General features: G+C 36.0%; 3 protein-coding genes across 3 annotated transcripts; 2 read left to right on the forward strand and 1 right to left on the reverse strand.

Annotated features, from left to right (window-relative positions):
• The first annotated feature begins 29,137 nt into the window (after nucleotides 1–29,137).
• On the forward strand, nucleotides 29,138–36,070 carry LOC113117605 (calpain-14-like). Its single transcript, XM_026286392.1, has 22 exons — nucleotides 29,138–29,225; nucleotides 29,441–29,689; nucleotides 29,793–29,862; nucleotides 31,570–31,688; nucleotides 31,892–32,025; nucleotides 32,123–32,297; nucleotides 32,854–32,934; nucleotides 33,013–33,098; nucleotides 33,190–33,261; nucleotides 33,353–33,513; nucleotides 33,735–33,898; nucleotides 33,990–34,001; nucleotides 34,088–34,293; nucleotides 34,457–34,490; nucleotides 34,585–34,641; nucleotides 34,768–34,825; nucleotides 34,923–34,984; nucleotides 35,117–35,185; nucleotides 35,296–35,374; nucleotides 35,462–35,578; nucleotides 35,811–35,866; nucleotides 35,961–36,070. Exons 2-22 carry the CDS (start codon nucleotides 29,453–29,455, stop codon nucleotides 35,985–35,987), a joined length of 2,076 nt encoding a protein of 691 aa, XP_026142177.1. The 5' UTR covers nucleotides 29,138–29,225; nucleotides 29,441–29,452; the 3' UTR covers nucleotides 35,988–36,070.
• Nucleotides 36,071–37,887: 1,817 nt separating this feature from the next.
• LOC113117604 (calpain-14) lies at nucleotides 37,888–44,967 on the forward strand. The gene is made up of 22 exons (XM_026286391.1): nucleotides 37,888–37,996; nucleotides 38,221–38,469; nucleotides 38,838–38,907; nucleotides 39,465–39,583; nucleotides 39,679–39,812; nucleotides 39,901–40,075; nucleotides 40,483–40,563; nucleotides 40,665–40,750; nucleotides 41,332–41,403; nucleotides 41,500–41,660; nucleotides 42,201–42,364; nucleotides 42,463–42,474; nucleotides 42,557–42,765; nucleotides 42,869–42,902; nucleotides 42,985–43,041; nucleotides 43,192–43,249; nucleotides 43,347–43,408; nucleotides 43,526–43,594; nucleotides 43,694–43,772; nucleotides 43,898–44,014; nucleotides 44,234–44,289; nucleotides 44,392–44,967. Exons 2-22 carry the CDS (start codon nucleotides 38,233–38,235, stop codon nucleotides 44,416–44,418), a joined length of 2,079 nt encoding a protein of 692 aa, XP_026142176.1. The 5' UTR covers nucleotides 37,888–37,996; nucleotides 38,221–38,232; the 3' UTR covers nucleotides 44,419–44,967.
• A 2,715-nt stretch (nucleotides 44,968–47,682) lies between these two features.
• Nucleotides 47,683–52,022, reverse strand: LOC113117606 (transmembrane protein 151B-like). Its single transcript, XM_026286393.1, has 2 exons — nucleotides 51,379–52,022; nucleotides 47,683–50,135 (listed from the first exon to the last, which is right to left on the reverse strand). The coding sequence occupies exons 1-2, from the start codon at nucleotides 51,463–51,465 to the stop codon at nucleotides 48,732–48,734; spliced, it is 1,491 nt and encodes a 496-aa protein (XP_026142178.1). The 5' UTR covers nucleotides 51,466–52,022; the 3' UTR covers nucleotides 47,683–48,731.
• Nucleotides 52,023–72,089: the final 20,067 nt, after the last annotated feature.

The following is a 72,089-nucleotide window of genomic DNA, read 5'->3' on the forward strand; positions in this document are numbered from 1 at the left end:
GTCTGTTCCTGGTTCCAACCATTGACCACCTTCACCTGCACCGCTGACTTCACCATCCCGCTCTTCTCACGCCACCGTAGACCTTCCTTGCCATTGCCAACACTCTGGACACTCTTTATCAATAAACTACATCTGATTGCCTGCAATTGCTTCCTCCTCTTTTATCTGTCGTTACAGTAGGATCTGACCATCATGGAAGCAGCAGGCGATCGCTCCCCATCTCATCTCGAAGAATTTCTGCAACGAGCTGTGGGTCGTATGGATCGCCAAGACAAGGCGATAGATGAGATGGGTCGAGCCTTCCAAGCAATGGTGACGAAGGTGTCCGAGCTCGTTCTTCAGACGCAACAACAACAACAATCGTCAGCCGCTGCGCCTCCCACGCCACCCACACCGCCGATCGTCTCCGGGGGGATTTCCCAGCCCGAACCACGCCTCCCCATCCCGGAGAAATATGCGGGTGAGCCAGAGTTCTGTCGATCTTTTCTGTCTCATTGTTCTCTGCACTTCGCCCTGCAGCCCCGCACGTTCTACACCGAGGAAATGAAGGTGGCATTCGTCTTATCTCTACTTACGGGAAGGGCTGCCCTCTGGGGGACGGCGGTGTGGGAGAACCAAGACAGCTGCTGTGCCTCGTTCCACGCACTTTCGGAAGAGATGAGACGGGTCTTCGACCGCTCCGCCGCCGGGAGGGAAGCGGCTTGGCTTCTCACGGACCTACGTCAGGGGGAAAGGTCCGTTTCCGATTATTCGATTGAGTTCCGCACCCTGGCGGCGGAGTGTAAGTGGAACGAGGAGGCGCAGTGGGATCACTTCCTGCATGGGTTGGCTGACCGCATCCAACAGGAGATCCGCGCCGTCGAGCTCCCCACTTCTCTCAACAGTCTGATTGACCTAACCATCAGAGTGGAGAATCGACTCAATCAAGCCACCAGACGGAGGGGGAGAGCAGTTCTCGCGAACAGACCGGAGGCTCAGTATCAGCGCTCAGATGTTGCGGTCAGCCCACCGGGAGATCTTGAACCCATGCAGGTGGGGCGAGCTCGGCTCTCCCGGGAGGAGAGGATCAGGCGGAGATCCCTGGGACTATGTTTATACTGCGGCAGTCAAGAACATCACATCCAGCGTTGTCCGGTAAAAGGACCAAGCCCGATAGTAAGACGGAGGCTACTATCGGGTGGGATCTCTGCCAGAAAGACCTCATCCACATCGACACTCCTTCCGGTGAGTCTACGGTGGTCCACCCACGCACTCGAGCATCACGCCTTGTTGGATTCTGGGGCAGAGGGTAATTTCATGGACTTCCAGTTCGCTAGAAAGCTTAACATTCCTCTCACCTCCCTCAAACACCCCATTGCACCCTTTGCTCTCAATGGACACAGACTACCAGTCATCACTCAGACCACCTTACCTGTTTCCCTCACCACATCTGGCAATCATACGGAGGAGATATCATTCTACATTACGGACTCACCTTCATCCCCCATCGTTCTCGGTCACACCTGGCTTCAGAAACACAACCCCAGCATCAATTGGCGCCTTGGATCTGTGGTTAGCTGGAGCGAGGAATGTCATTTGTCTTGTCTTTTGTCTGCTGGTGTTAATGTTTCTGAGTCTGTGTTTCAGGGGGAAGCAGTGGATTTGGCTAGCGTGCCCGCGGAGTACCACGACCTGAAGGAGGTGTTCAGTAAGTCTCGTGCTGATTCTCTTCCTCCTCATCGTCCCTATGACTGTGCGATAGAGTTATTGCCAGGTACTTCTCCGCCTAAGGGCAAGTTATATTCTTTGTCTGTTCCAGAGACGGCGGCCATGGAGAAATATATATCCAGTTCTCTAGCAACGGGGTTTATCCGCCCTTCCTCTTCTCCAGCGGGGGCGGGGTTCTTTTTTGTGGGAAAGAAGGACGGATCCTTGCGACCTTGCATTGACTACCGAGGGCTGAACAACATAACGGTAAAGAATACCTATCCTTTGCCGCTTATGTCTTCAGCTTTTGAGAGGTTGCAGGGAGCGTCCGTTTTCACTAAATTGGACTTACGTAATGCTTATCATTTGGTCCGCATCAGGGAGGGGGATGAGTGGAAGACTGCCTTTAACACCCCTAGAGGCCATTTTGAGTACTGCGTTATGCCGTTCGGGCTAACCAACTCGCCGGCAGTCTTTCAAGCACTCGTTAATGACGTGTTGCGAGACATGGTCGATCTGTTCATATATGTTTACCTGGATGACATATTGATCTTTTCTTCGTCTCTCCAGGAACACGTGCAACACGTACGACGAGTGCTTCTGCGGTTGCTAGAGAATGGATTGTTTGTCAAGGCGGAGAAATGCGTTTTTCATGCACAGTCTGTTTCTTTTCTAGGACACATCATTTCGACTGAGGGTGTTCGCATGGATCCTGAGAAGGTTAAGGCTGTGGTAAATTGGCCATCCCCAGAGTCTCGCAAGGCCCTGCAGAGATTTCTGGGGTTCGCCAATTTTTACCGGCGTTTCATTCGCAATTTCAGCCAACTAGCCGCTCCTCTGACCGCCTTGACCTCCCCTAGTTTGACGTTCAGGTGGTCAGACGCAGCTGAGGCTGCGTTTGCCAAATTGAAAAGCTGCTTTGTTTCAGCTCCCATTCTCGTCACCCCTGATCGCTCACGTCAATTCATAGTGGAGGTCGACGCGTCAGAGGTGGGGGTAGGAGCAGTGTTATCCCAACGCGCATCCTCAGACGGAAAGGTGCATCCGTGCGCGTATTATTCTCACCGTTTATCTCCTGCAGAAGTTAATTATGACATTGGCAATCGAGAGTTGTTGGCAGTCAAACTTGCACTGGAAGAATGGCGTCACTGGCTTGAAGGGTCGGGTGTACCTTTCATTGTATGGACGGACCATAAGAATCTCGAATACATTAGAACCGCCAAAAGACTTAACTCCAGGCAGGCTCGGTGGGCATTGTTTTTCGGTCGTTTCGATTTTACACTTTCTTACCGGCCGGGTTCCAAAAACATCAAACCCGATGCTTTATCCCGTCTTTTTGAGCGTTCCGATCGTACTGCTACTCCCGAGCCCATTTTACCGGGGACCATCATTATCTCCGCGCTCAGGTGGGAGGTCGAATCGAAGGTGTTGACCGCCTTAGAAGGGGTAACGCCCCCGGCTCGTTGCCCACCGAACCGATTGTTTGTGCCGGAGAGGTTACGGTCAGACGTTCTCCAGTGGGGTCATTGTTCCAGTGTTGCTTGTCACCCAGGGGTTAGTAGAACTAGATTTCTGGTCAAGCAACGATTTTGGTGGCCTGGTATGGCTCGTGACGTCCACGATTTCGTCTTGGCTTGTTCAGTTTGCGCTATTGGTAAGACTTCCAATCGACCTCCAGATGGGTTACTCTTACCGCTGTCGGTCCCTTCAAGACCCTGGTCCCACATTTCGCTAGATTTTATCACCGCCCTCCCGCCCTCTAAAGGCAATACGGTGATTTTAACCGTAGTGGACCGGTTCTCGAAGGCGACTCATTTTATTCCCTTGCCCAAATTACCTTCAGCCAAGGAAACAGCGGTAGCTGTCATTGACCACGTCTTCCGCATACATGGCCTCCCGACAGACGTGGTTTCTGACAGGGGTCCCCAATTTGTGTCCAAATTTTGGCGAGAGTTTTGTAAATTGCTAGGAGCGACTGTTAGTCTTTCTTCCGGGTTCCATCCCCAGAGCAATGGTCAAACCGAACGAGCCAATCAGGATGTCGAGAGGGTTTTGCGATGTTTGGTTTCCAATAATCCTTCGTCCTGGTGTCAGCAACTCTCAGTTGTGGAGTACGCACACAATTCTTTGCCAGTGTCATCTACAGGCATGTCTCCATTTAAGTGTAGTTTAGGGTACCAACCACCTAATTTTGTCAGTACGGAATCCGAGGTTTCGGTCCCCTCCGCACACGCATTAGTCCAGAGGTGTCACCGCACCTGGACCAGAGCTCGCAGAGCTCTGCTCCAGGCTAGGTCGCGCACCAAGGCTAAGGCCGATCGCCACCGGTCGAAGCCTCCCCGTTACGTCGTCGGTCAAAGAGTGTGGCTTTCTACCCAGAATATTCCTATGCGGTCCGTTTCTAACAAACTTGCTCCCAAATTTATTGGCCCGTTTTCTATTACCAAGATTATTAATCCGGTTACCGTGCGTCTTAGCCTTCCTCCGGCGTACAGGAGGATTCATCCCGTGTTCCACGTCTCCAAAATTAAATCGGTGATTTCTTCCCGTCTTAATCCGCCTGCTCCGGTTCCCCCCCGCCTCGTCTCGTTAATGGGGAAACCACCTATTTGGTTAATCGTATTCTGGACTCTAGACGGAGGGGACGCGGTTTTCAGTACTTGGTGGATTGGGAAGGTTACGGTCCGGAGGAGAGGAGCTGGGTTCCTGCTCGGGACATATTGGATCACCACCTTATAGATGATTACAATCTACAGGTAAAGCAGGCTGGGAACGTCAGGTGACGTCCTAGGGGAGAGGGTACTGTCACGGTAGGAAATCCAGTGTTTCCTCCGTGTCATGTTTTGTTATTGTTTTTGTACTTACGTTGTCTCCATGTGCTCGTTTAGTTGATTGTCATCACCTGGGTGTTGATTGTCTCGCTCCAGCTGATCGTCATCATACCTCTGCTACTTATACTCACCTCGCTCTCTCTCTGTTGTCAGATCCTCTCTTATGTCTCCATGCACTAGCTGGATTATCGTCTTCCGTGTTTGTGTGCTGGTTTGGATTCGTGTTGTCGTCCGCGTGTCAGTGTTCCGGTCTGTTCCTGGTTCCAACCATTGACCACCTTCACCTGCACCGCTGACTTCACCATCCCGCTCTTCTCACGCCACCGTAGACCTTCCTTGCCATTGCCAACACTCTGGACACTCTTTATCAATAAACTACATCTGATTGCCTGCAATTGCTTCCTCCTCTTTTATCTGTCGTTACATATATATATATATATATATTTTTTTTTTTTTTTTTTTTTTTTTACAAACTTAGAAGTGACTCAAATTTATTTTTCAGCTGTAATCGCTTTTGCAAAGACCCAATATATTTCTTGAAAGTTCTAGGTATGATGTAGCATCTGTAGAATTAAGCCTAGAATTAAAGTGTACTGTAGTGTAATGGTTGCTTTGCTGAAATGAGGCAGACAAATGCAACCTTGAATGAGATGTCTCCATTTCTGTTCTTCATTACATAATGATTCTTTAATCCTAAATTATTAGCTATGGAAAAGTTTTTTTTTTCAGTCCACAAACACACATGCAAAATGTCCCATGAAAGCTACTGATATCAGTAATGGTAGGATCCTGCATGGCACTCTTTAATGGACACACATATGGCCATGTCGTGTTGAGCCCTAATGAGGATAGATGACAGTCGTGACAGACGTCTGTGAAGGGAACGGCCAACACACCAGATACCTCTATCCATGAACAAAAGACATTACTCATCCAGATAAACAAATACACATCTTGAGAAAAGTCTCACGTCTGGTGCTTCATGTTGTTCAGGCCTCAATAATAGATGTGTGCTGTAGCTCATCTGCAAGAGTGTTTGGTTGCAACATGAAGGCCATGGCTTTAATTCCCAGTGAACGCTCCTAAATCTATATCTTATAGAGACTCCAAGCTTCATACCGACAGAGATTCATTTACTGGAATGTGGTTTGAAACTCTCACTCTCAAGTTTTTCGTTTCTTTCTTCCATTGAACACAGAAGATATTTTGAAGAATATGGGTAACCAGACGTTTGTTGGTACCCATTGGCTTTCACAGTATGGAAAAATACTGTGGCAGTAATCGGGACCAGCAACTTTATTAACAACTGTGTTCAATAAGAAAAAGAAACTCCTAAAGGTTTGGAACAACTTAAAGGTAAAGTTAAAGGTAAAGGTAAAGGTAAACGACCCTTCGTCGTTCGCTAGGCATCGCACTCAGCTTACAAAAATATTCTCTAAGAATGTGGTCCTTACGTTCCTGTTGAGGTATGAAAAATGTATCTCTAAATGTTCTCTTAATGTTCAAAAAGTGATCTATATAACGTCTTCCTCGATTCTTTAAGCAAACATTCCATTTTTTGTGATGTTGCAAACATTCTGGGAATGTTACTTTTAAATACGTTTTTGAATTTGTTACTTTTTTGGAATGTTCTGAAAGAACTAGTAAGTAGCAACATTTAAATACTTTACATGAACATCCAATGAAAACTATTCAGACAAATGCTCCATGAACTCAGTATATAAAGTTTTGAGAACATTATTAACTCTTTATGCGCCAAACAGAAATTTCCCTACCAAACACGGAAATTTCCAGGTTTCCTCATTCTTGCTGATATATTGTTCTTACACATCTCCTGAAAGAGTCTAGAATGTGCCAATCAAAAACATAGAAGAAGAAGAGGCAGAAACAAGTAATCTCATATGTAAGCATGTACATGTGAAAAATCGTGCAGTCATCAACACTAACTGCATAACTGTGAAAAGTCAATCTAAGAAGAGGATAAGGACTGTGCAAGCTTTGGGGGTGTGCTGTGCAAGGTTTTTTAAAAGTAGAGGTTGTTTTCTTTATTTTGATGCATTACATGTTCAGATATTCATACAACAAAATATTCTGGGGGCCGTGAAATTATAGTGAAATTTATCAAAAATGCTGGCAGTAGCCGGCAACTGTTTTCAAAAATACTGGCGTTGGAAAGAGTTAAAGACCAGATAACTTTAAACCAACATTCTTATAATGTTACTGGAGGAAAATTTGTTCAGAACCTTGTGAGAACGTTGCTAGAATGTTCTGAAAACGTTTCCTTTTCATAACAAACATTCTCAACTGAAAACTGAAAAGATTTTGTGTTTTGGCTGCTCATTTATGCAACAACTGTGTTTTGGGGGCCAAAAAAGCGAACTTTTGAAAACCGATATCAATAGTACCAAAACGTGAATATGTGAAAACAGTGATGTCATCTGCATGCGTGCAGACGTGTATAGTTTTTCTTTATGAATTTGACTGCCAGCTACTGGTCTGGCATGCGTAATACAGGGTTTTTAGTCGTTTTCATGGATCTGTGTGAACGGGGATCATTTGACAACAAAACTTTTCAAAAACACAAAAAATTTTTTTTCCATTTTCAGTGCATTGCTGAAAAATCAACAGAAAGCCAGAGAAGCTGCAGATAACCCAAAGTAGTCATTAAAGCCCGCGTCTCTCTTGTATTCCTTACATTTCAGCATATCAGAGATTTCTGAACTCCAGCAGGACATTATGCATGAGCGCTTGAGTGTATCTGCAAGCGGTTCTTACCTTCAGAGCGAGAGCTGTTCGATAAAAACGGCAAAACAACAGCTAACAGTCATAAATGGAAAAACATCTAAATGAGGCCATGGTTAACTAGCATGAGTAAACCTCATTTCCTTCCAAACCTGTATTTGTACGGTTGCTTTTCTCCATACGATCAGAATGAATTTGTGCTGAGGCTCTGATGTGAGTGTGAGTAAATCATGTCAGAATTGTCTTGTTTGGTGGACTGTTGCTTTAAATGTTTCCTCTGACTCGGTGCACAGCAGAATTTCGTCTGGAGAAAGCCTTAAAGTTTGAGATGCATGAACACTGGATTCTCCACAGATCGTCCTCTGGTTTCTCTCGCTGCATCTCTGAGACATCAAACGTCTGTCAGACTCAGAACATGAAAGTGTGTTTGCTGGTAAACTCACTCGTCTGAGCCGCTTTCATTCTCCTGAAAACAACCCGGACGTGGAGACTTGACCCATCCATACAACTATTTAAAACACATTTTGGTTATCTGAAATTGAATAAACGTTATTTTTTTTTTATTTTATTATTTCAGCTAGTTGCACATGTAACATTTCTCAGTTTAATTTGATATACTAAAATAATTAATCATTAAAACTGATTTAAAAAAAAACTGCTAAAAATGACAAAAACACATAAAAAATTTAAAAAAATAACCATAATTAAAATTCAATTGAAAACTATAAAAATTTATGTATTAATAAATGCGAATAATATCTTGCTATGTTTAAATACACTGTATATTAAATACTATAATATTGTATTATATTTTAATTTGACTAATTTAGTATTATTATATATTTCTAAAATGTAGATTTTTCTTACTATTAACATACCTAACATATTTTACTTAAAAATATGATTCACACAGTAACATTTTGTTAGTATTAAATATATTGCAAAAAAAAGCATTATTTATTTTATAAGAAATGAAACACAAAAAATAAATACCAATGGTGTTGGTTTCTCTTAAGATCCAATTAGAAACTATATATGTATATATATATATTTTTTTATTATTATTAATTTTAATGCACAGAAATCAGAACGTTTTAAATGTTTGAAACGTTTTTATGAGCATCATACTTAAAGTAAATATATAATTGCATTAAATAATTATTTCTGAAATTATTCAACTGCATTATGCATTTATGAAGAACTGTAACTAAAAAAAAATAATAATAAAATTAAATAAATAATAAATATTACCATAAAGCATGAATCTGTCTTACTGCAGGATAAGTGCAACACAACCCCAGATACATCTGAAGATTGTGGGTATTAAAAACAATGTGAGAAATCCCAGGCCTGTCGACTGGATAATTCTGCAGCTTTAACAATGCTACTTCTCCATGCGGGCGAGATAAGGCTCGTCTCTCTCTCAGGCTCCGAGATTAGAGGATGTGAGTTTGGCAGCGGTTCAATCCGCTCAATACCTCAGCAGGTGGAGTATCGACCGTCTGAGTTTAGCCGGAGGAAACCTGGAGATGTTGGAGACACAGAATGTGGTTATTCTGTTTCAAAACACACACTGATGTCCGCTGTCAGAAATAAGCACTTCAAAACAAAACAAGCACAAATGCAGAGTCTCGAGACAAGTTGAACGTCTTTTAACTTGAAGCCTGCTTTCTAAAAACATGAAGCTCATGCAAGTCTAGCATTGGTTTTCATTGAGAATCAAATGAATTGCATTTTTGTAACACTGTCTCATCAGCACTTCTGAATCTTTTGTTTGGAATCAGTGTGTGATTTCAGCAAACAAGGCTTCGTTACATCATTTGCAGTTAGTTTGTAAAAGATGGCATGCTCGTCTTCGTTGCATTCACGCTATATTTACTCTGCAGGTGCCAGTCTGTGGTGTTTCACTTTCACATTTGACTGGTGGAAATAAATGCTTTTGTTATATCCCATGCATAAACAAGACACGGTACTTGAATTAACATCACATGAAACAAAATCCAATACAAAATGATCAAATATTATGAATGTAATAAAAATGAATGCCAAAATTAAATAGGAGGTTATTAGTTGAGCTTGAAGAATAATTTTGCAAAATATATTAATAATTGTAAACAAGAATACATATTCAAAATAGAGTGATATTTATATAACACAAATAAAATTAGGATCATTTAGAGTGATAGCATCATTTTGGGATTCATTTATAAAAAATAACCAGAAAAATAAAAACACTAGTTTATCTAACTTAAATCATAATCTTCATATTTAAGACGTTTATTGAAAAGCAGCTGGATTTTAGCACATTATGACTTTTTTGGTTGCTAAAGTGTTTTTTTTGTTTTTTTTGGTGATTGCTAAGAAGAGATTAATAAATGAAAAGCTTAGATAATTTGCTGCTGGAAGGATTTGATGGGAAATGTTTAACCTTATATCGAGATCTCAGGTTTTTGGTGATATTATAACGTCCGAGCTCAGTTTGAGACATTCAGGTTTCTTCTGAAACTCTAGAGCAGACACATGAGATACTATTTATTTATTTATTTCTCAGTCTTCAGCAAAATCTCCATCGGCTCTATCTTGTAGCTGAAGGAGAAACCATTACGACATTACAAAGATCTCATTTGTGATTTCTCGTTCCTACAGGAAACTTCATAAATGAAATCAAAACCATTGTTTTGGAGCAAAGCGACCCACTTCTTTTTCAGACGGCTGCATTTTATCTCACTGCATCACATAATGGCTCATCCAGAAGTTTTTATCGAGCATAATTCACCGAACTAGCGATGCTGAGTGAAAGACTTGCTGAAATCTGACCATTTCTTTGTGTTTCTCCAGGGAAATCACATTTCTGGAGCTGCTGAGCACATTAAATGTGAATCATTACGCTTTATACGTCATCTTCTGAAGTCTTTAAAGGCATTGTGGCTGTGAACAAGACGTGTTAGACGTCCAGTAGAATATGCTTCAGTCTCGTCCACTTTGTCAGCACTGCTCTTTTAATTACAGGTCTGACAGAATAGATGTCCCAGCACTAAAGTTTCTCCCAGTTTGCACATCTAGAATTATAACGGGATGAATCCTGTCCGTGCTGTGAGAGAAACTGCTATTCAGCCTCGGCTCAATAAAGCATCCCAGTGTAAAACATGTCAGTTTGTGAGATGATAAACATGTTTAATTCCGGCGTGCTTGACAAGAAGCAGAGAGTATGCATGAGTGAGTATGCATTATTAAACGCGCCGGTTTCTCTGTTAATCTAGCAGGCGTTCCCTTGTGCTGACTGCGCTCGTATCTGAAGTAAAGCGCTGTGATTCGAGTCTTATATCAGAATCGCATGCAGCGCTTGCATATTTCATAGCCCTAAGTGAAGGGGAGAACTGGTCATCTGCTTTGATGCAATGCACTGCCCTGCAGAATAATAAGAGACTGACCACTGATCCAACCCTAAAAATAAAATAAGACTCCAGAAATCTCACACACAACTTTGAGTTTCAGAAGAAGTGCTCAGATTAAGAAAAGGACACTCAATATGAGCTCAGACGTTTCTCTTTTAGGAGAAGCATCCGGGGAAAGTATACTCTTTCAAGATGTAGTTTGAGAGTTTGTTTCTTCATCAGATTTGGTGAAATCTATCACTTTCTCACCAGTGGAGTTGTTTAGAGCGGTTTCTCCTGATTCAGACCAGACCAGGAACCATTATTATGGATTATAGACTTTTACTTTGGCCAAAAGTAATGGTTTGAAGTTAAAAACACATACATGATAGTTTTATCACAAACAAGCGGATTGTGGATTATTGTGATGTTTTTATCAGACTCTCATTCTGACGGCACCCATTCACTGCAGAGCATCCATTGATGAGACACTGATGCAATGCTACATTCTTCCAAAAATCTGATGAAGAAACAAACCCATCCTAATCTTAGCTGGCACTAAAGGCGTGCACATTATTTAAATTTTTTTGAGTGAACTATTCCTTCTACATTTACGCTTTTTTTTATTTTATTTTGCAAATTATTAATGTTGCTCTTTTCTATATGTTCCATATGTGTACGAGTCAAATGCACTGATTTGAATTTAACATCACACCTACTTTTTAACAGAAGAAAGTCATGTGGGTTCGAAATCCTTGACATGAATCACAGAATTTCTATCTTTGGATGAACTACTCCTTCACATTTGATAGATTTTTGGCTGAACGATAAGCCTCTTATTACACAAGAACTACCAAACTAGAGTCATATAAATATATGTGACCCACTATGTGATTATATTCTCCAGACGTGCTCTTGAGAAACTATAAAAAGCAGGTGATATTTCGATTGCACAGAGCACAGGTGAAACAGCTTGCGGCTTGTGCACTTGCTCAGTGTGTGTGTGTGTGTGTGTGTGTGTTCAGTGTTTTAATGACGTCCTGTGACAGCAGATGCTAATGAGACGGAGTTCTGAATATCTCACACTAACTGCATTTCAGGCAAGCACTCGCACTTAAACAAGCTTTACTTTAAGCTTTAGAGTCCTAATCCATTATTTATTAAAACCTGCATCAGCAATAACGTTTAATTAATTTGCATTGCAGAATTTAGTGTGCTTTTTAATGCAGCATTATTTAGCCACTATAAATCATATGTGACATCTGTTAACTATTTTTCAAGTGAGCATATTTTGTGTTGGACTGTTAAATAAAGAGTCATAAATAACTATTTAATTTGACACGAAGTCGTTTCTAATGACGGCTGAACAATGTCTTTTCTTTCCTTGATATACTTAAAACATCTCGGTCTGAACAATCTTCATTTACTGTTTGATTAGAAGCTTTTCATAAAGCTGAAAGTGCCAATTTGAGATTCTGTGCACGCCGCTTCTCTTTTCCATAACAGAGAGCCTTTGAGACTCTTGAAGCTCTGCAAAACTGGTTTCATCAGCACCTTTTAAAGAATTCATTAAGGTCCATGGGTCACATTGACTGTCATAGCCTTCCTTTTTTATCATTTTCTTGAATCCCATTAAAATGTTTATCTATTTTCACGTCTGTGGTCGATGGATATTTGCAGGTACAGTCCAGAAATTGAGTGTTGTTTGGTAACTGGGTGCTGTATTGTCCATCATTGTCACAGTTTTGCATGTGTTTAAATAAAAATGCCATTTAAAAAATGTGAAATGACAGAAGTTGTGCAAAACGCTCTCATATATGTGAGAGAAACTCTTGAAAACTTTTCCAATGCTCATAATCAGATTACAGTTACTTTTTTATGGATTAGCCTATGATTATAATATTCACAAAACAGAAGTAAATGATTCATCCTGGAAGACTTTGGCGAGTAATGTCAATGTTATTTTCATGTTTGTTCAAGTAATGCATGGTTTCCCAAATGTTTTGTCAACCAAATGCATTCAAATAAAATATTTACTTTAATAATATTAATATTTTGAATAATTTAACAACACATTTGCATGTTTACAGTACTCTGATGTAAGTTAATGGTCACATAGACATGCATGTAGCAAATTAAATATTTATATTTTTAGTGTTCAAGTTTTGCATAGATTATTTTTATTTTACTTTTTACATTTTTGATTTAATCATTAGCTTTTTTATCAACTCGCTGCAAACCCACTGCAATTCTTACATTAACCCCAGTTTTGGAAAATCTATCTTTATATCAATATACTATGTTTAATGGTCAATTTAAAACAGTTTGATAAAAAAAAAAAAAAAAATCAAAAAAGTAACCAGATTTCATAAAATGAGTAACCTAGATTATTATCATTTAATCTGTAATCTAGACTGTAATTTGTAATAAATCTACCCGGCACTGTCCATGAGTAAACTCTTCTTTCTTTGTGGAAGTGCGTGGAAATGCATTGGGATGTTTGCAATTCACACGTTTCCCAAATGAATCTAAAGTCTCAGATGTCCATTGAAATGTGACATACACATGAGTTAGACGTCACTTATTGAAGGTCTGTCTAATGAAGAGGAGACTGTTAGCCCTTCTCCACTGAGAATCCATGAAATTGGTGAAGAAATGGACGGTGGGCATGACAGTCAATAACACTAAGCCAATTAAAATCACTCTTCATTTGTGCTGTGATCTCTATTGATCCGTCTTTCAATTCTCATCAATCAGACCCCTGGAAGACTCTGTGATTCCGTCTTAAACCGCTCACGCTCATCAGACGCCGTGTTTATGTCCCAAGATTGTTTTAGGCTTAGAAAAACAGACGCATGTCGTTGTCCAAGAGTCCATTGGCCTCCATTGTTCCAATTTTCTTTGACATGAAGTCGATATGTAGACGTGCGTTTGGAAAATGGTATTTTGGCAATGGTGCATGTCAATTCTGAAGCAGGCAAAGACATTAACATTCTGAGAAATATACATTAGTGGCATTTTTATGGATTTAATGGATGAATGGATGCATAGTAAGACAGATGAATGGATGATGGATAAATAAAGTCAGATAGGTACACTGATGGATGTCCAGCCCAATGTAAAATCTGATGTCCAGTAGCACCAACACTTCTATCTGCTGTAGCGCTCCTTGTGGTCATGCAGTAAACACAACACATAGTTGTGTGTGTGTGTGTGTGTGTGTAAAGAATTGTGTTTTGACATCCTGTGACGACGTGTGAAATAGCTGCAAGCGTTTATGGTCATAAACATGATTTTAACATTCAACACTGTCATCTCTAAGAAGATTTATCAGATATATGAAAAGATTACTGGTGTGTGAATTATGAGGGACTGTCGAGGGAAATTATTCAGACGTTGTGTTTAGAGGGTTTGCGAAAGCATGCAGCCCTTCCTCTCTTTTTGCTTACAGTTTTTAATACTCCAAACCTAAATGTTAATAATCATTTTTTTGCCAACGCCAAGGTCTCAGACTGTCAGTATCTTTCCCTTCAGGCGCGAAAGCAAGTTTCTGCTTCAGCAAGTTTGATAATAATCTGACCTCATCTGGTTTGGTTAGCCGAGAGTTCACAGCTGCAGTGGGCAGGAAATGAATTCTGTGCCATTTTAAAATTCTACAGATATCACTTACGTGAACCTTGTGAACCGCCTCCGTCTGTTCCCATTAAAGGTTGCTAAACTATCAGACCCTGCGAGTTTCCTTTCTGAAGTTATAGAATTAATTTCCATCATGTGGCGACCTGATCTCTTGTTCTATGCAAAGTAGAAAAACATCTGTCCAGATGCGAGAGGTTACCGAGTCGAGTGCGATGCGTAATCGTAAGTGGTTGTGTGTGTGCTGAGATTAGCATCACTCATGCTTAGCAAAACTTAATAATGAAATAAAAAATAATAAAATACATCGCAGAGCAAAGAGGAAACTGAAAACGTGCCGTCAGACAAGATAAAATTAGGTTACTTTTGCGGCACATAATATCTGCATCCCGATTGGTCAAATCACCTGTCAATCAAGCTCCCTGCAGTGGACAATTAAACATACAGTAGTAGATTTTACTTTAAACAAATTATTTAAATAAGTAATGCATGCAAAGTTTTAATGCATAAACAGTCTTTACTTTTTACATTTGAGGAAGACTTTAAATGAATTTATAATAATTAAAGTTACTGACTCAAACTGATATCCAGTGTTTCAAAAGTGAATGTGAACTGTGGATCAAACTGAAAACCAGTGAATCGTGAATGGATTCGTAGCACCAGCCCTGTAACATACTGTTACCCACAATGCATTGCACTCGACTTCCAGTAATATCAGCCATGTTTTAAAACATCCTTGAAATCCCAAAGTTCAGACTTTTTTATTCAATATTAATATTTACACTTTTGCATTTGGCAAACACTCAAACACTGACGTGACTTAAAACATGGAAGCTTGTTTACGCCAGAATATATACAATAAAAAGTTTCATTTCTAATTCCATAATTAAACTCTAGATGGTGCAGGCTGATTGGTATTAACATAACTGATGATATTCACAGCGTTAAATGATTTGGCACAATCTGATTGGTTCATGCTTCATACGCAGCCAATGAGCTTGCTGCATTAAATTATAAATGGCTGGTTAGCATTCACTTGAGCGCTAACCCTTTGGTGTATTGATTGCCACTTGTATAACCATAGTTTTACAACAAAAACCATGGTTAAACTATGGCTAGTGTAGAAAAGCCATGGTTATTTTGATGTTGCAATGGTTTAGCTATAGAAACCAAGCTATGGTTAATATAAAGATGGAGCAAATTATCTTAATTGTATAACATTGCCAGTTTCCCGGGATGCTTGGTTTAAAATAAGCCTGAATGAAAGAGGCAAGCATTGGGAAAATGGCTAATGAGTAAGACTGTCGGCGTGACACGAGGGCGCCGGATTTGGCGAGGCTTTCACTAGAGTGGCACAGCAGACCTGGCAGAGCCCGCGCTCTCCTTGTCACGGCCAGTGCATTGTTAGAGGGCTGATTAATTATGGTGCTGATGAAACGTGATGGCGCTGAGATGTCAGCGAGATGACAGCATCACACGCAGACATCTGGAAGGATCCTGGGGACGTGCTCGCAGCCTCCACACCGGCGCTGCTGTCTCTGTGAAGACCTTCATGTCACGGACAGCAGCTATTTATGTCTCTAATGCAGGAGCGGCCGGTCAGTGTCAAGGTGACACGTGTAATGAGGCTTCATTTACAGTATAATCATGAAAATAGCCATCCTTTTCTCATCATGCGACCTAGAGATCATCACCTCCTTGCAGAGAACAGATATGTATGTTAACAAACTTTTAATAAAATTAATCTATCCTATTTTGCATTAAATTGATCAAAAGTGACAGTAGATGCTGATAACGTTTCAAATAAATACTATTTTGTTTTGAACTTGTTTTATATATCAAAATGTCCTGAAAATGTATGGGATACACAAAAATATGAAGCAGCACAACTGTTTAAAACACTGATAATAATCAGAAATGTATCTTGAGCAGTAAATCATCATATTTTCATGATTTCTGAAGATCGTGTGACACTGAAGACTGGAGGAATGATGCTGAAAATTCAGCTTTGAATAATAAGAATAAATTGTATTTTAAGATATATTAACTTAGAAACCAGCCATTTGAAATTGCAATAATATTTCTAATTTTTTTACTGTATTTATGATCAAGTTAATGCAGCCTTGGTGAGCAAAGGGACTTATTTTCTAAAACATAAAAAATCTTGCAAACCCCCAAATTTGAATCTGTAGTACTTTATACTTTAATCTTTAGTATAAATGCGACATGTTTGAATTTCTAACTAAATCGTTTACTCACTCTCATGTCTTTCCAAATCTGTGTGACTTTATTTCTTCTGTAAAAAATAAATAAATAAATACATAAAAAACAACTCTGTGCACCATGACTTTAAATGGGTTTGAATGTAATGTAATTTTTGGGTGAATCATCCTTTTAACCAAGCATTCATATTTAATATAACATAGTTTTACATTTGAGTAAATTAACTCTCTTTGAATCCTGACCTCAATTTCTTAAAACCCTCAAAGTCTACAAAACTTTTAACCCAAACATGAGCATCATGAGGACGCAACTGAATATCTTCCTTGATGAAAAACAAAGTAAATTTACCAGAAGAATTACTCTGTTTACCAAAATAAATGGAATGGATGTTGGAAAACCCAAAGGTGCTGTTGAATCTCATGCTTAAACCTTTCTTTGCCATGCTTTCTAAATCTATTTCTGTCTTAAAGGTAAAGAGAAACCCCAAACCTGCATGTTTATGTATTTACATCTTCATGTATCATCTCTTTTCTTTATGCATTTGGACTTTGCACAGACACAAATGGTGAAAATGTGCATTAAAAAGTTTAAGTGTCTGGCGAAATATGATGTTCTCAACAGGTTACATGAGATTTAGACAGCTGAGTATATTTCTGGCCGCGAGTTGAACTCTGTGTCAAACAGCAGGTGAGCATATGGCCCGGTGTTGTTCTGCGTAGCTCCTCATCGAGTCGTTAATTAAGATATAAGCATTTCTGTCACACGCCGAGTGTCTGTTTTTATGCGTGCCGCTGCATTATTTCTGGTGCCGTCTCATCCTGTGTGGACAGTCTGCTGAATCCAGACTGATACTCTGTGTTAATTTTAGCAGCAGTGTTTGTCTAGAGGATCTTCGTAGTGGAAAGCGTGACATTGATTTGGTCGTTTTAGACTTTGAGTGAGTTCGGGTGGAAAAACACGCAGGTGTTGCATCAGAAAACAGCAGACAGCTGCAGACACAACACCAGCCCAGAAACTGCTCCTCTGTTAGTGATGAAACTTTCCAAAATGGAAATTCCCACCTTTGCTGTTTTGCTTCGAAATATCTCACGTTATCTGTTTGCGTACTGACACGAATCCTTGTAAATATAATGTCCTGAAAACAACAAATTCAGCCGGTCAAAAGTTGACCAAAAGGGATACGCCGACCAAAAATGAAAGCTTTGCTGTTAATTTACTCACGCTCACATTATCTAAGAGCTATCTTTTGTAGAACAGACAGTCACTTCGAATGGAAATAAGACAAAATATTTACGCTTTTTATGGTTTCTCATTGTTTATGTAAAAAGATGAGCAAATTAAGACCACTTTATTCCATTTGAATGTGTTACACAAGTAAAACATCCACGTTTAACATCATTATTGGGTGCTTGCATAATTTCATATGTGAACTTGTGAAACAAACTGTCCAAAAGAACCAGTTCACAGAAAATAATCAGATTTCTCTGTTTGCCCGAGGCTCTGGATTTAAGGTAATAACTTTGTAAATATTGCTCAGTTTCTCAGACAGACCAAATGTTTCGCTTCATAGGACACCGATATATCGTCAGGAACCACTGGTATTCATTTTATGTGCCTTAATATGCTTTTTTTTTAATTCTCAAAAACATGCAGTCACCATGCATCGCCAAGAACCACGGATTCAGCTAAAAATCTTTACTTGTTTTACTACTGAAGAAAAAAGGTTGTAAATGACATCACATGTAGATTTTTGGCTGAACTACATCTTTAAGTTGAAGTTAAGTTTTGTAAATCTACTCATAGTTGAACTTCTTTTCTTAATTTCACCACCAGGGTGACAACAAATCCCCATCTTTACGCCGCACATGCTGCTGGAGTGTTTGGCCCTTAACTGCTGTTTTTCTGTTTTGTTTAATAGAGATAATTGGATATGACTCTAATTAAGGTGTTTATGATGGGTAGAGAGTGAAACCGCTAAAGCATCCGCTCCGGGTGTGACAGAGGGATGCGAGCAGATGTTATACTCGATTGAAGCCCAACTGATGAGTGTGTGTGTGTGTGTGTGTGTGTGTGTTAATGAAAACAAATGCTGATTCGTCAAACTGCCTTTCTCCTGATGTCAATAGGTCATAAACGCTGAATGGTAACATTTGTAGTGCACGCTTTCTGTAAATTATAAATCAATATTTGCTTTAATGACTAGTAAACATAGATCAGTGCTGTCGTGTCAAAAAAAATTGCATAAATATTTGTACATGATTTATTTTTTCCTTCACAATGATTAAATACAAAATGAATAGTAGTTATTAAGATTGATGTGGTTTGGATTTGGTCAAATGTGCTATCATCAGAATATTAGTGTGCTTATTAAATATGCACGCAATGTATATATAGATTCTGGTGTATTTGTGACCCAGTGCTTTGTCTGCTCTTGCTATATAACATATATTTTTAAATAATGCTTCTGTAATGTCATGTCTTAATGAGCTATTATCTGAAAGAAAAAATATTCACTACTATTCAAAGTAAATCCTACACTATTTTTCTTTATTTTTTCAGTGTAAAGTTATAGAAGGGATTGATCAGCATCATGAATGCTAACCTGTTTGTTCGTCTGTAATCCCAGCAGTCAATTATCACATATTGTGAAAGCATCAAGCGGCTAAATCTGAGCGTTTCATATGGAGATAGGATGCTCTGCTTCAGGGCAATGAGATCTTGTTTATGAGATCTTGACTTCAGGGCTGTTAAAAACATCAAAGTGCTTCTCGAGGACAGAGACGCATCTCATATGGAAAACACTGTTTCATTTGCATTAGAAAGCGTCTCAGGAGAATCACGCTTTCAGTTGACCATGCAGACTTTGCAGTTTTAACTCACTTTAAAAAAAAAAGTTATTTGAATAATATTTAAATTGCATAGCAACCATTTGGAACACTCTTGTATCCACATAGCAACACCTTGGCATCAATTCTATGTTGTCAAAAAATAAACCTGTTTTATGTCAGCTAGTTTAAAAAGCAGTATGTATTTATTTAGTTCTCATTAATTTACTTATTTAATCTCATTTATTTAGCTGTATATGCTGAACTTTAAACAGGTCTGCGTTATTGGAGTTTACTAAAACTAAAAGCCATAAAAAATTAAGTTTTTTTAATATATATTGAATTATTTAAAGCATCAGTTTTCAAATCTTACAATATGTTTAGAGTGTTTTGAATCCATCACGTAATATTCCTGAAGCGAATCAGTGAAAATTAGGCTTTATTGATTGATACTGTGGACAAGCAAATCATACTTTGTGTGGAAAGAAATAAAAGCTGTGTGAGTTTTACTGTCTCTAGTGGTTCATTTCAGCAGGAGTCATGAGCCTATGCTTTAAAAAAAAAAAAAAAATTCAGACGTTTAACTCTTTCTATATGTTTCTCTTTCATCAGCTGGTTCCTAAGTATTGACCAAACGGAGAAAAGATTGGTCTGCTGAGCAGATTGTCCTGGTGAGGTCTGTAAACCACGACATGATGAGCAGAAGGTGCTGTTTTTGTGGCTTTAGTTAGAAATCAATGTTCATTAATCACATCAGAAAGCCACTGGCTGCAGTTCTGAGCACAGGATCGCTGACCAGAACGGCCGTCGTCTGACCCAGCACAGAGTTTGTACACCACAGCACATTAAAACACGCCGTGCTAAACCTGTGCTGATGTGTCTGATACTCCTCATTTAATTCTGTTCTCCAGGATTCACTGGATTAGACACAGAATAAATCCAGACGCTCTTCAGATGCACACATCCTTATCACTTTGAGTTTGCAGTTGAGTCTTACGTTTAACTGTGCTTCTTTTTTGCATTTAGTATTTAGCATAAATCACATTCCCTGCAGCTAGTTTAAAAAATGATACAAATACAGATGCAAATAAAATTCCATTTAAGTGTGTAAGTTGCATAGTTGCTTTAACAGCGTGCTGGTCTTTTATACTGAGTTATGTCACAATGCATTTAAGACTTTAAAACACTATGTGGTTGTGTTGAATCAAATGTCACATGATCTACAGAACTTTGAATGCATTATGCAAAAGGACATTGTTTTAATTTTCAGTAAGACTCACATTAACCGCTTCAGCGCTGCTTGGGCGTTTAACAGCGTTATGCTAATCGAGGCTGGCGTGACACTGTAAAAAACGCCAAGGTGCTAAATTGAGAGTCACATGGAGGGCAAAGTCATAACTGCTCACCTTCACATCAGAGGAACTCTCACAAACATTAATTCATGGAAATATTATGGATGTTTAGAGGAGGATGATGCTAAAGTCACACCCAGAGATGAAAATCCAAGATGTAGATGAGTTTGTTTCTTCATCAGATTTGGACAAATGTAGCATTGCATCAGTGTCTCATCAATGGATGCTCTGCAGTGAATGGGTGCCGTCAGAATGAGAGTCTGATAAAAACATCACAATAATCCACATCGCTCCAGTCCATCAGTGAACATCTGGAGAATGGATTACTTGTGTTATTATCAGCTGTTTGGACTCTCATTCTGACGGCACCCATTCACTGAAGAGCATCCATTGAAGAGACACTGAAGCAATGCTACATTTCTCCAAATCTGATGAAGAAACAAACTCATCTACATCTTGCATGGACTGTGGGAGATTTTTGTATTTTTTTAGTTGAAATAAAAATGCAAAATAACTTTATTTTTAACATAAAAAATGCAATATGATTCGACCGTGCTCCAACAGTATAGCATATGCTGTTTGAAATGTTTATTTATTCTTTAATATGCTATTTGGTAGAAATAGCAGACAGTATTCAGTGTATAAGATGCATTTTACAAGTAGTCATTCAGAGCACATGGATGCAAACCCTCACACACGCGTCCTAATGTGCTGACAGACAAAAACCAAAAGAAGGCTGAGGCGAGAACACTACATTATAACTAATAACGTCAATATTGCATGTCAGGCTTGAGAAAAAGGGTTTGTAATAAATCAGTGAGGATAAAAATAATAAGTGTGCTCTGCTTCTTCAAATTACCGCTGCTAGATTTTGTCGTGTTCACCATTTTTCCGGTGTCATTAAATCCCGAGTGGAGAGCAGTTAAAAAGCTCTTTGCATTTCTTTTGACACAAAGGCAGATGGTGTTGCCGACTGCAGAACAAAGCTGACTTTATTGGAAATTGCTTTCTAAAAAGGCAACGTATGTTGCAGAACCACAGCAAAAATGCAAAGAGGAAACAGTCTTGACATGATGAAAGAGGAGAGAAGAAAAGATTAGGTTGAAAGCAAAAGAGATAGAAAATACAATCAATTACTTTACATATACAGTACATGTTACGTGGTTAACTAAAACTCATTGTTGTAATTTTCCAAAGCAAAATGTAATTTTCATTTATTTTAGCTTTTATTCATTTAAACTGAAATGAAAATTAATAAAAACTATGAACATATTTTTAGTTAATGATTAAAATATACAAAAATTCTACAAAATTGCTAATTTTGGACTACAATTAAAATGAAAACATTAAAAATAAATAAAAATAAAAATAATAAAATCTTGAATTCTTTATTTTTGAGCTTCAAAGACATTTTTTTATTTTCATTTACTTTAACTTAATGTGGGCCTACTAAAATAAGTAAAACTAAACATGAAATGAAAATTAAGAAATTTTTATGTCATATTTTTAAAATAAAAACAGAAAATACATAAAAAACATAAAATAAAAATATCAATAAAATAAAATAGTATCTCAATTATATTATCATAACACTTGATATGCAAATGTAAAGTTTTTTTTTTTCTTTTTCTGGCTGATATAGCAGTGGCTTTTTGTAGATGACTTTTTGTTTACTTTATGTGTATGCATCTTTTGCAAAGTCAATATTTTCTTGAAGTTAAAACAGTAGAGACTGGCGCTCACAACACCAAGGCTTTGGGTTTGATTCCCAGGGAATGCATGAACTAATAAAATGTAAATGTTCAATGCAATGCAGTCAGCTTTGGATAAATGCATCTACTAAATGCACAGTGGTCTCAATACTAATATGCATGGACTAAATGCCTATTTTGATTTAATAGTTTAATTCATTAATGTGAGATTAAGTAAGACACCCCCTAGTGGCGACCTGCTGCTTTAATCAAGAGTGGCCTTCAGCTAACATGGACAGACCTCAGTCTTTCATCAAACAAATCCTGTCTTAGGCAATGAATGTTATGAGCTTTCTGTTAATTTAACATCACTGGATCTCAAATGCAAATATGGCCGTGTTTTAAAGAAGTCTGGTGGCGTTGCACAAGTGTCAGCGGTGTTTCCCTGCAGGTGTGGCTTCCTGAGAGGTCAGCGGTGCTGGGAAATAAGAGAATTATAAAACAATGCTCTGTGGGAAAACATTATTGCACGGTTGAAATTAAAGAGTGAGTCCTCGACCGGCCATTAATTCAGAGCTCCAGGAACAGAGTGATGATGAAGAAATGAAAGCACGGTATTAATGACTCCAGAACAAGCTTATGCAAACAAGCTCTTGTTATTGCTGAAATGACTCGCTTCCTCACGACGCTTTCATATCTGTTGCATGGATGTACTGTATATGACCAAATCCTCAGGGAAGGAGATTATATGTGAAATATTTTGGATCATTGAGAGGCTTGTCTGCAAGAGAGCGGGTCATACTGTTAAATATCCACAACATGAAGGTTTATAATACCTATATTAACAGCAATTGCTGTTAATTAACTAGCATCTCGGCATAACACTGTACATTGTTCTTATTGGCTGTTCATGCCGCAAAGCATTATGGGAGTGTGCTGCTTTTGTCTCCTCCTCCTGTGGAAGCGTAGAGCATTTAGTGGGATGCTGCTTTAAAGTGAAGTTACTTTTACATTTATGCATTTAGCAGACACTACCTAATAAAAGAATAAAAATGTTAAACATAAGCTTGTTGTGTTTCTAGGAGTTCATGTGCTTTGGTTTAGAATTTTTTTCATAAAAAGATTATTTATTTATTTAATGCCTATTATATAAAAATCTTATACAAGTAAGAATATAAAAGAAATGGTTAACATTATTTAAATAATTATATATCATTAATTATACATAATTTTATATATATATATATATATATATATATATATATATATATATATATATATATATATATATATATATATATATATAATTATGTATTAATTAAATACTACATGTTAGAATTATTATTTAAATAAAGACTATTAATAAAATTAATAATTTATTACTTATTTTTATTTATATATACACTTTACAAAATGGTGTTCAAGAAAGAATATGTGTATAAAATATGTAGTATAATATACATCATAATGTACATGCACTTATAATATTTGATTGTTATATTTTATTAAAATAAATATTTATGCATTATTAAATTATATTTAGGTTGTATTGAGAATAATGATTTCATTTACATTGGAAAAAAAAAGGTTTTAATTTCATTCTGTTGAGCATGTGACCAATACATTAATGAAAGCTGTCAAAGGGAATCTGATATATTAACAGATATGAAAGGGATCAGTTATTAACACAGACAGAATATGAGATGAAGTGATGTTCAGATATTGAGAGATTTTATTAATAGCTTGTAAAGAAGACCGTTTGTCCGTCTCCCTCTGTTAAAAGGCTAATGTGTAATAAAGCACACCTTTAGCATTTACACATCAAACCGCTGTTACACAACGTGACATTAACTATATCGTTAAAAGAAAATGAATTCATCTCAGGAAAGGTCGATGGCTTCTGTTCTTCATTTATCATCAGATGTGATTTCTTTATGATGACATTTCCAGCAGTTTCACACCTGCCATTTGTTACTAAATCAAACCGAGCAATGCATGTTGTTTATCACATTAACACTTCATAATATTCATTAACAGCTCATTAGAAAACATCGTATAATGCTTAACAGATCAGTTGCTAGTTTACAATTATATAGATAATTAAAAAGTTGCTATGGTTGGTTGCACTTTATTTTACAGTACGTGTACTAACATGTACTTATAGTGTACTTACAGTTTATTTATCTAAGAAAGTTCTGGTAATACAAGGTTACTACATGGGGTAGGGTTAGGTTTAGGGGTAGGTTCAAGGTTAGTACCTAGTTATTACATAGTTATTGTAATTACTATAATAAGTACATAGTATGTACATGAGGAACAGGACTGTAAAGTAAAGTGCTACCCTAAGGTTTCCTACAGTTACTAAAGAGTTGCTAAAGGTGTTTACCAGTTCTTTTCAACATGTTTCACCAGTTTGAATGTAAATAATGAACGTTTGAGGTATTAATGTGGTTGCTAAGGTGTCCTGGGTGGTTGCTAGGGAGTGTTTCACTTTCAACATGTTTGAATATTTGAATGTAAATAATGAACTTAAGTTTAAAGGTGTTACAGTTTTTTTAAAAAGGCTTGCAGTTTTTTTTAAATATTTCTCAAAACTCTGCACATGTACCCACAAAACGTCACACACATCTTGCAAAACTGTTCTAACTCTTTTAAAACTGTGTTTATTTTTGTTGTTGTTGTTTTTTTGTTTGTTTTTGTTTTTTTTTGCAAAGGAACTCTAACCTAACCCTAACTGAATACGCCGGTCAATAAGTAATTAAACCCTGATATCCTCTAAAAACCACCTTTTACATACATTATCACTATAGCAGAGAGTATAACAGAAAGCAGGAAATAAATGCAGAGGGGAAGGAAGTTTACAGTTAAGTTTTCTCATGTATTTTCACAAGAGAATGAAAAAAAACTAAGGATTAGTTCACGTGACTGTGTTAACACATTGCACATCCATCATTCAAACAATACTAGCTTGCTCTATTCTTTTTCTATTCTATCTGTTTTCTTTGTATTTATTATATTATTTAAAAGCCCATGCTACGTGTACTGTGTTAAGCTAACAGAGACGTGTTATAGCACTTATATATCATTGCTCTTTTTGTTGTTTTTAATTTCTTCCACTGTCTTCATCTGTAAGTGGCTTTGGATAAAAGCGTCTGCTAAATGAATAAATGTAAACAAACAAACAAAGAAAAAAAAAACACACTATAAATAGAGTTGTGGAACTATGACATCACTATAAATAAACAGGTTATAAATAAACTACATCACCTCAGTCATTCGCCTTCAAGTGTTTTCCACTTCTTTTCAACATTTAAATGTAAATAATGATCTTTTGAGATGCTAATGTTCTGTTAAGGTAAGTGAATGATACATTAGCTCTATATAAAGAAAGCTATAATCAACGTGTGTGTGTGTGTGTGTATTTTTCACCAAATGAAGCCTGAGACTGTGAATGTAGTTGTGGCAGGTGTCTCAGACATGCTGTGAGTTTGCATGAGGATCTTCAGACGCGTGTGTTTTCAGCTTAATGAATAAATGCAGCGCTGATGCCTGATGACATGCGGCTGATTGCAGTGGAAGTGTCAGCCGTACGCCGGTGAAGGAGAGTCAGTCGCACACCTAATGAATGTCACACTGAACACTGAAGCTACTGTATATATTAGCATGTGAAATAGAAATAATAAAACACAAATCTATCAGTCTGCTCCTGTTGTTACGCAGATGCTTAGAAAGCAAGCACAAAGAAGTCAGTTTAAGTGGATTTATTGAGATCTACTTAAGCATGCATAATATGATTATGGTTTTAGTCTTTGATGATATTTTGTGAAAGATGTGTTTTACACTTTGCAAAATGAAGTATTTGTCCCACGTATCAATGTAACACTTTTTATATCTACGAATAATTAAAAGTTAATAGTTAAATCACAAAATTATAAAATACAAAACAAATTCTATATTATTAAGTTATTTATATAAAATTATTTGTATACAAATACCAATTTATTCATTTTTTATTAATTTTATTATTATTATTATTAATTAAATATTTAGATTATTTATTTACAGTTACATTTATATAAATAATAATTAATTAATTAATATTTTTATTTTTTAATTAACAAAACACTTTTAGAATTAATTAAATGTGTGCATTAAATTACATGAATTATTAATTAATTTAATATAAAATATCAAACAGTTGCTCTTATTTTTTTATTTTTTTTTATCTGAACAAATTTGACAACCAACTTGTAATCAAATTGTGTGATATTTTTCAGAGACCTGACGTTAATACACAATCTGTCATAATTATTAACCAATTGATGGATTTGGTTACAAAAATATCTGCACATTTAAATATGTCATATGATATAATGCTATTACTCAATGTTGCGTATTGTTTATATTTTAATTAAAACAAGCACTTAGAAATGCTGACTTCCCACAATCAATGATATCTTTGTAGTTCTCTGTGCAGCCATTAATGGCAATAACAAACCTTTATTTTAAGAGTGTAGATGTCTGGATAAAATACAAAAGCAGTGAGTAGAGTTCAGTTCCAGTGCTGTGAATGAGCAGATGATTTCAGCTCTTCTCTCTGAAGAAAAGATGGAAACAGCACTGAATAATTCACCAGTCAAACCACTGTGATCTGGATCTGGAAGTGCCATCTAGAAACTCTACAAAATACTTGAAAATATTAATAATAAATTAAACAAACTGGTGGAGTCTGAGTGTGTTCACCTGCAGTCTCTTAATAAAGACTAGTTGGACTCTGAAATACTTCATACACCAGTTCATCTGAAGACAAGTAATTCTGATGAAACAGAGAACAGCAGCCATTGTTGTTTTCCTATTTTTCATGTACTAGTCATGAGAAATTGTTAATAATCACTATGAAGTTATTGCTGTCTTTCATACTGTACCAAGATAGAGTAAAAATAACAATAATAATAATAATAATAAATAAAAATAAATAAATAAATAAGAAGATGGGATTAAACTCTAACACCAACACAACACAACGCATTATTATTTTCTATGTAAGACAGATCAACTGTTCAGGGACTCTTGATTTTGTTCAGTGGGCTGTTTTATAAACATGTGCACAGCGCCACCTACTGACCACTTACCATTAAACAGTAAATGAACAAGAAAAACACTGAATTATTGCAACGTTGGTAAAATATATTTTTTTGAAATCCAAATATTAGTTCTGATTTCAATTGTAATGTAATAAAAAATGTTTTTCTTGTTCATTTATTTATTGTAAATAACCATTATATTTCTAATGAAAACATATTTTCGGTTTATTTTTTATTTATATTTTATTACTTCTTATAATTGCAAAATTTCTAATTTTAGCGTTTCCCAATTTGTTCTACATGAACCTGATATTTTAGCATCATTGTAACAACTCTTTATTTTATTTATTTATTTATTTATTACTCTTAAAGATACCAATATAGAAAAAACTAAAAACTGTCAAGTATTATTTTACCTTTAAAATGTTGTTGTAGGTGGTCTCTAATACAGAATTAAATGGGTTTTTACATTTTTGTCATTTTAGTAAGATTGTAGGGAAATGTTGTAACATTGGGCTCTTGGGTAGCAAAATTTCATTGTTACTCACTATCTGAACAAATGTAGAGAGTTATGCATCTGTAACCTTATAATAATCACACACTAATGATACAATAAGTTCTATTTTTATGAAAAGAGTATTTATTATAGAAATATTTGCTCAGATGAACCTGATGAACTGAATACAAACTGAAACAGGGCATGACGTAAGACACCGAACAAGGAAACCAGGACCAGAACACTCGGGGTTAACGAGACACACCTGAGCTAGGAGCTCGAACAGGAAATACCAAATATGGGCATAATGAAACTAGGACATGGAGAGCTAAACAAGACAAAACATAAACACAGGTCCGACAACAACACTGTCTGATAGATTATTAATTAATCACTTTATGATCCCTAAATACTAAAGGTCCAATGTTGACCCCATGAACTTGATTTCCACATTCCTCAGACATTGTCTGGATCTATCTTTAATACTCCAAGTCTATCTTATCAGGATTTCTGTGCCTCGATTATTGGGAATTAAGTATATGTGTGTCATTTATGGTGTTAAATTTAACTGGGTATTACAGTATATTTAAAAACAAATTCCATGATTCCCTTTCTAATATTTTGTAATAACAACCTGTTTTCTAAATGATGATGGTCACCATAGATGTTCCCCAAAATTAAAACACTATTCTCCTCTTCTACAACCAAAATCAAACACCTTCCAAAATAGTGAGCTTTAATTTGTAGACTTTTACCTTTACAGTTATACAGTAAGAGTTGAATTATTACTAAACAATGAATCTGTCCTTAGTGCATATTAATAAATATATAATTTTAGCTTTTGGTGTACAAAGAGAAAATTATTTAAAGAAATCCCTGTGATTATACTTCTTTGTACTACTGAAAAACATCAAGTATAAGTTCCTCCTCCCCTTTTCTCCTTTATCAATTTATGACCTTGATCTAGTTTCTGATTCTTTGGAACGTCTTCTTTGCATTAAAATCTTACCTGTTTATGAGTAACACATTCATTTTTTCTTAGTTCCTATGAAGTAATTTTATGAGGTACAGACTCATGTGATGACAATTCATATGAAGAGGTTTTTCAGCATGCTGTTGTTTTGATCTTTGATCTACATTGAGGTCCATTCAAATATTGACCTGAGAATCATAAAATTAAATCACACCTGGATGATGGGTGGAGTCAGATGTTTAAAAGGCATCTTCTGAGACTTGCATGCTCAGAAAAGACCGAATAATCGGCCAACTCCCAAATAAGAGAGAAAAGGTATGTTTTTTATCATGCATTAATTTCAGTTTTACCTGCATATGAAGGAATTGTGCATGCAAATGTATTTGTTGTATTAAAAACAGTTGCAACATATCTCTGTAACATAAATCTTAACCTTATAAAAAAACATTTAAATGCAATACTAATGCATTCATTAACTCCGTATTGGTAGCAATAAATTGAAATGCAATCTAATGCTGAACATTCAACAGATTTGAGCAGCAATGCCAGCACCTGGTGTGTGTTTAAACATCTCATCAGAGCGCAATCTCAAAGATGGACAGGGCTCTCCCAACAATCCTGAGAAGTTCCTGGATCAGGACTTCCACCGGCTCCAGCAATTCTGCCTGAAGGAAAGACTGAGATTCGTAGATAACTTGTTCCCGCCGGAGATGAAATCAATCGGTCTGGGATCCCTGGCACGCGAGGACCTTCAGAGAGTGGTGTGGAGGAGACCACATGTACGTGAACATCTTCACACACAAACTTCTCTGCTTATTCTTGATTTGCAAGTAAGTGTGAGATCTGCCCTAAAGTGTAAAATAATGAAACTGCTTCCTTCAGGAACTGGTGCCAAACCCTGTTTACATTGTTCAAGGAGCTTCGAGGTTTGATATCATACAAGGTGTATTAGGTAGGTCTGCTGTGCTGCACATCACTGACACAATATAACCTCTGTAAAGAAAGAGATGCATGTGTATATATATATAATATAATCTCTAACCAAATACTTGCTACCGTTGCATTTATAGTTAAGTGTAACGAGACAAAACAATAAAGGAGAATAAAGAGAGAATAAAAGTTACGCCTTCATTCTTTGCGTGAACATTTGGGCGGTGTTATGCAAATCTTCCCACACAGCATGTGGGGGCATGTTTAAATGAGGCGTTTTGGGGGGTGTTGACAAATCATAACTTTCATCTCTTCGGGTTTCAGACTTTATTCTTTGCAACTGTATCTTATCTTATCTATGCACGGATAGCTTGTAACACACCAAAGAGAAAGAACATTTTTTAAATTGCATCATATGGTCAATTTGGCCTTTGAATATTATCATAAAAAATCTCCAGGGCAAGACACTTGATAGATAAAGTGTCAGTGTAATAAAGCAATGAATACAATTGGAATATAGTGAATACAAATCGTAAATCTAAGTCAATAGAGATTTTTAAAAGAAATTGTTCACAAAAAAGCCTTAAAATGTCCTCACCCACAGGGCTTCCAAGATTAGGATGAGTTTGTTTCTTCATCAGATTTGGAGAAATGTAGCATTGCATTACTGTGTCATTAATGTATCCTCTGCAGTGAATGGGTGCCGTCAGAATGAGAGTCCAAACAGTAAATATGTATCACTCTCTTTGTCCATTCTGGTCCCCAAATCCATCCTCTTCTCGTCAAGAAGATAATGTCAATTGCGTTGAGAGACCAGTTGATCAAATCCATGATTTTCATTTTTCTGGAGAGCAGTGCAGAGAGAGTCTCTCAGAAGTATTAGACACTAGACAAGGGGAGGAGAGGGAGAGACATGCGTCCACCTTCGTTGAGAGCCACTAAAGATGTCCTGTGCAGCTTTCAGTTTCACAACTCGTTGATTGATGGAGTGGTGTGGATTATTATGTTTTGATCAGCTATTTGGACTCTCATTCTGACAGTACACACGAACTACAGAGCATTCATTGCTGAGACACTGATGGAGTGCTACATTTCTCCAAATCTGATGAGGAAATATATTCATCTACATCTTGTATGGCCTGAGGATGAGAACAGATTCAACAAATTTTCATTTTAGGGTGAACCGTTCCTTTAAAGATACGATATGTAAGTTTCCACCACTAGAGGGCGCGTATTCAAAAAAAAAAAAAAACACACAAAAGGCGTAGTTTGATGACGCCATGACTAAATGTGGAATCATGGGAGATGTCGTCTTCATCCCCACAGCCGAAGTAATCCAACAGGACTGCATATGGCAAATATATATATTTTTTTTTCTGAAACAATTTTATTCTTCATATTACTTGTATGACTGGATATTTAATCGAATACGTCTGAATGAAAAATTCTGACACGTACTAGATACACGCATTAAAACTTTAGTGTCATATGTAACGTCACTAGTTTTGGATATTTTAATAAAAATAAAAAAATCTTACATATTGTGCCTTTGATAAGAACAGAAGTACCCGTGCAGCTGTTTATGGAATTTTAATGTTCTTGACTGAAGGTTAATTATATACTGTGAGATATATTCCACGTGTGTGTGTGTGTGTGTGTGTGTGTGTGTGTGTGTGTGTGTGTGTGTGTGTGTGTGTGTGTGTGTGTGTGTGTGTGTGTGTGTGTGAAGGTAACTGCTGGTTTCTGGCATCCGTTGGAGCTCTTACATCTCAAAAACAGATCATGAAGCAGGTTATCAATGAGGAACAGAATTTCTCTGTGGATTATGCAGGAATCTTTCACTTTAAGGTAAACATTCAATCATTTTAAAGGGATGCTTTAAACCATTTTCGGTGAACTGTTCCTCACTGACTATTATACGAGTTAACACTATTATATGAGGTTATACATACATATATAAATCCAGCATATGCTGCTAAGGTATGTTTTTAATATGTGATGGTTCTGATATACATGTGTATATAAATGTGTGTGTGTGTGTCTTTTTTTAGTTCTGGAGGTTTGGATCATGGGTGGATGTGGTTATTGATGACAAGCTTCCAACCATTGATGGCCAACTTGTCTTTGTTCACTCAAAAACACCAAATGAATTCTGGCCTGCTTTATTAGAGAAAGCTTATGCTAAGTATGTTTTACTTTATTTACATTGATTTCCACCAGAGCTGGTTCGTTTACTCCAATCCAATTCACGTCCTGTTTAACTGTGTTCTACATTTTTCCAGAGTGTGTGGTTCGTATGCGGATATGAGCATGGGAAGCATATCCGAAGCTCTCATGGACTTCACCGGTGGACCACACATGACCATTAAACTGAGTGAAGCATCAGGAAAGCTGTGGGACACCATGAGACGAGCCGGCCAATCAGAATCCCTGATGGGATGTGGTACTCCTGGAGGGGTAAGGATTGAGTTGTTAATATTATTATAATACAATGCAATTTTTTTTTTGACAGTTGCACTTGCGTTATTTTCAGTGTCTAGCACATGGTACGACTTTCTATAGACACGTAGCATAGAGTTTGGTTTGGCGGTATAGTTCTGTGATGAGCAATAACTCCCTGCCCATCCATACAGCCTGAATGTGGAGAAAGGAGGAGCTGGGGATGGAGGAGGGTAGTCTGATCCTGAGCAATCGAAAAAGCTGCTGAATAATACTGAATAGAGCTTATATAGAAATGATAGGTGATAGTGATAGGTGAGAGTCAGCTGATGCAAGCTTGACTTGTGACCCGCCAGAAATAATGCTATACAATTAATTTGTACTTAAAAAAAAAAGCCACTAGAGACCATGTTTTTTTTTTTTTTTTTTTTTTACTGAAAGTGGTTCATGTGTTTTTTTCATTCAGCCTCACACTATTAAACAGCTTTTTTTTAGGAGAGACCAGCCTGTGAAGATCATTTATAATAGCATGCACAATTGAAATGGAAGTCCTAAAATCACTTTGTTCCTTTAGCAAGCAGGTCAACTGAATAATAAGGTGTTGCCCAATGGTCTTGTGGAAATGCATGCGTACGCGATCACAGGAGTCGCAGAGGTGAGACCTTAGTAATTCTGGCTTGATTAAGTTGATTAGGAAGTGTTTCCTGTGATCTGATGAGTTGTTCTCTCACAGGTTGTATGTAAACGTCGTCCAGTGAAGCTGGTGAGGGTCTTTAACCCTTGGGGTCACGGAGAATGGAACGGAGACTGGAGCGACAGGTCTGAATTATTCTGATTTAATGAATATTTCTCTATAATTCCTGTATATATCGATAAGGCATCTGACATCTTGTTAATCTGGTCTCTTTAGATCCCCTTTGTGGGAACTTGTGCGTCCTGAAGACCAAAAATACAATGTTGTACTCGACAACGGAGAATTCTGGTGAGCAGAAATAAGAACCAAATCTTTTCTTGATTTTTGTGCGTACAATGCATGATTGCAAGTCAATACATTTCGTTTTCTGTCTCTGCAGGATGTCCATGGAGGATTTCTGCAGGAATTTTTCAGAATTGGATATATGTTGTTCTGATGTAAACGTTCTTGCTGGATCTCATTCTTCCTCCTGGAAAACTGAAGTGCACAGAGGCCAATGGGTGTTAGGAACAACAGCGGGCGGCTGCTCAAAAGACACTGGTATTTCAACTCTTATAATTCTACTATATAAGTAGATCCTTGTTGACTTTTAATCAAGGTATTGTGTAGATAGAATGATTTTTGTAGAATGTTAGTCTCCTCAAGCAATAATTGAGGTTTCAATAATCCAATGTTTTGTTGTCAAATATTTCTCACATGATTAATGGCAGCTTAATTTGGAGATCAGATTCAGACATCTCTCCTTTTTCTTGGATTTATAGACAGTTTTTCAAGAAATCCCCAGTTTCGTGTGACTCTTAAGGAGCCTGTTGATGACCCCGGAGATAAAAGCTCTCCAAATCTCCTGGTGTCCCTAATTCAGAAATCTCACAAGAGAAACAGGCACCTGGCCACCAATTTCCATATCGGCTTTAGCATTTATGAGGTTTGTATCAATCTATTTTGAGTTTGCATAAGACCTTCATCCTTTGAATACAATATTTAGTACTTGAAAATGTATGTTTGTTGTCTTGCAGGTGCCAGCTCATGTATGTATTGAACATATTCTTCCTGATACATACACAATTTTGAGTTTGTTCGCAAGAACAAGATAACATTTTTACTTTTTCACTAGTTGAAGGACCAGAGGGAAAAATACTCAGCATCATTCTTCAAAACCAATCCCATTGGAAAAATCAAAACCTTTCTCAATGCTCGGGAAGTCATGGAGTTCTTCCGATTTAAAGCAGGCGAATACCTTATCGTTCCTTCAACTTTCAAGCCAAACGAAGCCGCGTCCTTCCTTCTGACAGTCTATTCAAAGACACAAGCCATCATTGAGTAAGAGCTTGGATTATTGACATTAAAGCATGAGTGATGGGCTAGATGCTAAAACGCAGTCATTTATGCTAATGCTATTTCTGCTTACATACGAGAAACTACACTCTTAAAAATAAAGGTTCTTTACTAGATTTGATTGTAGATTTTGATGTTGTGTCTTCAGAGACAGTTCTGGATATGGCATTACAAGAACAAAGGTAAATGGAAGCTTGGGATGTTAATTTTTTTTTTGTTTTGCCAGTATATGTACAGTATATGTATATGTGTTCAAATGGTTTTCATTTTTCTCAGATGATTCCCCGGGATAATGATGAATCCTTTCAGCTTTTTCTCCAATATGCTGATAAGGTACATGTGATTCTTCAGCAGTTCTGGATTGTGAGGGAATGTGACTGATTATGATCAGAAATGTACTAAAATTAAGGCTTAAAGAAACCAGAGACATGCTATCTGATGATTGTCTGTTTATGTAAGTATGGAGAGGTGGACGCTGAGCGACTTCAGAGACTTCTGAATGAGAATCTTTATGCAGGTAATACTTGTAGAGAAAAGACACATTATTTTTAAATGTCATATTCCTGTTTTGCGTCCAGTGATCTGTGATTCTGCGTATGTTTTTGGTCTTTCAGGACATTCACAGAAGAAAGGATTCAGCTTGGATTTGTGTAAGAGCTTGGTGGCTCTGATGGATGTATCCTCTAATATGAAGGAACAGAGCGAGAAAAGGCTTTCAAGGTTCTGTTTTGCATGTTTTTAAATCATAGAACCAAAGAAATCACATTTTATAAATTGTTTCATGACGCTCTTTAACGCAACAACACAGCTCTCTGTCACTGGAAGTCTGAGTGAATTCGAATGCCTTCGTTTATGGAAACAAGTTGTTTTTCAAAGGGTAAATATCCATTGGACGTGCCAAATTTTCGACGTTTTTGTCATTAAATGCACCAAAATGCACACTTAAGTAAAATGGGTTGCAGTTGCTCTCTGGATTGTTTGTTTCAGGACATTTTCTATGACATGGATGTTTCGCGCACTGGAAGTCTGTCTTTGAAAGAACTCAGGAATGCTTTTGAGGTCACAGGTAACTTTACTCTCTCTCTCACAACATTTAATTGCCTAATGCCTAAAACAGTATCATTGATATGCTGATATTTTGGATGTGTTCAAGGGTTTGTACTGAGCGACAGTATGCTGAATCTCATGGCTCTACGATACGGTGACTCTAATGGTGAAATTACTCTGGAAAACTTTATTATGCTCGTCCTGCGTATGAATTGCATGGCCAGTGAGTCTGAAATATTAACCTTTTTGTGTTGTACTAAATATTCTGAAATGGATAAGGAATCGGTTTGGAATCGAGTTGAATTTTGAGGTGCCTTAAGATTCTCAACCCTACATCACATAGGAGATTGATAGATAAGTTTGAAACGAGCGTCATAATGCATATTTCATCAACATAATGAAATGACTGCCTGACATCCAGTCCTAACCTAATGCACTTATATTATCATCACCAGAGACATTCAAGAGACTCGCTGCTGGAGGGCCCAATATGATGCTGGGAGAAAATGAAGTACTGTTTTTCATACAAATATTAAATTAATCAGAATTCATAATAAGATTAATAAAAATAAACAGTAGAATTAACCAGTACTTTCTTGTTGTAGTGGATGCATCTCACCATGTACTCGTGATCCAGATGCGACTGAGAGAACAGATCCTGGACAGACCTCACTGATAACATACAGCAAATAAATACACAAATCTAAGACTTACATGCAACTTTACCTTCATACTTGATACATTAGACATAATGCAGGCTTGCAAACTATAATTCATTTGATTGCCCTTACGAAAAATAATTTTATTCAAGTGTGCTATTAGTATACTTTTAAACAAAATGGGCTTTCAGATCCAAGTGCAGAACTTTAATGATGAGAATGGTCAGACAGGCAATGATCAGTGACGGCGTCAGGTATGTAGGGATAACCAGAATCGATTACAGAAACAAGCAGATGTCGGGGGCAGGCAGCAGAGTCGGTATAAACAATCCAAAGGTCAGGTACAGAAAACACAAGGAAATCGCTCGGAAATGTCAGACTGGCTAAACAAGACTTTGCAGAGAGTGGGAGTGAGTGTGCTGCTTTTATGTGTGTGAAAATGAGGTGCAGGTGTGGCAAGGAAATTGGCTGAGGAATGATGTGCATGTGTGGCAGGGTGATTGTGATGCAGTGACTCATGGGGAATGTAGTTCGGGTGTGGTGCAACAGATGAGAGGTGCTAGAGTCTGAGTGACATCTGGTGGTTGATGTAGAATTGTCCTGATTGGAGTGCCCTCTACTGAAGTTCATGGGCACTCCATCTAATGATCATGACAGGGCTTATCTCAGCAATGGGCTTTATGTAGTCCTCATAAATATACTAAAAATGACATTTAAGTATACATGACTTATACTTACAAAAAGTCTAAATATATTTGAGCTATGCTTGTGCTCCTAGAATCCGTGTTTTCATTTTTATACAGTAGAGGGCGCAAGAAACACTAAATACTAACATGTGCAATCTATCACGCATCAAAACTGTAACGTTATGGAATAAAATGTCGACAGATGAAGAGGTAATAGTTACTCTCAAGCTTTGGGGTGTTGATCGACTCCATCTAAGTTTTGATTATCATTCTGAATCCAATTCATAGTCTTTTTTCAGATTTTTGGTCACAATTTTATTTCTTTATTTTTTTTTTTAATGAAACTTACCCACATTAAAGTGTTTAAAAAAAGAATGCATGAAGCTTGAATTAAATGTTTTTGTTTACAAACAGATACCCTGTTCTTTCTTTGGATGTTTTGTATGTAAAAAATTAATTTAACACAATATATACAAATTCAAACCTAAATAGGGACATAGTGGCATACTTAAAGTATGACGTTAAGTTCACTTAAAGAAAACTTATGAGTATACTTGCAGTATAAAAGTACTAAACTAGTAGGTTACTGAAACTTTACTTCAAAGTGTACAAAGTATTTAATTAGTAAACTATAAGTTCACTTTTAGTATAATTACAAACTACACACATAGAGGTAAACTAGTTGGGTACTCAAAAGTTTGCTACTGTTATACTTAAAAGTATACTTAAAAGTACTTTTATATACTAGAAAGTGGGCAAATTTAGTCCCAAGCAGTATTAAAACAGTATACTTACAAGTATACTACTAGAACACTGATATCTATATACTAGCTAGATAAAGTATACTTAAAATAAACTTGAACTTTAATAAAATCAACTTGAAGTATACTACTTTTTGGTAAGACTGTGCATAAGGAAATTGATTGGATTTTATAAAATCAATTATGTGAAAAGAGAAAGAGAGATAACTTTTCAACCAGGAAACTTTTATTCAGATAACAATAAACCAGTCAATTTTTTTTTTTTTAACCTTGACAAACTCTATGCACTGTGCCCTATCATTTATTACAACAACTAAATAAATAGTTATATCTGAGCATTCTCTGTGTCATCATGCTTATGTTGTGGATACTTTACTGTGACATTTGCACAATATTTAAATATTGACCTGAGAGTCATGTTACATCACACCTGAGTGGGCGGAGTCAGACTTTAAAAGCCTTCTCCTGAAACTCCCTCCTGCTCTTTGCTTTGGGAAGGACGGAATAATCTTCCAGCTACAGTAAGAGACGACAGGTATGTTTTGAATCATTTCTTCTTGCTATCATTTCAGTTTTTATGTTTACAATATCTGTGCATGAGACGGAAACTATCAACTGACATGCATATGACTTTGTGTTTTAATTTAGTCATTTACATGCACATACATACGTGCTGCAATGGTTTTAATGCATGCATGTGTCATTTGAATCACCCTAAACCAAAAAAAATAAATAAATGTGCTGCTGTCTGATCAACAGATTTGAGCAGCAATGCCAGCACCTGGTGTGTGTTTAAACATCTTATCAGAGCGCAATCTCAAAGATGGACAGGGCTCTCCCAACAATCCTGAGAAGTTCCTGGATCAGGACTTCCACCGGCTCCAGCAATTCTGCCTGAAGGAAAGACTGAGATTCGTAGATAACTTGTTCCCGCCGGAGATGAAATCAATCGGTCTGGGTCCCCTGAAGCGTGATGACCTCTGGAGAGTCGTGTGGAAAAGACCACATGTACGTGAACATCTTCACACACAAACTCAATCCATTCATAGCAGAAACCTCAGAAATTGACTTGTTGATCACTACAGCTTTTCTCCTGAAATCTAAAGTAGCCTAAAGCCACTTTGCAAAATGCAAATACATCTTGTTGAGCATTGTAATGCTGATTTGATGTTGACATTAGGGTGTGTGGGGTCATAAAGACTAACATCCACAACAAAGGATCTGCAGAGTCATGCATGCTTTTCTGTTTGGTTTAGTTTGTATTTTCAGACTACAATCGAAAACTTGAGTCTCTCTGCTGTTTTTTAGTGATTTGTACTCTTGTGATTGTGTCTGATCTGCTGTAAAGTGAGAAATAAATCCTCTGTTTCCCTTAGGAACTGGTGCCAAACCCTGTTTACATTGTTCAAGGAGCTTCGAGGTTTGATTTTATCCAGGGTCGACTAGGTAGGTCTGATACAAGTTTATTATGTGCTTACAAGCTATAGGCTAAGTGTAGATTTGGAGAAGGTCATGCAATACTCTCTACTATGTAATTATATGCCATCTAATATAAATCTAAAATGTCAATACCAAACCTGCAGTACATACTTAAAGCATGCATACAAAAATGCATTAGAAACAAAATGATAATGCAATACATTAATTGAATTGACAGTGAAACGTTATCATTTAGAGATGATGAAAATTTCAAAGGTCGCAGGTCTCGACCAGTTTATAGATAAAGTGGCAGTGCAATAAAGCAATAAATCAATCAAATAGGTGTGTACTGTGTTTACAATGTGAATATAAACAAAATACATTGTCTATAAAAGTACAGAGACTTTGAAAATTAATAGAAGTTGAACTCAGTCTTAAGGTCAAATGAAAAGGTTGATAGTTGGAGTAGAGTTTAATAACAAAAATCCAGTTGCATGCAGCTATTTTCCATTTTATGGAGTTGTAATTGGCTTTGACAAATATATATTCCACGTGTGTGTGTGTGTGTGTGTGTGTGTATGAAGGTAACTGCTGGTTTCTGGCATCCGTTGGAGCTCTGACATTTCAAAATCAAATCATGAAGCAGGTTATTAATGATGAACAGAATTTCACTGTGGATTATGCAGGAATCTTTCACTTTAAGGTAAGCGTTTAAACCATTTTGGGGCAAACTGTTCCTTTAAGAGTCAAAGCTTCTATATTTTCTAGAACAGCTGAACTGGCATCTTTTGTTTTCAGTTCTGGAGGTTTGGATCATGGGTGGATGTGGTTATTGATGACAAGCTTCCAACCATTGACGGCAAACTTGTGTTTGTCCAGTCCAAAACACCAAACGAATTCTGGCCTGCGTTGTTAGAGAAAGCTTATGCTAAGTATGTTTCAGTTCATTTATTCGTAAATAATTTAAACTTTTACCTTTATATTTTCTGCTTCACATGATGTAATATGTTTTTTTTTTAGAGTATGTGGCTCTTATGCAGATATGGATGCAGGGAACATATCCGAAGCTCTCATGGACTTCACCGGTGGACCACACATGACCATTAAACTGAGTGAAGCATCAGGAAAGCTGTGGGACACCATGAGACGAGCCGGCCAATCAGAATCCCTGATGGGATGTGGTACTCCTGGAGGGGTAAGGATTGAGTTGTTAAAGGGGTCATGTGACTCGGCTAAAAAGAACATTATTTGGTGCAATGCAATGTGTTTATGTGGTTTGAGGTTCAAAAAAACACATTACTTTTCACATACTGTAGACTATTGTTTCTCCTCTAAGCCCCGCCTTCTGAAAAACGAGGTGTGCTCTGATTGGCCAGCTATATAAACAAGACATTGGAAGAATTTTATTCTCCTTTCTTTTAAAACTCATTTCATGAGTTTATACCTCACACATCTGGATTTCTTTTTCATTATCCTAAGGGAAAAAAAAAAGTTAGAATTGTGAGAATTCAAAAATTCTTTATATGTATTCGTATTTAGCTTTGTTTTTCTCTGCATTAAGAAGTACTTGTTAAATGTCCTAAAATCACTCTGTTCCTTTAGCAAGCAGGTCTACTGCAGAATAATGTGTTACCCAATGGTCTTGTGGAAATGCATGCGTACACAGTCACGGGAGTCGCAGAGGTGAGATCTAATTTGGTTTACAGTTTTGATGTGTTTAGTATCTTTTAGCTCAATTATGCTGTTAAGTGTTTCCTGTGATCTGATGAGTTGTTCTCTCACAGGTTGTATGTAAACGTCGTCCAGTGAAGCTGGTGAGGGTCTTTAACCCTTGGGGTCACGGAGAATGGAACGGAGACTGGAGCGACAGGTCTGAATTATTCTGATTTAACCTGTTAACTGTCACTCACGTTTTTGAAGATAGACTTGAATGTGCATGATACAAACCTAAATTTTTATAATTCATGACGGAAAACATTTTGTGACATGATTTTGATGTGCCATTTACATGGTAATGCAATATCTGATTTTAAAATGGGTTTTAAAGGATGAATTTTGAGATTTTATGTTTTCAAGTGATATATAACTTCTGATGATTTCTAAAATGTGACAGAGAAAAAGGCAACGAGGAAGTCTTATTTTTAAACAAAGGTCAAAGGACAAAGCTTTAGATTTCTGTGGGTGCACTCTTGTCATAAATTGATCTATTACTTTTCCTACATAATTTTTTACAAAAAATAGTGGTATAATATATATTTGGGAGTCTTAGACCTTTCCAACGATATTTAGTTTGTCAAGATTAGATTAAATTTGATTGTAATATAGTATAATCAACGTAGGCGTCCTGTATACGGGACGGGGTGACATTTAACAGGTTAATTAATATTTCTCTATAATTCTTCTATATATATCAATTAAGCATCTGACATCTTGTAAATCTGGTCTCTTTAGATCCCCTTTGTGGGAACTTGTGCGTCCTGAAGACCAAAAACACAAAGTTGTACTTGACAACGGAGAATTCTGGTGAGCAGAAATAAACATCCATATATATTTGATTATATTTGATGTAATGCATAGTTGCATGTCACTACATTTACAGCAAGTTTTCTGACTCTGCAGGATGTCAGTGGAGGATTTCTGCAGGAATTTTTCAGATTTGGATATATGTTGTTCAGATGTAAACGTTCTTGCTGGATCTCATTCTTCCTCCTGGAAAACTGAAGTGCACAGAGGCCAATGGGTGTTAGGAACAACAGCGGGCGGCTGCCCAAATGACATTGGTAAAAGGATGCAAATCATGTCAAAATAAGTCCATTTACTGAAATGTTATTATGCAAAAGGTTGATTGTGATTGGTTGACAGCGAAGCTTGAAGTGAGAAACATGAGGCGCTTGCTTTACTTTGAGTCTGAACGTGATGATACTTTTAGTTCAGAGAGTGATTTAGACGTTCAATCAATAACTGCTCAAAATAATTCATCAGACTGATCCAACCCATTCACATCTGAGATTGTGAGTTATTCTGAACATCTCATTGGCAAAAAGGTTGTTTGCTTTATGTTATTGCATTCAACTCGAGAAAGCAACTCAATAGAAAGCCATTAATTTGTCATCTTTTTAACTCTTTTTTTTATATTACAAAACCTTCACAAATGTTTGCAAATGAATGCAAATGTATTTATTTTTTCTTGATTATCAAAAGTATCTTCTCTTAGGGAAGTAAACCGTGGCTAGTAAACAGATAGGAGTCTGAGTTTTGACACTTCTTTACTTCTTTGACACTATAAGTCTCTCTCTCTCTCTCTCTCTTTGCATTTAAAGACAGTTTTTCAAGAAATCCCCAGTTTCGTGTGACTCTTAAGGAGCCTGTTGATGACCCCGGAGATAAAAGCTCTCCAAATCTCCTGGTGTCCCTCATTCAGAAATCTCACAAGAGAAACCGGCACCTGGCCACCAATTTCCATATCGGCTTTAACATTTACGAGGTTTGTAGAAATGCAATCGCACATTTTATGAACTTGCAAAAGACTCTTCATTCTTCACTTGAGTCAGCATTTATATTTGTTTTCTGTCACTCTTGCAGGTGCCGGCTCATGTACGTATTTAACATATTCCTTAAACACCTGGTAGAATTTTGGGTTTGTTTTTAATAATCAATATCGTTCCTCATTCTCCAGTTAAAGGATCAAGGGGAAAAATTCCCCGCCTCATTCTTCAGAAACGCCCCTCTCATTGGAAAAAATCAATCCTACATCAATGCTCGGGAAATCATGGAGTTTTTCCGATTTAAAGCAGGCGAATACCTTATCGTTCCTTCAACTTTCAAGCCATATGAAGCTGCGTCCTTCCTTCTGACAGTCTATTCAAAGACAGAAGCCATCATCGAGTAAGAGTTAATGCATGTAAATCATCTTTAGTAGTAGTACTAGTTTAATTTAATGTAGTATTATTGGACTACAGTAATAAGGATTTTTATGTTGTGTCTACAGAGACAGTTCAGGATATGGCGTGACAAGGACAAAGGTATAGCACAGCTTAGGCTATATATGTATAAATATAAACTTTGAAAGTGAATATATTTTAAAATGATTTCCATTTTTCTCAGATGATTCCCCGGGATAATGATGAATCCTTCCAGCTTTTTCCACAATATGCTGATAAGGTAAATCCATTTTGGATTATGAGGGAATGTGAATGTGAGGAAATTGCTGAAAATGCAGCTGAAAGTAACAAAAATACCCCCGGTATTTAAAAACATAACATTTCCTCATATTATATTTAAAACCAAATCATCATTGTCTGTTTATGTAAGTATGGAGAGGTGGACGCTGAGCGACTTCAGAGACTTCTGAATGAGAATCTTTATGCAGGTAATACTTGTAGAGAAAAGACACAATATTTTTAAATGTCATGTTCCTGTTTTGCGTCCAGTGATCTGTGATTCTGCGTATGATTTTGGTCTTTCAGGACATTCACAGAAGAAAGGATTCAGCTTGGATTTGTGTAAGAGCTTGGTGGCTCTGATGGATGTATCCTCTAATATAAAGGATCAGAGTGAAAAAGGGTTTCAGACACTTGTGCATGTTTTTAAATCATAGAACCCCCCAAAAATAAAGCTTTGTTATGCTCTTTAACAAAAAACACAGCTCAGTGTCACTGGAAGGCTGAGTGAATTCGAATGCCTCCGTTTGTGGAAACGAGCTGTATTTCTAAAGGTAAAAGTGCAATACATAACAATTTTTTTTTTTTTTATCAATGCATTTTCTATTTTCAAAATGCACATTATATAAGTACAATTATTTTTTGTTTATCAGGACATTTTCTATAGCAAGGATGTTTCGCGCACTGGAAGACTGTCTCTGAATGAACTCCGAAATGCTCTTACGATTACAGGTGACATTATTTCCCAATGTTAAGACTATGTTAACACACTTCTATGTTCATTAAGGTTACATCACCATTTAATTACATGCCATACAGAATAATAGAATGGATATGCTCATACTTTTGTGTTCAAGGGTTTGTACTGAGCGACAGTATGCTGAATCTCATGGCTCTACGATACGGTGACTCTAATGGTGAAATTACTCTGGAAAACTTTATTGCACTCGTCCTGCGCATGGATTGCATGGCCAGTGAGTCTGAAACATTAACCTGTTGTGTACTATTACAGTTCAAAATATTATGTTCAATACAAAGTCATAAAAATAACTTATGTTCCAAGATAGATAATTAAATGACTGTATAACATCCACACCAAACCTAGTGCATTATGTCCTTGTCATGTCTGGATTATTTATGTTAAGTGCTGAAATTAATGTAAACTAAGTATAAATTCATATGATTATCACCAGAAACATTTAAGAGACTCGCTGCTGGAGGGCCAAACATGATGCTGGGGGAAAATGAAGTACTGTTTTTAAATCAAATATTTCATTCATTAGAATTCACAGTAAGATTAATAAAAATCATAGATCATAACAGCTGTTTAACCAGTGCTTTCTTGTTGCAGTGGATGCATCTCACCATGTACTCATGATCCAGATGAGACTGAGAGAACAGATCCTGGACAGACCTCACTGATAACATACAGCAAATAAAAAATACACAAATCTAAGACTTACATGCAACTTTACCTTCATACTTAATACATTAAACATAATGCAGGCTTGTTAACAATTTATTTGATTGTGCATTAGGAAATTGATTGGATTTGATATAATTAATTATGTGGAATGCAACTTTATTACATCACAAGCCTACATTTGGTGTAATGCATGCCTGTTATTCATAATTCATTTGATTTTGCATATGGTGATAAATTGTGATGTGCATTTTATTAAATAGCCCACATAATTAATTAATTGTGTGGAGAATTAAGCTTGTTTAAATAATGTTTTCAGACAGAAACACTTTCATTCAGATCACACTAATGTTAGTTCACTAATCTACATTTTGTTGTTGTTAACTTCAATGGCTCTTTTTTAACGAGATGAACAAACTCCACACTGTCTACAATTAACTACAAAACAAATATCTGTTTGCTGTACTGAACTGTATAAAAACCAATAAATCAATACTCAGTTCACTGTTCTATCGTGCTTGTATGCTTAGACAAGTTACTAATTTACACTTACAGTAAAATGCAGTCAGAAATAACTCGAATAAATGAACTTTCGACTCTAATTAATGAATCATTCTACAGTAAAGCGTAACCTCATGAATAGTAATTAGATACCGTGACGTTCGCCTAATAGCGCTCACTGATTTGCTGAGTGTCATGACGGCGAACGAATCCGACTACACGAGGAACCTGACTTATTAATATTAATTAGAAACAGTGACCGTTCGCTCAGCAAATCATAACGAAGAATTTAAGTACAATCTGATTAATATTCATTATCGTATCATTCGCATTAGTGGAATTAGTTAATCGCGACATCCTCAGAGGAAACTATTGTGCTTGTAAGCGGTTGGCACACGAAGCCACACAGAAAAGGTGGGTAATTTGTTAACAATTTAGTTAGACTTAAGTTATATATCCAAATATCACTAACGAACATTTCCACATGCCAAAATCCAGGCCCGCCAAACAGAACTAGCCTCAAGCTAGTTTAAAACTCTTAAACACGTGGGGTAACTTAGCCGATATTATCAACAATATTTAAAATATACTAATAAAACAGTGTAACTTTTCTGAAATCATCCTGAGGAGAGTAGAAATCTGAGTAAATTCACTAAAGGCCTTAGTACTTCAAACTTTGTGGTACTTGATCACGTTAAATGTCTAAAAATGCAATGATACCATGGCGTCCTTTAAAAAAATGTTGGTTCATTAATTATTATTCGCTGGATATTGAACATAGCATCCCTACTAAATTCCTTACCCTTGTAAATCATAAGCAGTGCTTTAAGTGGCCCAAAAGAGGTGCCGGTACTCTATTATAGCCCAAAAAAATATATATATATATTTTCTGTTTTGTTTTTTTTGATGACTCCCCTCATCCCCTGAGGTAACAACAACTATATTGAAGGGCTTTTATATACAGCAGTCAACAGGCAACCTTAATAATAAATCCTTTTATTAGTTTGTGGATTTGCTTGAGCTAGAAATAACTACTGAACATAAATAAAATGTGCAAAAGGATTTTGAAAAAATAATCTTAGAAAGAGCTACTGCATTAGGCTACTGCATTCAAACTTCCAAACTGACTCAAATGATTCGCGAACCCGCTACTAACTCCCGAACTGATTCAAATGATTCGCGTTCTCCAATCTGACTCAAATAATTCGCGAACCCGCTTTGAACTGCCGAACTGATTCAAATGATTCGAACCCTATACGAACTCTCGAATTGATTCAAATGATCCACGAAGCCGCTCCGAACTCCCGAATTGATTCAAATGATTTGCGATCCCCAAACTGACTCAATGATTCGCGAACCCGCCCCGAACTCCCGAAATGACTGAAATGATTCGCCATCCCGCTCCGAACTCCCAAACTGACTCAAATGATTCGCGAACCCGCTCCGAACTCTCGAATTGATTCAAATGATCCGCGAAGCAGCTCCGAACTCCCGAACTGATTCAAATGATTTGCGATCCCCAAACTGACTCAAATGATTCACGAACCCGCTCCGAACTCCCAAACTGACTCAAATGATTCGCGAACCCGCTCCGATTTCTCGAACTGATTCAAATGAACCGCGAAGCTGCTCCGAACTCCCGAACTGACTCAAATGATTTGTGATCCCGCTCCGAACTCCCGAACTGGTTCAAATGATTCACGCTCCATACTCTGAACTAGGAAGAATTAGGAAGCGTGCATTGTGAATGGCGCTCTGAAAAGTTGCAGTGAAGGCAAAGGATTAAAAGCTCTATTAAAACAGATGTCCAAATGAACGTACCTGTACGCTGAAAGCACGTTCTGGGCACAAGGAGAGGTGGTGGTATGCTCAAGAGCTATATTTGAAAGTGGCGGTACTGAGAACCAGTGCGTACAGACCCACTTAAAGCACTGATCATAAGCGATGTCCGACTACGTAAACTATAGTTGAACCTTTTGGATTCGTATCTTTACTTTATTCTGACGGGCTTTGTAAATGATTACCTGTGTTTTGTTTTCCTTGTTATAGTAATAGTCAGTAGCAGACTCTTTCTCATCTCTGTGTATGTACTTAGGGTGGGACATGACTGTGTCAGCGCTGATCAAAAGATTACAAGGTTATTTGAGATCACTGAAGCAACTTTGTCCACACAGAAGTTTCAATGGGTTGCATTTAACTTGCTTTATATCAGTCTTTTCTGTGTGGTGTTCAAAACCAGTTATTCTTGCTGTTTAATTTTCTCTTTGAATTAGACACCAGACATGAGTGTAAACCCAAACTTCGCGGACACATGCACAGTTTAATAATCATCTGTGTTTTGAGCCATCTAAAACTGGTCATTATTACTAGTCACAGTTAGACAGCATGATAGATAAACGTAGACCAGTTCTGCTCATGCAGTAAAATTACCTATAAAGATATTTTATGTGACACATTCTATGTTGCCATCTAGAGGTGTGTTTTCATAACTGCACACTGGAAGTCAATCTGTGTATCCACAAGCAGTTTATTCAGTGAGTTTATGCCCATTTAACATAACAATGTTTAATGTGTGCTACATGAAGGCAGCATAGCGATGACGTTTTTACTTTTTCATGATATGGTATACATTATATAGGTAGTATAAAAGTGATGTGACACAATGCTGATAAATGCTTTTGCAAACTTTAGACACAACCAGTGATATATACAGTAGGCTATATCTGAATCGGCTGTATAAATGAGATAAAACAAAATGTCTTTGGGAAGCACTAGGCCATTGTTGACGGTCAATACTTCTTTTCAGCATTCAGGTATTATTGGTACTGTAAAAACACCTTGAGTGGAGCTTTTACGAGGCTGCACCTTTGTTTTGGTTAATGCAAACAGTATAAACAAATCAATAAATGAATGTACAGATGCATAAAGAAACATATATTTCCTATCTTGTACTGTGTTTAATTGACCTTTCAATTACTCCGATCCACTGGAAATTGTGCACAAGATAAGCCGCCAGCCATTAAACTCTTAAACAGTCACTAATAGTCAAGCCAGTTTGTGTCTGTCTTCGGTAAATAATGAAGTCCTTGTTGGATAGTTTGTACACTACATACAAGCAATGTAAAGAAAAGCTTCAACAGTCATACATTCCATTGTAAATTGTATATACGTTTTAAAGGCGTAACATACCAGAGGTTAATAGTTGCATAGCCTGGAATGTGTTTTATGGTTTCTTTAGTGGTTTGAGATATTGTTGCAAACATCACCATAATAGTTCATAACTGTATACAGTTCTGCCTAATACAGTTAAATCACAAAAAAAGTACAAATATCCCATGACATTTTCCATGAACCAATGGAATCCACTACATGAGAGAAACAAAGTAACATTCTTTTACAGATGTTTCGACTGATTCAGCCTCAAGTCCATGGTCCGTAAAGGTGAAAATGGTCATATTTGTAGAAAAAAGACCAGGTTTTTGCTCTGTGGCCATTGTTCTTTATAGCTGTCAAGAACATATGAACAAAGTCCGTCTGTTTTCGCTGTCCTAATCAAAATTATTACTTGTAGCAAGAACTCAAATGCTTTGTTTGCATTATTGCTAAAAAAATGTATTACTGGAGTTATTTCTCAATATCTCCATCCACGGTTGTAAGTGTACCAGTAAATGATTCCTGAGTAACAGGACACATCATTTATTGAGATTTTTCAGCATTATCAGAAAGGCTCTTGAACTTTTGAGTTTCTTTTGGTGGATAGAGGTTTATCATAAAGACGTCTCCACGCAAGAGCTATTCCTATGGAAGGAGCGATGATTGGGGCAGCTCTCATTGCAATGGACGATAAGCACTGGGAAATACAGTGCATCCTGGTAGGGCGGTGGGTCTTCCTCGTCAACACTGATCCGTCCGGACAGGCATCGCGTGTTCTCGCTTGGGCTTTCGGGTTCATCCATACTGCCGCTCCCACTTCTCCAGAAGCAGCTGCGGCGGGAACCGTACAGTCTTCCCATGGAGAAGCGACTCCCGCTGAAGGGGATCCGTGGACTGCCGTTGCAGATGCTGAGAGCGCTTCGGGAGAACACAGAGGAGCTGCTGATGGCACGATGGCAGCGTTCGCAGTTCTGTCTGACGCCTCCTGAACGTTGTGCCAGGTCCATCAGACCTGCTTCGGAGTAGCTGGGCACCAGCTGCTGGTTGGAGCGAATGTGCCACTCCAGTTCAGTGCTGTCGATGGTGTTGACCCTTGGGATTCGTCTACAGTAAGGTCTCTCATCGCAGGGCGTCACAGGTATGTAGTCGGCACCAAAGAGCTTTTCCACACGGTAATGGACATAAGCCGTGCGGTATTCAGTCAGCACCCGTAACGGCCAGGATAAAGTAAGAAAGGCCGCTGTCCAGAAGACGTAGTTGGAGATGTACCAAGGATGGTGGTCGGGGTTGGAGAAGGCAATCATGTACTCCTTGAAGTCTACGTTTTTCAGGTGCATCCCCTCCCGAGCTTCCATATAATCGTCCAGTCCTTCGTTGTCGGTGAAGAACCTTGCACGTTGGGTCAAATAAGAGTTTTCGGACTCCACGTTGGCGAAGCTAAAGCACTTGGTGAACCTCAGTTTGGTGATGGCTGACTTTTCCAGATCAGCTAGCTGCTTGGAGACATCTTTAACTCCACAGTGGCTGTAGTCGAACTCCGCCTCGGCTACGTGTGTGTTCACCCTCTCGTGATACACCTGTGTGGTTGTGTACGCGTCGCCGTTGCGGTACCTCGTGACTTGCCGCGTCCGCCGAACGTAGTGGTAGCTGATCGCTTTCCACCAGATGCAAGGCTTTGCCTGCTGCATCCTCTGGACTCTTTCGTAAATCCCCTCCACGTGGACTTTATACTGAAGCTCATTTTTGGCATGGCAGTGCCAGCACTCCACCAGGTATATGACATAAAGCATGATGAGGAAGGCCAGGGGGATGTAGATGTAGCCATCAGAGCAGGGACTGTCATGATACATCATGGACTTCCCTTTGTAGGCACTGTCAAAGCTCAGCCGTGTGACCTTAGTGACTTGGCACCACACCATGGCTCCCATGCAGCCGTACATGAGCATAGACAGCAGCAGGCATTTCCAGAACACCTCTCTGCACATGGACTTGCTCAGTGACTGTTTCACAGGTCTCTGCTGTGAGAATGCAGATGGGTTCAAAAGGACATGGAAACGGTGAGTACAGTGAATTATGCTAATGCAGTGTCATGCATGTTGTTTGAAATAAAGATGAGTTTGCACAAATGTATTCTTGTACTGGTTTATATTCATGCAGCATCTGATCATCATCACAGAGAAGCACATATAGCTAAAATATCTGAATGTAAAAAAAAAAATCTAGATAATGCTACCATACGCCTGTGTGCATGTGATACTATGTCAGATGCATTCTGGATATATGATCATTTACGATTGTAGTTTTAATGTCACTTTTTTGTCATATGTCTTCTGTAAATATATATATTTTGTAATCTGTCTTTTTGGTATTTCATTGAATCTTGAACTATCTTTTTTTAATCTAAATTAGTTTGTTGTTCTTTTTTTGCTGAACATATTGAGCTCATTTTAATCAAATTTACTTTTTTTGTCCATTAACTTTTTGAACACTATATTTGATGTTCCTCTCATTGGATTCTGGACAGGACTCCCTTTTTTTCATGTAAATTAGTTTGGTGTAAGAATTCAATTTCATGTTTTGAAATTAAATGCATAATTTAACAATATTTACCAAAATATTCACTATATACTACACAATTCCCTAAAAGAAATCGAAAAAGGTCATTATCCATATAAAAATCAAATACAAAGCTGTTTGTAGATTTTGAACCTGACACAAGCTTGTTGAAGCAAGCCTAAACTGGTTTGCTAGCCTCCCAGCTCGGTATTAGCTGATTCTAAAAGTTTGTTGCATGCTTTCATGCTTTTAAGACCAGCATACCAATTAGCAAACCATTTTATTCTGATTTAGTCTGTAGTATTACACCAGAAGTACTCTGCCAAATAAACATGACCACATATTGGCCTAGCTACAGTAGTATATTGGTTTCATCACTATGATAGTTGATTATGTGATCAATCATTATTGTTAATGTCTGACATGCATGACATTATGTGTCATACTGGTTGGCATTTGTTATTTAGTGTAATAGGTTTACCTCTATTGCTTACAATAGCAAAGACTAGTCGAACTGTCCGCTTATTATTTGATAAAGCAAGTCTCTGCTCATGCATTCTCACGCAGTGATGTCCATATAAAATGCATGCTTCCATATTATAAACATCGACGCTCATGTTTACATTTCTTGTTTCACTTAGTTATCACGCGCCATTCATGCATCGTCATGACTGTAAAATGAAACCAGCATCAGTTGTTGAGTACCTCCTCTCTAGTGCCGTCTGGGTCGTCCTCGAACACAGTGGTGGTGCTGCTCTCACTGGCTGTCGCAGCGGATGCTGGAGGGGACATGGCTGGAACAATGACGGGGTGTGGACCACCTCAAACTCTCCCCAGACTCCTCAGCATCCAGTAATCACAAACGCTCTCCAATGCAACCAGTGCTTTTAAATCAGTCTGTCCATTCCGACATGCATTTTGAAATTGAATTTCATCGCTTAATCCTGTTTGCAAAAACACCTGCGATTTGATTAGGCTATTTGTGCAACGTATGCACTCATATGCATCTTTTGAATGACTATTAAAGATCGGTTTTATGCTTAAATGATCGTATTACAATCATATCAAACGCATGCATTGAAAACCTGACTGATGCGGATTCACAGAGCGTCTGATTAGCCGCCATACCTCTTGTACGATAACGAGAGCGCGAGACGCATTTCTGACGCCATTAAAGAAAGAATGTGGAAATTTAATGTCGCTCGACCTGGGTCCTTTGGTGAGGATTTGCAATTCCAAATTGGGAATTTTAAGAGCTGGATATTGTCGTTCCCGCAGGGAGAGGTTGAGGGGTGGGGAGGATGAGGAGGAGGATGGTGGTGGTGCTCGGTGAAGCTCCAGACAGCAGATGTCGACAATCAAGCACATTTAAACTCACATGCTTCTGGTGAAATTCACACATGTAATCAAAGAAACGAAATACTACATCCTAGATCTGAAGAAAAATAAATCCTACAAATCGTATCAACATCAAGTAAAGTTATTTTACACTGAAAATGTATTGCAATTTCACCCAATTATTGGTTAGTTAAATCAAGTTCTGCCACATTATCGTGAGAAGTTGAATGGATAGAAGCAAATATTTGAAGATTTTTTTTGTTTTAACATGTTGTGTTTAATTTCTTTGATTGCATGTGTGAATTTCACAAGTTTCATTGTCTCTGTCATGTTTTTGTTGTGTTTTCTGTTCAGCAAAACTAATTTATTAGCCACTGCTAACTATTGCACGCTTTACATAGCTAGTCATTTTTTCATGATTGCAATAACTGTGTTGGTAGTGATTTTATCATGATTGTATGAACTGCTAAAATGAATAACCTGAATGCAGTGTAAGGTGTCAGTGAATGTAACATGATTGACAGCTGTCTATCTGACCCTTTTCAGATTCAGCACCATGGACAGCGACTCGCTAAAGCAGCAGATCATGATAAAAAGGTGTAATGAAAAGTAAGGTTGCTATTAGTAGGTAAAAGTTTTGGCTAAATGGAAGTTAATTTGTGAGATGGTTGATTGTTGGTGAGTTCAGTGTTTTTTTTTTCCAGTCATCTTGAAGACAAAATATCTCAATTTACCTCTTTATATAATGCCCATATACTGTGCTTTTTAGTGTGCATATAAATTAAGACTATGAGACTCACAAGTGCAAGTGCAGGCACTGTGAATGGTTATTGATTAATTATCAACTTGTTATTCTTACAGCTATAAGTAATCAACAGCCAGCAGCTCAACAGCTCTATATAATTTGCCAAATGTCCACCAGATGGCGCTGTAGACTTTCTCTTTTTCTTCAGTGTCTATGGCTGCACGTTTTGTTCTCTGTAAAGCTAATACAGCATTTTTTATTATTTGTGTTGCAGTGTACACATTTATCAATAAAGTTGTATGTTGTGTATATAACATGTATAATATATATATTAGTGTCATAGTTTCTTATAGTTTACCAATATGTCTGTTATTTATAATTTAGACTTGGAAACATTGGATACATTTTCTTTGACATCAAATTGCTTTTGCTTTCCATAAATATATTATGACGAACATTATTGGGTCTGTTCGATGACACATCTAACCCCTTTCTAATATCCTAAGGTGTCATGTTGTCATAGCTGGGTTATAATCTGTTGTTCGTATAAGTATCTAAAGACTAACAAACCATGCAAGAAGCACAAACAAGCCAAACAAACAGTTTACAGGGAGGTTTTGTTTAACACTGGTTAACATCTGATGTTCTGTGGCTTCTGAATCTTTGCGTCAGCGCGATGGATTGAGAAGAGTTGTGTCGAAGAGATCTGAGGAAATCTGCAGAAAAGAGCCTGAGCTGATGTGAGAATCAAAGCAGCTTGATTTACTGAAGGATCTTGATGATTACACAAAATAATTTTCTTTACTTGAGCGATCATAAATACAGATTAATGAGACTTTAAGTGGTTCTGTGTGTTTGTCATTCAGCAAAAACGCCTGTGATTTTGTCCCAATAGGAACAAGCATCAAAATAGACCTGCTAAACCTCATATTTTTGAGTGACATGAAGTTTAATTTATCAATCAAATGTTTTTGCAGAAAATCACCTCAGTTAGCATGTGTTTTAAGTAACGTTGTTTTATTTGTGGGACCAAAAAAAGTATGATTTTTGGGGAATCTTATCAGAATATGCTATAAAGGCATTTGCTGTGACTGTATAAATATCCAGTTCTTGTTTTCAAGATACTGCTGGACATAACTGACCTTTGCAAAGTCCAGATTTTCTGCAGTGTTTGATGCGGATACACAGAAGAGAGCAGGATTACCAGCTGCCTCACACTTCAGACCCTTAATTAGCTCCCTGACATGGTTTCTGACTGCTTGTTTGCTGAGCTCGACTCTGTAGTTTTGGCTCAACACCATAGAGTTGATGCAGTGAAATTATTCTCTTTTACCAGGGAGTGTTTTCTTCAGGTGGATCAGATCAGTGTCTACAAGGAGAGGAAAAGGAATAGTTCACCCAAAAATATACAATGTGCTCACTCTGAGGCCAAAATGGGAACCGATTTGGAGAAACTTTCCATCACCTGCTCAGCAATGGATGCTCTGTAGTGAATGGGTGCCGTCATAATGAGAGTCCAAAGAGCTGATAAAAACATCACAATAATGCACAGCACTCCAGTCCATCAGTGAACATCTGAAGAAGTCAAAAGCTGTATGTTTTATGAAAAATCCAAAATTAAAACATTTTAATCTTCAAACTGTTGTTTCTGACTAAAATATAAGTCTTGTCTTAATCAGGAGAGAAATCTGCACAGATCAAGCACTGTTCAGAAGCCAAAACAGCTCTCAACAATTATATGGTTGAATTTTGATGTGAAAGGCAACAGGAGATGGACTTTTTCACTAGATGTAGCATTATTATGGATTATGGACTTTTTTTTTTTTTTTTTTTGTCAGAAGCAACGATAAGTTAAAAAGGTCTTAAAATGGATTTGTTTTTTTTTTACAAATTTGCATCTTTTGTCTTCTCCAGATGTTCACTGATGGACTGGAGCGCTGTGGATTATTGTGATGTTTTTATCAGACTCTCATTCTGACGGCACCCATTCACTGCAGAGCATCCACCGATGAGACACTGATGCAAAGCTACATTTCTCCAAACCTGATGAAAAGTCTTGGATGGCAAACAAATTAAAAATTTTGGATGAAAAATTTGTTTGATTGATCATAATCTTAATAAAAAAAAATTCTAGGGTTGAAAGAATACCTGATATATATATAATATGACATTTTCCAGTATGCAGAAGCAGCTGGAAACCGCATGTATAAAATAATTTATGGCATTTCTATGTAATATTCAGCTCACACTGCACACATGAATCAAAGATGACTTTCATTGTGCAGTGTCTGTCTCCAGTAATCCTCAATTGTTTTTACTGTATTTTTTTAATCATAATACAAACCCATTCGAGCCCCTCCACATTATTGAAATTGAATGCATGCATTAACTTACAAATTAAATAATGTTTTGAGGGTTGGTGTTTTTTTTTAATTATTATTATTTTATTTTTTTACAGTGACTCTGTGCCAGGAAACCTATTGAAGTTTCCTTTTGAAAATCCTCGTCTGACACCCAAGATAATAATCTCAACGTCAGGTGGAAACGTCCCGCCACGCAACAGTGACTGTGAAATTAGACTTGAGGCGAATTAGGTAAACTGCATGAGGAGGATGGATCTGTGCCTCTGAAAAATTAAGATTCTGAGCTGAGATGCGACCTGCAAGTGTTTTTAGAAGATTCACCCAATGAGAAAAGGGTAGGTTTACTCTCTTCAAGGTTTTAATTGTTCTGGAAGGCAGTTAATCAATAATACTGCAGTGAATGTAACAATAGTAATAGATTCACAGCGGTGGATTTCCACAGCTCACTTGTTCCACACCGAATTCCCTGCAAAAAAACACACCGAGAAGCTCCACAGAGGAAAAAGGTTTGCCTGTATTGAATTAGGTCAGAATTGCAATAGATTGGTACATAATACAGTTGAGGATTTATAAAAAAAAACTACAAAAATTCACCATGAATGCATGAGTGCAACATTATAAATCACATTGTGTTTCATCACTTATCAGTTACTAGTCCTGCCGCAGTCACGTATCTGATCTGACGTGTTGCGTATATGCATCTTTGTTTTAGGAGTCACAATGTTTAGAGTTCCTGCTGTAGACTGTGATGGTGCTGTGGGATCTCACTGATGTCAGGTGGGTAACCTCATCTCGATTGCTTTGCAGTTCCCATGGAAACAAGGCACTTCATGGTTTTCGGAGATGCTATAAATTGAGCTTCCCTAAACTTTCACAATCCTTTGGTGATGCCTGTAACAGAGACGTTTCAGCCTTTCTTAAAAGCATAGTTCACTCAAAAAATTCATTAATTACTCACCCTCATGTCGTTCCAAACTTATAATACCTTTGTTCAAATTCGGAACACAATTTAAGATACTTTTGAGGAGCTCTCTTACCCTCCCTAACATGATCAAAGTCTAGAAAGGTATTAAGGGCATTGTTAAAATGACCCATGTGACATCAAGTGGTTCAATCTTACTTTAACGAAGCTTAGAGAATACATTTTGTGCGTGAAGAAAACTAAAATAATGACTTTTTAAAACCGTTTGTCCTTTTGGAGAGTATCTCATACGTAAACAACGTTTGCAACATATGTATGAGGATACATTGTTTACATTCAGATCCGAGCGTAAACAATGTATCTTTAATCTTGTTTGAAATGTATCTAATTATTTATTTTAGGGATGCAATATACCAATATTAAATATTCGTCACACTAGGGCAAACAATTATTATTATTATTATTATTTCAGAACTGTTCACTGAAAATATATTTTTGGGGACCAGAAATGGTTTTTCTGTGCCATCGCTGTGAAAACACCCTCTCAGGACTTTTATTTTTAAGATTGTTAGTAATTTATTTTGGAAGTGATATATGAACCGGAAATGATCTTGATAGGTTTTCTGAGATTTGCGTGACCTACTGTAACTGAAGTTTCTTCAGAAAATGCTAAATCAGTGTTATTTTGAACATGCATTTATGAACTTTGCACTTGATCCAGTCAAAAGCATTGCATTTGACTCTCATAAATAAAGATACAATAGTTGTCACTGGAGCACTATTTTAAGTATGCCTTTGTACCTAAAGGGTCCATATTGGTACATATTTGTACCTAATGTGCGCAAAAGTACAGAACCTTTTTACAACTTTTGTTGATGGAGACTTCATGTTCAAACAAAAAAAAATGTTTGAACATGCACTTAGTTTACCACTTAACTGATCTCTAGTTAAGTGCTGTTTATCCAACTAGAAAAGCAAAAATATAATTATTTGCAGTGAAATATGATCTGGAAATGTTCTTGGTTTTCTGAAATGACTTGTACTTAGTGATGCAAAATATATCAAAGTTATTTTGTACATGTATTCATAACAACTTTGCACTTCACCTGGTCAAAAGCATTGCATTTGTATGAAGACATCATGATTAAACTAAACATGTCCATAAACTAAGTTTCTTTGAATGCCAGGTCAACAAGTTAATGCTGACCCCAACCAGTGGAAAAGCAAAAATATCATACAGGCTTTTCTTGTTTCCAAGCTTAATATGCAATCGACAACATTAGTTATTGATTCTTAAAGTATTTATTAATAATATATACTTATAGTTTTATTATTAATAATAATTCTAGTTTATATTATTAGTTTGCATTTATTTGTATGTTTTCTGTTTGTCATTTAAATTTTAGTTTACTTTTATTTAAATTTTATATATATATATATATATATATATATATATATTTTTTTTTAATATGTCTTATTTTAGTACATAAAGTTAAACAAAATGAAAAGTGAGAAATGTTTCCTTGGGAATTAGCGGAAATAAAGCAAGTTTAAGTGTTAATATTTTATTGCAGTCAGTTTATTTTATTTTAAGGAACAAAAAAAAAAAAAATGCTTTCGATTAACACTTTACAATAAAGTCTCATTAGTTGTTTTTTTTTTTAATTACTGCATTAACCAACATTTTTTTTTTTTTTTTTTGCTAATATTAGTTAATAAATATACATTGTTTATTGTTAGTTCATGTTAGCTAAGGCCCATCCAATAGTATTAACAAATACAACTTTTGATTTTAATAACAGAAGTAAATACAGTATGTTATTTGAAATGAAAATCAACTAATTAATATTTCAGTGGAATTTTTGTTGTTCGTATAATGTAGTTACTGTGAAGCATTAGCCTGTTTTTTTATGGTTTCAGGAAATAACCCTGAGCCCATCCAGTGAAAGATGTGCTGAAATGACACACTTCACCTTTTAAAGCAAACATTTCAGTGAATCTGTTAGAAACGCTGTCCATTTCCCCACGGACCAGAGACTCGCTCAGGTCACATATCTGCTAGTTTTTCTGAGCAAAGCTCCACCAGGGCAAAAAAATAATAAATTGGGCGAACGTGAAGCTGCAAATGGACAGTGAGCGTGAAGAAGCGTGAAGCCAGTGAAGTGCTTCGGCAGAAGCTGAAGTGGAACAGGACGTGTTGTGCCGCCTGTACAGATAAAACACACAGCACACAAACCCCAATCACTGCTAATAGTCCCTCTCTTCTGTTTGATAAGCGCTGAGGATTTGCATTCGGCTGAGAGCGCTGTGAAGCCTCTGTCCGTGTGTGCTGAGCACCATATGGGCTTTCTAGCCTTTGGCCCGAGTGCTCTGTACGTTCTAGCAGCCAAAAGCACCACATACTGTAGGCAGCGACTGCATCCCTCAGTAAATCTCCCCGGCGTGTTTGGCCATGATATGAGCAGGACAGAGAAGCAGGGATGGGGAGGTAAATCAGGTAGTGACAACTAAACTAAATGCATTTTCCAACAAAATGAGCACTATTGGGTTTGTTTGTTTGTTTTCAAAACGAACAGTGGTGTAGAATGTTGTTCTGTAAACACAGGTGAATCAATAATCGCACACTAAATTGTCCTGATCATATGTAAGTTATACAGTCATTATAGTGAATCAGTGTATTTGGGTTTGAACATTTATGTAAACATTTTCCAAAATAATTTTGAGTTAGAATTTTTTTTTTTTTTTTATGAAATACAATATAAATACAAATAATAAAAAAATATTATTACTGTTTAAAATATCTGTTTTTTGTTGTAATAATTTAAAATGTATTTTAACTAATTCAAAAGAATAATATTTATTTGAAACAGAAATATTTTGTATAAATTTCTTTACTTTCACTATTGGTCACTTTAATGCATAACTTCCTGAATAAGTGTTATTTATTACATTTTAAATCAGGGTTAGTAGTTAACGATTTATTTAAGCTAAATTCAACGTTTCTCATCAGATGTAAAATAACTCAAACTAAAAGTTAAATAAAATGTGTGTGTACAGGTGAAACTAAAATATTCAACCCCCTTGACCTGCAAGACATTTTGCTGCAAAGAACAACATTTTATGTAAACAACTCAATAAAGGCAGTAGTACACTATTCGAGAACGTTTATGAACACACATTTGAGTAATTCTATGAATTTGCTCTAAACATTAATGTTAAATATTATTCAACTCCCAAAAGTCAAAATTGGTGCAGTCTTTTATTTTTTAAAACCACCGATAAAAACAATCTTGGCCCATTCCTCAACTGAAAAAGCATTCAGATCACTGATAATCTTTGGCTTTCACATTACCGCTTCAGATTCACCAAAATATTTCAAGAACATTCTACGCCTGTTCCATGAACCAAGGCAGATTTGGATGTATACTTTGGGATGACTGTCCTGCAGGAAAGTCCATTGATCATCATCTTCAGTCTTTGCACCAAAAGCATCACAACTATTGCCAAAATGGGTTGATACTTCAGATAATCTGTGATGTCCTTCATACAGTCGTGGTTTCCACTTCCTGCCTTTTATGTTCTTCTTGGTCAAGAGATGCATTCAGCAAGATGTCCCAACATGAAGCCCACACTTGCCTTGTGTTGTTCTTACGCTCTGCATTGAAATGTTTATCCTCTTTTCATTGCATCATCTTTCAAGACTTTGGCAGTACATTGCAGGTTTTTCCCTCAGTTGCCGTGATCAAGCATATTGTACTTTTTCTTCAACACCCTCAAAGGTTTTCTGGTACAACACATTTTTAAAAGCTAAGAAATAACGTTACCCGCTGTGTTTCTGGACATGGTAACACTTTATAATAACTGCACACTATTAATCATTAATTAAGCATAGTAAACGGATAATTCATCATTTATAAAGCATTAATAGACAGTAATAAGCAGTTTATAAATACAGATATAAATGCTTTATTCTTTATTTAAAAGCGTATCTATAATGTGTTTAATAATTGTATTTTCATACTTTATTCATGATCAATTTATCATTTCTCAATGAAGTATAGCATTATTTACAAACCAGTTATTTAAGAGTTGCCAGTGATTCATAAGATCACAAGAAATGTAGTAAATTCAGGTAGTTATAAAGCATTTAGTAGTGGTCAGTTAACTATTTATGTGAGCTCATCTAAAGTGAGTCTAGTTATGCCTTGTAAAGCATTTATAAAGGATATTTAAAGGCTCAATTATCTTCTAAACAAAAAACAGAAACAAACACAACACAGTGATACAGAACATAGAAATATTAACAGCCTTTAAATCTCACTTGTAAAAGGCATAAATAGTCCTCACTTTAGATGAGCTCACAAAAATAGTTAACTAACGACTACATATGTTTATAACTACCCGAATTAACCCTGAATTACAGTAGAAATAGATGTTAATAAACCATTTATTAACACTATAAGCAACTATTACTATATGTCTGAATAAAAAGATGTATGAATGCACATTTAAATAGTTTATTAATAATTTACTTACAATTTCTAAGTGATCTTATGAACCATTGACAACTCCTTAATAACTGGTTTATAAATAATGCTATACTTAATTTCGAAATGATAAATTGATCATTAATAAAGTATGAAAAAACAATTATTAAATACATTATAGATATGCTTTTAAATCAGGTATAAAGCATTTATATCTGTATTTATAAACTGCTTATAAATGTCTATTAATGCTTTATAAATGATGAATTAACTGTTTCCTAATGCTTAACTAATGATTAATAGCATGCAGTTATTATAAAGTGTTACCAAACACGTTAATAAAAATCAACAATGTTGTAACTAAGATAAATAGATGACTATAGAAGATAGATGATTTATTTAATTTCTTTACTTGTACTTTGAATATTCATGCATTCAAGCAAAAATACTCTTATTTGTATATTTCTTACTTTGATAAAATCTGATACTTAAATTTTTTATTTGTTGACATGTCAAATTGAAACAGCCCTTACGAAAAATAACCATGGTTTTATTATAGTAAAACTGTAGTAACCCATGGTTTTTTGGCGTATTGACTGCCATTTGTAAAACCACAGATTTACTACAAATACCATGGTTAAACTATGGTTAATATAGCAAAACCATGGTTAATTTGTGGTTACCATGGTTTAACTACAAAAACCATGGTTTTTTGGTTTTATTTGTAGTAAAACCATGGTTAATTTTCGTAAGGGAGGAAGTGGTAAGAGATATGGAACAACAGAGTGAGTAAATGACAGGATGTTAATTTTTGGAGGGAACTGTCCCTTAAGGGTTAATATTTGCATACTGTTAATTATTTTACTGGGATATAGAGCTCAAAGCTAAAGGCATTGACAAGAAGCCACAAAACTGACCCCCTGCTGATTGGGGTCTTTAAGCAGCAGCTCGACTCTAGATTAACTGCTTTGAATTGAGCCGCTTCCCATCACAGCGAGGAAGACGAATTTAAAGTGAGCTCCTTCACATATCCGCCGGTTTTCCACAGCCTCCTCGTTGCTTGGGAAGAAGGATGTGACGTGCTATTAATGTTAATCTGTTTTTTCCTGCAGTCGCTCACGTCATCTCATTTACTGGAGAAAATATCCCGCTGTTATTCTTTTTTTTTAAATAATAGCCCATGGCTCGCAATCCACGCACCGTGTCCTTGAGGCGTGTTTGCTGCAGGCGGATGATGTTTCTAATGAAACACCCTTTCACTTAGTCTCACTCCTGATGGAAGTGGAAAGGCTTTGCTCGAATCAAACGTTTATGTAATGATAATCAGGATTAAACCTGAGCTTTGATGAAAGGAAGCAAACTAGGTGGGGATCCACTTCAACACATTTTAATAGGTGTTCCATTTCTTTTTCATCCTCTTTTCAGTCTTTTTCTGGCTTCGCTGAAGTTGATTCGTGCTGTCAGACTTTAGGCTGTGAACTCGAACTCCCCGTCGAGCCTGAAAACCATCTCGGCTTCAAACGCTCAGTCCAGTTTGACTCTGGACTTCCGCTCTTGATGCTTTATGATCAGTGTTAATTGACTCCGAGGTTCAAAGCGACTGCTCTGTGCAAACCCCAGAGTTTAAGCTGCTTCCTTTCTTTAGGGCGAATAACATCTGACATGCAAACTGCAAAAAAGTGCATCTGTAAATTGCTAAAATGTCAAGGTTTTTGAGTTTCTATTGCAACATGAATACAGTATAAATATCAGTAAACACAATTCCTGGCTGGAGTTCAATTTCCATGGACCCCTAGATCTTTGGTAAGTTGTAATCAAGACCAACAACTTTTAGTTTAAACTGATTATAGTTTTTTTACTCAAGTTTTTGCAGCTTCCCTATTAAATCCAGTCATGCAGCAAAATGAGGTTCAGTTAATTATAGAATAACCAATTAATAGTTTTTTTTGCTTCGCCCTGAAATGCAACACAAGTCTTGGGATATAAAATGCTACTGATGTGGAGACTCTGCGATCGTAAGATAAACTCATATTATGATTATTCAATGTAAACTCCACATTTACCAGCTTAGTCACAGTGAAAGTGAAACTTTACCAATGCATAGTGTCACATGAAGCTGTTACAAAGCATATGGATTGAGGATTTTCATGCACCCTATTTTGCATGCACCCTAACAAAACGACAGCTGAAATGTGGTACATTATTCTCTAAAATAAGTTGAATCTTACCATATGCAAAAACTCGCTCACTCTGATGTTATTTATTTGATTAAATGCACTAGGATTTTATTGAAGAGTGTGTGGAGACATGTTTTTAATTAAAATATAATCAAGGATTTATTGACTTTTAATGCACCTTATTTCAAAATGTACAGAAATGCATACATTCATGTCTTTTATTTCATTTATTCACTATACTAATGTGTCATTTCAGTTTTAGTTTGGCTCTAGTTGTGTATTTTTCTTCCAGTTTATATGAAAAGGTTCATGGAGCGTGGATTGAAATTCATTTACAGACTAAATCCTTTACACTGGATGTGTTAAAAATAAGTTTGAAAAAGTTGTGGTGGTGCTGTAGTTTGTTTATAGACTTTAGAGTTCTGCCGCTTTTATTCAAAATTCATCAAAGTTATATTATTTTGTGACAATTATCTTGATGGACATGACGCATAAGTTTCATGAACTATGATTGAACGCGGATCTTATTATTATTATTATTTTTTGCCATAATCCAAAAGCATATGGAAAAATCCCATTGTCTTTGCATCAAGGGAACCAGTGCGATGCTAACAGCTGATCCGCATACAAAGTGACGTCACAGTTGAATCAGTCGTGCTGATTCACTGATTCGAAGTGCACGAAACGCGACTCACTGGTGACACCTGCTGGTCAGAATGACGTAAATGCAAGTAAAACTCCATTCAGACACATTTTACAAATCAACTGCAAATGTTTTGCGTCATTAAAATGTCTAAAACTGATGTAAGATTGTGTTCATACAGAGATTGAAACATAGCAAAGCTTCCCTTATTGAGATCACGTGATCTTCACTGGTTTGAAGTAATGATTCATAAAGCTTTCAAACATTCATTAGTAGTGAACAAACACATCTAAAAATCTAATTGCATCAAGTTTTCTCAAAACTAACTTTTTTAAAGTGCATGCTTGTTTTATATATATGTGCAGTATGTGAATAAAATAATAAAAAGTGTGTTCGGAACAACATGAGTGTGCTTTAAAGGTTTCTATTCTCTTTTCCAGAAAGCACAAGGTGTTTTTTTTTTTTTTTTTGAAAGATCAAACAAACACTAGTATGACATCATGAAGTGGAGTATTCAAAGACGTGTGGCTTTCCCTGAAGAACATCACGTGAGAACCTCAGCCTTCAACTCCGAGGTCAGGGCTTATTTATTATTAATTTTTTCTGGGTATAAACACTTATAAATCAGGTCAAAGCGGAGTTTGACTCCAGAATCAATTAAGGCAGGCGTATATGGAAACACAGCGCACAAAGAGCTGTGATTAAAAGCCTGAGGAGCTGAGAGAAAGCGATTGCTCCTCTCTGAACTTACTTACTTCTGAGAGTGAGTCGTGTTGTTGAATTCTCATTTTACAGCTGTTTCACTTCTGATTTAAAGAGTTATGTTCAGCTCGGTGTCTATGAGAAGCATGTGTCAGTTTATACAGACAATCATTTCCACTTTCTCGTGGAACAGGAGGCACATGATGACGGAAGTTGGAGCCAGAAGGTTTATTAGAAGAAATATGAAGCTCTTTATTCATTTATTTTTTTAAGCACTTTAAGAAATTCTTCAGTATTTTTGTTTTTTCTTCAATATACCGTTCTGTACAAGTATCTTCTGCTCATCAAGCCTGCATTTATTAGATTAAAAATTTAAGTAAAAACTCTAAAAAAAATTCTAATATGCTGATTTGCTGATCAAGAAACATTTCTGATTATTATTGTTGAAATTTCTTTTTTTGGTCTATTGAATGTGTTCTTTCTGAATAACAGTAAAAGAGCAGTAGTGTAACTCCTATTATTATTATTATTTTACAGATTAAATAAAAAAAAATATACTTCCAGTATAATGAATTTTACTTTGAAACTATTTTCACACAGAAATTGTTATTAAGCTTGACAAATATTGAAAATAATAAAATAGTATTTTCTTGTAATACATACTCCAATTTTCAATTGGTAATTTGAAAATTAATTTTTATTTTTATTTATTTATTTATTTATTTTTTTTTCATTTTTTTACATTTGTACATTTCATTTAAATGTTTAAATCCTTATATTTGTAGATAAAGTTTAGCAAGTCTGGCATATTATCTGTTGAATTTAACCCCCATACATCACGTTATGGAAGTAAAAATGGCTTTGAAAAAATAAAAATCATGTTGAATGCATAAAGGGTGAATGAAAATAGTTAAAAATAAACTTAAGCTTAATTAAACCAAAGATTATTAGAATAAATTTTACAAGAAAATACTATTTCAGTCTTTCTACTTCAGAAGTTATTGTTTGATACGGTGTGTTACTTGCCTTTTCTTTGTAATTAATTGTGTAATTTATTATGTTTCTGTATAAAATGTTAATTTACAGTAACTTTCCCCATTGAAACTTTAAATTCTTTTTTTTTTACTTATTTACATGGGTCAAAGACGTTAAGCTGTCTGCATCAAAAGAAATGTACAAAAATGATTTTGTGTCCATAGAAAGCACATTAAATGTAAGTAAAATGTCTACTTTTAAATTTTCAAATAAGTTTTTAATGTCAACATTTGGTTAAAATAATCTTACATTGTCATTCAACACAATATTCATTCAAACAACATGCTTATTCTGACGTGTACATATTAAAATATCTAAAAGAATAATGGAGCATACTAAATTTTGTGTTTTAAATTAGTAAAAAATTCTTACTGACAAATGTGCAAAACCTAATTTAGTGGCAAATGTTAAAAATGTAAAATTACAAATCATTAGTATTTGGGGTGAAAGTAATTAGTCTTTTAATATGTCAAATTGTTGTTAATATGCCTGACAAGATTGTTACACTGAATGACATTTTACTGCGTGTCTTCTGTAAATCAGGGGAAAATGTATGATATTTATTTTTTGCTCAGAAAAACAAAAACAAAATTGCAATGAAATAAAACAGAAAACTTTTTGCATTTTTTGGGGGGAAACTACAACAGTTTAAAGCAGTATTACACGTTTTTTTTAATGCTTAAACACTTTTTCGTCTTTGACCCACATACAGTAATATATAAGTGTTTATGTATGCATTTACGAGTATATTTAAGGATGACATCTCCAGAATCCTAATGATCGAATGACCTGAAAATGAAGATGTATTCTGGATGCAATCTCTCTGTCGCTGATGTGGTTTGCGTGCGCCGTCACTCATGCATGCAGATCAGCGCTAACCCACGCTGGAGCACATGGCTTTATTAGATTGCTCAACACAGGGAAAGTGAAATGTGGGCTAATTGCAAAAGAACAAGACTAATCTCAACTTTATCTAGGCCACAGCGGGGGGCACGGTTTGATCTCACAGATACCTGACTTCACTGACAACAGCAGGAGCAGTCGAGCGTCTCCGGAGTCTCGTCTCTTATGGGCTTTAAATGCTTTGCTTCTGACTTTTTGGTCCTTCATTGACAGGCTTCTTTGGAAGTACAGTATGTTTTATTAAAGGAGTAGTTCAAGAAGAAATGAACATTTGCTGAGAATGTGCTCATCCTCAGGCCACCCAAGATTAGGATGAGTTTGTTTCTTCATCAGATTTGGAGAAATGCAGCATTGCATCAGTGTCTCATCAATGGATGCTCTGCAGTGAATGGGTGCCGTCAGAACGAGAGTCTTAAACAGATGATAAAAACATCACAATAATCCATTGGTTAACATCTGGAGGAGACAAAAACTGAAAACAAATCCATGTTTTTCATAAAAATTCTGACGGCACCCATTCACTGCAGAGGATCCTTTGGATGCTGTGTGCTGGATTCTGTTCTAGTGATGAAACAAAGAAAGATATTACTAATGTAGAATGTTTTTATAAACCCTTTTAGGCTTTTAGGTTTTACATCACATTGCAATCTAGTTTCTAGAAATGCAAAATGACACACATCAGTTTAATCAGCTTGATTCATCGCTGAGGTACAGTGTGTGTGTGTGTGTGTGTGTGTGTGTGTGTGTGTGTGTGTGTGTGTGTGTGTGTGTGTGAATCGCATGTTAACGCTCATGTTTTCATGTTTTCTCCAGAGCCGTCTGACGTTGTGTGAGGATTTCAACAGGGCAGTCATGTGCAATGGCACAAAAACAGAACATCATTTCTACTGAATGAACAAACACACCTGTGAAAATGCCTCTGTTCTGTACAACTGCTGTTGTGCCTTACACACACACACACACACACACACACACACACACACACACACACACACACACAGAATACTGCTTTAGTACCATGCTTTTGGTCATGGCATGATTTATTAAGTGTTCAAAAGTTCAAACGATTTTTAAAAGCCTCTTATGTGCACCAAAGCTGCATTTTTTTTTTTCATTTGATCAAAAATACGGCAAAAACTGTGAAATGTTACAATTTAAAACAGATGTTTTCTTTGTAAATATATAGTGAAATTAATATTAAATTACTCGAGCGACACGATTCTTCAGAAATCACTCTTATAAGCTGATTTTCATAATTTAATAACATTTTAATTTGCTAGTTTGAAGGTAACTTTTTAAAATCATTTTCAAGGTTGAAAACGTGTTTTTATTTAGTTTTTAGTTCTAGTCTATTTAGTTATAAATATATAATATATAAAAATGGGAAATGTTGAAATATGCTGACAGGTTTGTGTTTTTATATTTTATTTTATTTGAAGTAATGAACATGTTTGATTTAAATAAAATAAGTGAAATAAATGTTTTTTAGTGAAATAAATAGTTTTCAAATAATAACCCTTGTTAAAAACAATTGTGCCGCTAAATATTTTTGTCAAAACTGTGATTCTTATATATAATATGATAAATTATACTCTTTACTACAGTGAAAAGAAAAGTCATTTCAGAGCTGAAACAAGTTCATGCATTTTTCAGGTAAGAAGGCATTTTTCTTTCATTTTTACATGAGTATTTTTCCACACACACACAAAAATAAATAAATAAATAAATAAAATGGGAATACCAATTAGGAAAGACAGTTTGGGTGCATGTTTAATTTTAATTTTTAAATATCCCTTAAACCTATTTTATTAAGCTAGTTACCAACAGCAAATCAACTTATTTTGTTTTTTTCTGTTGATAAAGCTACCCTCTTTCTTTCTATTAATGTGATTTTTTTTTTATGAACACAAAATGTTAATTACTTTCTAAAAAAATTAAAACTGAAATAAAAATGTAAATTTTTAATAATAAAAAAATTCAGGCATATTTAAAAACAAACACCTATAAAATTATATGACCGCTAAAATCTAAAACTTTAATAAATATAAAAAACATATTAAAGATAATATAATAAAGCAGTTTGAAGGCAACATTTCTATATATATATATTTTTTGTTTATTTGAACTGAAATAAAAATATAGTATTAAAATATAATATGTAATAATAACTCTAATAGAGTAACATAATAAAATATATAATAATAGAATATAGTATATTATATTTATATAATAATACAAAACCTTTAATATTAAAAATAAAATTATAATTTGCTAAATTTAAAATAGTAACAAAAATATGATACTAAAATAACCCTGATTCAGACTCCATGTGTGTTTTTAAACGAAATAATTACTAAAGAAAAATGATTTAAATGTTGTTTTAAAATACAGAATGTAATAATAACTTTAATAGAGTAAATATAAAAATATAATATAATAAAAACTATAATAATATAATATTTTATAATTATATAATACAAAAATATTAATAAAATACACAAAAATATGATACTAAAATAACCCTGATTCAGACTCCATGTGTGTTTTTTTTATGAAATAATAACTAAAAAAAATATATTTTAATGTAGTATTAAAATACAGAATGTAATAATAACATTAATAGAGTAAATATAAAAATATTAATAAAGCACACAAAAATATGATACTAAAATAACCCTGATTCAGACTCCATGTGTGTGTTTTTTTTTTTTTTTTTTTTTTTGACGTATGAATATGAATCAAGTCGGACTGCAGTTTTGCACCTGATGTGTTTTTTCTGTCCAGATGAGAACTGCTGTTTCATTAAATCTAAATGATCACATGGACTCAGGTGTAGATAATCTTCATCCCAAAAACACGGCACAGAGGACACAAAAACACAAGCTCTGTCTGAAAACACCACTATTTTTAGTCATTCTGAGGTGTTTCAGTCTGCATGGCTCCGTAAGTGCATTTCTTCCTCTAAAGCGTTCTCGGTTGTGTTCGACCCTTCACATTAAGGACACAGAAAACCAACAGAAGCAAAAAATGAAGTTAAAAGGCAAAGTGAGGACAGGACACTTTCTGTAAAGATCCCTGGAGAAATAACACACATGCATTTTGCCAAAAAAAAAAAAAGTACAGATGGAAAAAAAGGGCTACAGAAACTTTGCAATGGCTTTTCTCTTCTCAGTCTGACTTATTTCTGAAGTGTTTTTAGGTCAGGTAATTAGTGTTAATTATGTCCAGCCTAGATTTGAGTACATTTCGCTATTTAAAACACTGAAATTGCATGTTGTGAGGATTCGAGGGAGGAAATGGCAGTCTAGCGCACAATGATTTCCCAAGACTGTTCTGTTTCAGCTCGCGTGGTCGTCTTCATACATAATGGATCAGACTCCAATCGGAGCCCTGCTGTTTTAAAGGCTCTTCTGTGTCCCCTACACACTTCTGTGTGCAAGGTGTCCTCAACATGCTTCATTAGAGGAACAAATCCCACATTATTACAGAATAATGCTCATGAGCGCTAACTGCATTTGCATGTGCATTATTATTATTATCTGCACATGATGGCTACTTCTTGCTCTGAAAAACAGATAAATAATTATGTTTCTTAAATTGGGGGTCGAAATATTTTTTTTACATATTTTTGAAAGTGTATTCTGCTCACCAAGGCTTCATTAATTTGATCACAACTACAGTAAAAGCTGGAAAATTTTGAAATATTATTACGATTTAAAATAGCTTATTCTATGTGGATATATTGTAAAATGTAATTGATTTCTGTGATCAAAGCTTGTTTTTCCATTATACTTATATGTAGTTATAACACACACACACATACACACACACACACACACACACACACACACGCACACACACACACACACACACACACACACACACACACACACACATATATATAAATATATATATATATACATTTTTTTGACCAGTTTGATGCTTCCTTGCTAAATTAAATATTAATTTCTTTGATTTAATATTATTTATTGATATAATAATAATAAATGTTTTTTTAAAATGCTTAATTTACTGTATTTTATTTAGTCATAAAGCCAAGTTCCAAGGACAGTAAAAAGGACATTATTATTATTTTATTTTTTTCATTAAATAATAGTAAAACAATCTTACAACTATTATTGTAAAACAGTTTTTAAAAAATAATAAAACTATTTATTATTTTTTGCAATGCATCATGGGATGAGGAATTAGATTTTTGTTTTTTTGCAGTTTTTAAATATTTTATTTTGAAATACATCTGCCATTTAAGCGCAATAGAAACCACACTGCTTTTGTGCTTTAATGTTAAATATTATTTCAGCAACTTCTAGAATTATTTTCAGTTAGTAACTTCCATGCAAGAATGCATTATTATAAAGGTTAAAACTATCATTCTGCTGGCTACATTTTAAACTGAGAATTATATTTTTGTTGTTGACCCGAATGTCTTTTTTTCCTATTGTAGTGTGAGCTCCCTGAAGCCTGTAACGCTTGCTTCGCCTCCCACATTCAACACAATGCCAAACTCCAGGAAATTGATATTCAGCCTCTCGCTGCATGACTGAACATTTTATATCAAAGAGAAAGCCACTTTGATGTGTTACTGTGGCTGGAGATCTAAGACTGGAAAGTGTCAGATGAGTCTGATTGTGCAGAGCTGATGTTTGTGACGGAGCGCTGAGAAGCTCATCATCTCTCTGTCCTCGGTGATGTGTGCTAATGCTGGAGCGTCTGCTGACCAAAACAAGTCTCTGACGGGACAGAAGATGAGCAAAACATCCACATGTGTGTGCCATAAATCATTCGGTCTTCAGTGAGTTATTAGACACTTCGGATGACTTCAGTGCAGAGTTAACTACAACTGAAACCATCAAAGACACATTTGTGTTGCTTTTAAGTAGCATATAAAACTTTTTCTAAAAAAAAATCTAAAAAACTAAAGATTAAAAAAATAAACATGTAAACTATTATTTGCATTAGTATTAGTGCACATATTAGATTTGGATTTTATACATTTTTAAGCCCATTTTCCAGTGTTATTTTCATATTAAGATACTATTATATTATTTTAATAATCATTTTAAATTATTATTATTTTATTTTCTTCTTTCATCAATTTTTTTAACGTGATTTTGTTGTGCATTTTTATCAATAATCTTTTTTTTAAATGTCTATAAATATTTATACATTTTTTTTTTTTTTTTTTTTAGGTGTGCTTTTATTACAATAAATAAATAAAAAATAAATAATAATAATTGTTCCTCTATGTTTTTGACTTTTTTGAAGCAAAATTACTTTGATAATATGTTTACGTTTTCTTTAAAAAAAAAATTCAAATTAAGATTTTTTGCATAAAACAAAAGCAAAAATCCATATTTTAGCATTTTTATTTTTTTTATTACATAACCTATTTTACTTCAATAAACGCACATATTTTGATCAAAACAAGATATCCAAATAAATACTTATTTTATCATTTTAAAAGTGTCTGTTTACGAAGTTGATGATAAATGAATGTTGAATTCATGTTGACTGCCTAAAAAGGTCTGAATGGCATTGCTTTAGAAAATATTAAAACGAGTGTCATTATATCATTGTATACACATTCAGACACTTAAAGCAGCTTAATGTCCAAATACCTTTAGGTCTGCTGTATATGGATGAAAAAAGAAAAAAAAGAAACTGTCCTAAACTATTGCAAAACCATAAAAGAAGAAATGAAAATGTGATGAGGCCGTCATTAATGCAGAATGCATTTATGAAGCTGTTTCACAACCGATCTGCTCCTAGCCTGAGGAGAAAACTCAGCATAATGCTTTAAAATCATAAACCTCTGTATTTCCACTGAATCCAATGATCCAAAACTTATGGAAATGTCAGAAAATTTCACCCTGAAGAAATGGCTTTTTATCCAGAAATAAAGTGAACTTCAAAACATCATAACTCCTTTTGATATCGACAGGAGTTTGATGTAAAAATGATTCATGGTTGAAAATAGTCATGTTGCATTAACTTCACAAAGAGTAAATGATGACAGTATGCTTTAAAGGAGTAGTTCACCTAAAAAATGAAGATTAGCTGAAAATATGCTCACTGTCAGG

This window comes from Carassius auratus, chromosome 17, assembly GCF_003368295.1.
Source record: "Carassius auratus strain Wakin chromosome 17, ASM336829v1, whole genome shotgun sequence".
Taxonomy (NCBI): domain Eukaryota; kingdom Metazoa; phylum Chordata; class Actinopteri; order Cypriniformes; family Cyprinidae; genus Carassius; species Carassius auratus.

Bases quoted from the DNA above. Each gene is read 5' to 3' on its own strand.
- LOC113117604 (XM_026286391.1), top strand. From the start codon at position 38,233: ATGCCAGCACCTGGTGTGTGTTTAAACATCTTATCAGAGCGCAATCTC. The intron at 42,766-42,868 runs GTAAGAGTTAAT...TTGTGTCTACAG, and splicing joins AAGACAGAAGCCATCATCGA to AGACAGTTCAGGATATGGCG. The intron at 44,290-44,391 runs GTACTGTTTTTA...TTCTTGTTGCAG, and splicing joins TGATGCTGGGGGAAAATGAA to TGGATGCATCTCACCATGTA.
- LOC113117605 (XM_026286392.1), top strand. From the start codon at position 29,453: ATGCCAGCACCTGGTGTGTGTTTAAACATCTCATCAGAGCGCAATCTC. The intron at 31,689-31,891 runs GTAAACATTCAA...GTCTTTTTTTAG, and splicing joins CAGGAATCTTTCACTTTAAG to TTCTGGAGGTTTGGATCATG. The intron at 35,579-35,810 runs GTGAGTCTGAAA...TATCATCACCAG, and splicing joins GCGTATGAATTGCATGGCCA to AGACATTCAAGAGACTCGCT.
- LOC113117606 (XM_026286393.1), bottom strand. From the start codon at position 51,465: ATGTCCCCTCCAGCATCCGCTGCGACAGCCAGTGAGAGCAGCACCACC. The intron at 50,136-51,378 runs GTACTCAACAAC...GCATTCTCACAG, and splicing joins CAGACGGCACTAGAGAGGAG to CAGAGACCTGTGAAACAGTC.